This window comes from Theobroma cacao, chromosome 3 (assembly GCF_053813885.1).
Source record: "Theobroma cacao isolate CCN51 chromosome 3, ASM5381388v1, whole genome shotgun sequence".
NCBI classification, from domain to species: domain Eukaryota; kingdom Viridiplantae; phylum Streptophyta; class Magnoliopsida; order Malvales; family Malvaceae; genus Theobroma; species Theobroma cacao.
This window is the reverse complement of record NC_142641.1, coordinates 34,205,967-34,278,055: the sequence shown is the minus strand read 5'-3', so window position 1 is coordinate 34,278,055 and position 72,089 is coordinate 34,205,967. Positions and strand designations below refer to the sequence as shown.

General features: G+C 32.5%; 1 protein-coding gene and 1 long non-coding RNA gene across 2 annotated transcripts in view; one reads left to right on the top strand and one right to left on the bottom strand.

The window, feature by feature from the left end:
• Positions 1–17,336: 17,336 nt before the first annotated feature.
• Positions 17,337–19,652, top strand: LOC148763755 (uncharacterized). The gene is made up of 3 exons (XR_016025189.1): positions 17,337–17,443; positions 18,090–18,170; positions 19,629–19,652. It is a non-coding gene; the product is annotated as an uncharacterized LOC148763755 (long non-coding RNA).
• Positions 19,653–65,161: 45,509 nt separating this feature from the next.
• Positions 65,162–72,089, bottom strand: part of LOC18604879 (agamous-like MADS-box protein MADS2) — a 16,640-nt gene continuing 9,712 nt past the window's right edge. Inside the window, exon 9 of the mRNA XM_088804249.1 lies at positions 65,162–65,443. Within this exon, the coding sequence (XP_088660375.1) occupies positions 65,356–65,443 (88 nt within the window). The 3' untranslated portion in view covers positions 65,162–65,355. The remainder of the gene's footprint in view (positions 65,444–72,089) is intronic.

Sequence of the window (72,089 nt, the reverse complement as noted above, 5' to 3'; positions counted from 1 at the left end):
TGGAGAATTAAAGAATTAAAAGTCAAATATTTAAAATTTGAACCAATAAGGAAATGCCATGTGTCATGTTTTTATTATTTTATTATTTCTTTATAAAAAGGAAAAAAAATCAGCCCATTTCTCTCATAGTGATCAGCCAAACCAAAAGAGAAGAGAAACCAAGGAAGAACAAACCTTAGGTGGGAAAAATCAAAGAGAAAGTGTTGGAATTCAAGGATTTGATCAAGCAAAGGTAAAATCTCTTTGATTTTGCTAGTGATTTACCTTACCCATGCATTTTCCCTTAATTTCCATGGTTAAATTACATGTTTTCATGATGAATTCATGGCCGGTCAAAATGGGTATGGAGAGAGAATGATCTTGGATTGGTTTGATTTTTAGGTATGTTAGTGTTTTTAGGTGATTAATGATGTGGAACATGAAAACAAGTGAAGAAAACCACCAAAGGTTTGGTGCCCATCAATAGCCGAATTCTCTAAGTGAATAATGAGGAAGAATGGGATGTTATTCTAGGTGATTTGATTAAGAAATAATAGTTTTTGGTGTAGGAGTTAATGAATTATTGAGAGAAAATTAAGTAGGAAAAATCACGGAGTTAGTGTACCATTGTTGGCCGAAAGTTCCAAGAAGAAAAGTGAAGATAAATTTTGTCTAATTGTGTGTTAATTAGTTGTGCTTGGTGAATTGAGGGATTGGAAAAGAAATGGAGCAAGTTGGAGTGAAATTGGATGCATTGGCCAATTTATCGGATGAAAAATCAACTTAGGCCAATACCGAGTCTAGATGGCTACCCGTGCATTTTTCATTTCATATCATGCATATATATCGAGCCTGAAATAGCTTATGACTGTTAGACACAATTTAATTGGAATATGTGTCATGGATTATGGCTATGTGGTGAGCCATTGGATGCGGATAAAGGACTGTACCCGCGGACTGAAAATATGAGTATTTCTACTCCTAATATTGTGAGTAAACTTATTATCGTCTTAATTATCTATAGTAGTTTTATACAATTGTGTGATTTTATAGAAAATGGGTTTAAATGGTAAATTGTTATGTTTTAGAAGAAATTGTGATTTTATAAAATGATTTTATAAATTTTTTAGAAAATTGAATACTGGTTTTGAAAATAGAGTAATTGGAGACTGCCTGCTTGTGTTATAAATTGTGTTTTAAATTATATAACTTATAACAATATGTGAGCATGAATGGCAAAGTCGGTATTTGTATCAAAATTATATATACTATGTATTCAGCCTTGAGAGGCTAGATTGCGATAAATTGCCATGTCATTCAGATAAGGATTTTATAAATCAGGTGGTAGATGAAATAAAGATTAGCTACTGCAGTGGCGGGGTTCCGTGGACTAGCCTATTAAAGGGGCACGGTAAACTCCTTTATATTCTCACATCGATCGTAGAGGCGCGTAGGGTATCTCCTGAGGTGGGCTTTTTGAGTGCACTTCACGTTAACCACCACGTGAAGTGAGACTCAGTCAACGCCAAGGAACGACTGCTTTTTTTTTTCAAAATAAAAATAAGTTTTATGATTACACAAAATTTTTCACAATCTTGGCGAACTCGGTTGGATACCCCTAGTTCAGGTGTCCCCGAGTACAGGATTTGGCATTAGCCAAGTTTTGAGAAATTCACGAGCCATATTGATTATTTGGTTGAAATGAATATTCGTGTTGTGAAAAATTTACTGAAATGAATTATTTTTAATTGTCTCCCTTTACTCGCCTTTAGATCGTTTAGATGGTGTCTGTTTACTCACTGGGATTTTATAATCTCACCACCCTCATTTCCTCACATTTCAGGCTCAGGGAATTCCATAGTTAGCTGACTTTGACAAGGACCTTCATTTGGACTTGAATCAACAAAAGTTGTAGGTTTTTAGCTTCCGATGCATTTTGGTCAGTTGGAGGCCCATGTGTCACTGTAAAAGTAATTTTATACTTCAGTTATCTGATTTAAAGTATGTATGAACATATTTAGCTTTTACACCATGTTTTTGACGGGTTTCGGTATTTTTGAAGAAAAATGACGAAAACGCCCTTGTGAGCCAGAAAATAATATTTTATTATTTTGATTTGGAAACGACTTATGATTTCTTGAAATGCGAGATTTAATAACTGTTGCTCACTAGGGAGATGAGGAAGCTGATGCTAAGCCTTGCGGGGTTTCGATCGACATTTAGGGTAATGAGTGCCTATCGAGACGTTGCGACGGTTGTCATTGGCCCGATGGGAGTTTCGAGTCGTGACAATTCAATTGGTATCAGAGCATGGTTTAAAGATCAAAGATTTTGATTTGAAAGCTTTGGATTTTAAAGTTTTTAGTTTTAAAGTTGTTTTAAAAAATCCACACTAACACTGCGTGGCCCCGAGTTAGGTTAAATCAGGTTAGATTAAATAGGATGAGATAAATTTGAAAATATCTATTTTACTTATTATATGTGATAAGCACAAGAGAATATAAATGGTTATGAAAATTGTGATGTAAGCTTGAAGGGAAACCAAACGGTTGAGAATGATTAGTGTAGTAACCTTAAATATAGATGAATAACATTGATCAAGTAAACTCCAATAGCCACCGTGCCACGGTGCTAAGAACACTTCATGTCTAGGATGCATGAATAAAATGAGACAGATGTGAAGTTGAATTCACGAGTTGACCTAAGGTCATTGAACTTGATTATAAGTTTTGGTAATTGGAGTTTTAAGGTTTTGGAAGGTATCGATATGAATGAGTTAAAGCTGAAATGGTTAAAGGCATTCCCTTCGGGGGAAGTAAAAGGTCTGGGGTTAGATACTTGATATATGCGGTCTTGTAGGACCGGAAAGCCAAGGGGATCGATACAGATATAATAATACCTTGGAGTGGGCCCTGAATGGGGAGGCCACATGGGTGGGCCCCGAAGAGAATGCCACATAAATGGCTAAGTTACGGGTTAAGTGATCACATGTTGTGAGACATAAGTTTAAGATAGATATCCCTAAGGAAATACTCAAGAGAAGTTCTGCCGTGGATCTTGTAAAAGCAAGCACTAAGTTATGTGATTATAAAAAGGAAGCTATAAGCTGAGAGTGATATTAGTATTAATATTGAAAAGTACTTGAGGAGAATCTAGTTTTAAGTCTTGCAATTTCAAGTACAATTTGTAAATTGGTTAAGGAAGAATGATGTTATATTCGTATGAAATAGTGAAACTTTATTAAAGAAGCGTATGGAAAAGCATAAGAGAATATATTAGTTTGACTTACTATAAGAAGGCAAAAGTTGGATGGCCATGAGTGGCTTGTAGGTAACCCAGGAATGTATAGGTAAATGTGCAAGGGAGCTATGATCGATAGATAAAGGTAGAACTTTAATAATGAGACAGTGTTCGCTGCGTTAGACCTTGAACTATAAAATATGGATATGTATCCACCTTATGAATACTCTGATGTGATAAATTCAAAAGACTTTTCGCAATGAGAAAACATTAAAGCTTAAGGAGCAAATTGCTATACAATCAAGTTAGACTCATGACTGACATGTCACATAAGTATGAGGATGGGATACAAAGCAATATAGAGGCATGAAAAATGATTGAGGACAAAGGGATGACTTTGAGGAATTGTGATACTGCATCGTCTTCAATTATCAAATCAAGGTAGATCTTGGAAGCATAAATGGGATTATAAGGCATATACACATATGTGGGGTTGATATCAACTAAAATGAAGAATGATTTTTAGTGAATTAAGATTCAAACTTAATATATGATGAGTGATGTAGGTAGTACAATGATAAGAAATTTTATCAGAAATTGAACTATGTGAACATAAGAGACTCTGGGAAATAGTCAAGGAGATAATATCAAGGAAACATGATCTATAACATGGTTAAACTGTACGAGATGGATTAATATGATTAAAAAGATTGATATTTTATACCTGTGAGATAAACAGGAAGTATGTGGAAATAATGGAAAAAAATACCCCACATTTTCTTTGAGTTTGATAAGTGAAATTTTGAGGACAAAATTTTGTTTTAAGGGGGGTAGTGTTGTCAAACCCTGTTCTATAAAATAATTACGACGTCATTTACATGCTCAATAGAATGTTTGCATATTTAAGAAGTTTGAAGAATTGTTAAAAGACGATATTGCCCCTAATGGTACCATTAAGTCGATTAAGCCTCGAACTAGTTCAAATAGGAAGTTTAAGGTGAAATTAAGAGTTTCACAGTTCAGGGATGACTCAAAATGGTAATTCGGAGTTCGAGGATCAATTTAGAGTTAAATCAGAATTTTCACTGTCTAGGGGTAAAATGGTCATTTGCCACTTGGGGACAAAATGAAAATTTTTAGAAAAGATTTTTTGGCCCCATTTGACTTATTGGAGTATGATTTGAAGTTTAGAAGTGAAAAATTTTAATTTCGGTATAATTTGGAGTATAGGGGCGAAATGATAATTTTGTCACCCCGGGGGCAAATCGGTAAATTTTCACTCCCGACACTTGTCAAGACCAAAGAATTTTATTCATCATGGAAATGGATAAACATGAGAAATGTGTGGTGGAGAATTAAAGAATTAAAAGTCAAATATTTAAAATTTGAACCAATAAGGAAATGTCATGTGTCATGTTTTTATTAATTTATTATTTCTTTATAAAAAGGCAAAAAAATCAGCCCATTTCTCTCATAGTGATCAGCCAAACCAAAAGAGAAGAGAAACCAAGGAAGAACAAACCTTAGGTGGGAAAAATCAAAGAGAAAGTGTTGGAATTCAAGGATTTGATCAAGCAAAGGTAAAATTTCTTTGATTTTGCTAGTGATTTACCTTACCCATGCATTTTCCCTTAATTTCCATGTTTAAATTACATGTTTTCATGATGAATTCATGGCTGGTCAAAATGGGTATGGAGAGAGAATGATCTTGGATTGGTTTGATTTTTAGGTATGTTAGTGTTTTTAGGTGATTGATGATGTGTAGCATGAAAACAAGTGAAGAAAACCACCAAAGGTTTGGTGCCCATCAATAGCTGAATTCTCTAAGTGAATAATAAGGAAGAATGGGATGTTATTCTAGGTGATTTGATTAAGAAATAATAGTTTTTGGTGTAGGAATTAATGAATTATAGAGACAAAATTAAGTAAGAAAAATCACGGAGTTAGTGTACCATTGTTGGCCAAAAGTTTCAAGAAGAAAAGTGAAGATAAATTTGCCTAATTGTGTGTTAATTAGTTGTGCTTGGTGAATTTAGGGATTGGAAAAGAAATGGAGCAAGTTGGAGTGAAATTGGACGCATTGGCCAATTTATCGGATGAAAAATCGACTTAGGCCAATATCGGGTCTAGATGGTTACCCATGCATTTTTCATTTCATATCATGCATATATATCGAGCCTGAAATAGCTTATGACTGTTAGACACAATTTAATTGGAATATGTGTCATGGATTATGGCTAGGTGGTGAGCCATTGGATATGGGTAAAGGATAGTACCCGCGGACTGAAAATAGGAGTATTTCTTCTCCTAATACTGTGAGTAAACTTATTATTGTCTTAATTATCTAGAGTAGCTTTATACAATTGTGTGATTTTATAGAAAATGGGTTTAAATGGCAAATTGCTATGTTTTAGTAGAAATTGTGATTTTATAAATTTTCTGAAAAATTGAATACTGGTTTTGAAAATAGAGTAATTGGAGACTGCCTCCTTGTGTTATAAATTGTGTTTTAAATTATATGGCTTATAACAATATGTGAGCATGAATGGCAAAGTCGGTATTTGTATCAAAATTATATATACTATGTATTCAGCCTTGAGAGGCTAGATTGCAATAAATTGCCATGTCATGCAGATAAGGATTTTGTAAATCAGGTGGTAGATAAAATAAAGATTAGCTACTGCAGTGGTGGGGTTCTGTGGACTAGCCTAATAGATGGTCACGGTAAACTCCTTTATATTCTCACCTCGGTCGTAGAGGCTCGTAGGGTATCTCCTGATGTGGGCTTTTTGAGTGCACTTCACATTAACCACCATGTGAAGTGAGACTCAGTCAACGCCAAGGAACGGCTGCTTTTTTTTTTCAAAATAAAAACAAGTTTTATGATTATATAAAAATTTTCACAACCTTGGCAGACTCGATTGGATACCCCTGGTCCAGGTGTCCCCAAGTACAGGATTTGGCATGAGCCAAGTTTTGAGAAATTCACAAGCCATATTGATTATTTGGTTGAAATAAATATTTGTGTTGTGAAAAATTTGCTGAAATGAATTATTTTTAATTGTCTCCCTTTACTCGCCTTTAGATAGTTTAGATGGTGTCTGTTTACTCACTGAGATTTTATAATCTCACCACCCTCCTTTCCTCACATTTTAGGCTCAGGAAATTCCATAGTTAGCTGACTTTGACAAGGACCTTCATTTGGACTTGAATCGGCAAAAGTTGTAAGTTTTCAGCTTCCGATGCAGTTTGGTCAGTTGGGGGCCCATGTGTCACTGTAAAAATAATTTTATATTTCAGTTATCTGATTTAAAGTATGTATGAATATATTTAGCTTTTACACTATGTTTTTGACCAGTTTCTGTATTTTTGAAAAAAAATTACGAAAATGCCCTTATGAGCTAGAAAATAATATTTTATTGTTTTGATTTGGAAACGACTTATGATTTCTTGAAATACGAGATTTAATAACCGTCGCTCACTAGGGAGGTGTGGAAGCTGATGCTAAGCCTTGCAGGGTTTCGATCGGCATTCGGGGTAATGAGTACTTATCGAGACGTCGCGACTGTTGTCACTGGCCTGATAGGAGTTCCGAGTCGTGATATAAATAAAAATTTTTAATATTGAAAATCTCCTAAACACTCATGGTAAAGTGTTGGAAAATTCTCTCACTTAGAAATTCTCAAGAAGCCACTTTTTGTTTTCTTGAGATTTCATCATTGGAAAAATTACGTAAATTATGTATTAGCTCCTAATTTTGAGGGACCAAAAATAAATAAATAAATAAATAAATAAGATATTTACCCATAATTGCTGCTTCCTCTAATCCAAGCTCGATATGCAAAAATTTGTCCAACTTGTTTTACTTTGCACCAACGGACTACTAAGTCGTTCAAAATAAAAGTAATAATATAAATTTCTATATGTCTTTTATTTGAATTATTGAAGCTTATCTTGTTTTTTTCTCCAATTTTAAGCATTTTCCATGCAACATATAATATATTTTACTCCCTTTCGTTCTTAAATGTATTAAAACAAAATTTTATTTTTAATTTAAAATTTGAAAAAAATTTATTATATAGATGTTCAACGCTTTTACTATAAAAAATAAAATAAATCATAAAATAAATTTGTAACATTGCATTGCTCATTGCAATTATATTTTTCCTTTCTTTTTTTTTTTCCACAAGAAGGCAATAATTGATCCATTTTTTTATTTGCTTGTATGTATCATAAAAGAAGCTTGCTGTCGTGAAGAAGTGTAGAGTAACTGGCTTTGTTGATCTCCACAAAAGGTGGTTGAGTGAATTAACTTTTGAAAAAATTGTAAGGAATGGTCAATTTCATAAGGTTATTTTAAAAATAACCTTTAATATAAAGTTAATTGTTTTTATTCAACTTTTACCATAACTTGATAAAAATGCCTTTGAAGTCATTTCAGATAAATTAAACCATCTATCACAATTTCTTCTCTCAATTTTCCTCTCCTGCATCAGTCTGTTGTGCTCCCGATTTCTCTCTCGCCATCCAACTCTCTCTAATTTTATCGATTTCTCTCTTCTGCATCCGTCTGCTGTGCTCTCGAGTTCTTTCTCCTACCATCTAGCTCTCTCTAATTTTACCACCATCGCCATCTCTCTCTATCTAATTCTCATCATATCATTGTCGATTTACAAACCAAAAAGCAGAGATGACATCAATTTATATTCTTGAATTTATTGGTTTACATTCACAAAACCCCAAAGTTATTAGTTGAAGTAATAAGTGAAATCTGTAAATTATAACACTGCCCAGAGTTGTTATACGCCTTACTTGCATGTAACAACTCTAATGTATTTGGCATATAACAAATCTATTAAATACGGCTTGGTTTAAACATGGCATATAACTTGATCTTTATTGTTGTATTTATTAAGATATAAATTCTTGGAATTAAACATCTAAAATATAATATGTAACTTGGTCTCCATCTTTGTATTTCAATAAATCATAAACTTTTGGAATTAAACACCTTAAACATGGCGTATAACAACTTTTAACTTTTTTTTTCAACATGAAATGTAATAACTTTTTTTTTTAGCATGACTTGTAACAATAATATTTTTTAAATATGACGTGTAACTTGATCTCTATTTTTATATTTCACTAAAATATAAACTTTTAAAGTTAAAGATCTTAAACATAGCTTATAATATTTTTTTTTCAATATAACTTGTAACTTGGTCTCTATCTTTGTATTTCACTAGGATATAAACTCTTGAAGTTAAATACCTTAAACATGACATATATAGAAATACCCCCATGAATTTTTCTTAGTGGTGTCATTAGGATGATATTAAATTTTTTTTTTCGATCCAATATTTGCTAGGAAAGTACTTAGATCAAATTTAACATGACTTTGCTTACAAGAATATTTTTGAATATCATCCTTAGAAGAATTTTATTGTTGTTGCCCGGGATTTGAGTTTTGTGAGATAATTTCTTTTCTTTAAAAATATCTTTCCATAGTTTATTTATTTAAAATTATAAAACTTGTTAAAAATTACTATTCATTAGCATAAATTAAAATATTAGAATTATATAAAATATGATCTTGCATAGCAAATTATCAAGTTATAACTAATATATGACAATTTTCTATTCATTGATCAAAACTAAATATAAGCATCCACAAACCACATAAAGTTAAATCCAAAAATCAAATAATCAAATAATATATCTACAAAATAAATAAGAAAAAGAAAGACTCATAATTTCAAGATATTATTTGACATGTAATACTATTTTTAATTAGCTAGATTATAATTATGAACCCAACTTATCCAACTAATCAAAAAAATATTTAGATATGAAGTATTTAAAAACTTAATTTGGGTTGAAAATTACTTATAATTAAAGCCTAGATGAGTTGTCTTGAGAGAGTGAAAAACACAGTAAAAAACCAAGAAAGATTTAAATTTTTAGATAAGAAGAGTAGTTTAGGTTTTGAAATTTTTTAATAAAATCTTAAATTATCGAAGAAATTTTTTTTCTCTTTTCTTATAATATTTAAATATTAATACATAAATTACTTTTTGATAAGTCACTTTTACTCGGAGTCTTTGACTCCACTTGCAAAAAAAAAAAAAAATGATTTCATTAATATATTAACTATCTTAAATCCTAGACAAATAGTATAAAAACTAAAACATTTTAGCAAGTGAGTGGTGTCATGTGACGCCACTCCCTCCAACATGGGTCCATCGATGGGCATGTAACAATTTTTTTTTCAACATGACATATAACAATATTTTTTTTGAAAATAACATGTACCAACATTATCTTTTAAATATCATTTGTAACTTGGTTTCTATCTTTATATTTTACTAAGATATAAATTCTTGGAGTTAAACATCTTAAATATACCGTGTAACAATTTTTTTTTCAACATGGCATGTAGCAATATTTTTTTTAACACATGCATTTGAATATGAGGAAGTTTCACGAAGAGTAATTTTATCCAATAATCATTTTTCTTGATTAAAATCAATTAAAATTAAAAAGAGAATTATTTTCGAAAACACCTTTATCTTTGAAAGCTAAAAATAATTGAACCTTAACTTTTTCATTAAGATTCATAGGTAAACAACCTGTATTACATTGAGATAAAATTAAAGCCCAGCCCACACAACAATTCGATAATTGATTCATTTGTTTTCTTTCCTGAGAACTTTTTTTCCCCCTTCTCGAGACTCTTTTCAAAGTTGAAAAACTGAAATAGGTGACATTGAGCACCAACCTGTGATAGTCAGACATAGATAATGGTTTGAGGGCTAACCTCCTCCGCGGTGGTGTATGAGGGCTTGCGGGGTATTGCCAGGAGTTGACTGCAGGTCCTCAATTGCAGGTTGGTTAATTTCTGGAAACCACCCGCATGGTAAAGTGTAAAGCTCATTGGTGAAATACATCTAATGCCTTAAAAAATGAAACAATAATAAGAAAAAATTACTTAGACAAAAAATGATTAATTAAACAAGAGTACCACTATTATTTATCTTAAGCAGGTTTCCATAGTGCTTAAAAAGTTTTAAAAATTAATTATTGTTTGACATAATGATTTTTAGTCTTCTTTAAAAAGGATAATGTCTAAGATTCAAACCTCCTATTCTTTTTCCAGTAGTCTCTTATGTGAAAATATAATAATAATAATTTTCAAGAGGGGAAACTCAAATTCGGATCTGTACCCAAGAAAAAATTACAATAAAAAAGTACTACCAGGCTGAGCAAAAAACAAGAAGAAATATGTAGTGCTAGTCACCCTCAACCCTTCAATTTAAACAGGGGGCTACCTGGTATCAGGCTACTATTACTGACCAAATTCAGAGGCATACGTGAAATGAAATGCAATTAAACAGGTAGTAGTGTTTTGGTGACCAAAGGAAGGCCAGAATGCTTGGCTTTAAAGATAAAAAAATCAAAGTTCTAAGCCTAAAATCCAAGGGTATTCAACTTTAACCTTAAATAAAATCACTTCATCTTTTCCAAATAGAAGTCATAGCTTACAGCAAAGCTAATGAGAATGTCCTGATCCTATTTCGGCTCATGATTTTGATCTGTACGCTGAAGGGACCACAATTTATTAATATAAACTTTATCATCTAGCTAGAAAAAAGGTCAGTAGCATAATGTAAAAATTGGGTAAGTCTACAAGCATTTTAAAAAAAAAAAGAAAGGTATATGAAGACCACGAGGCAGAGAGGAACACGAAGTGCAGCCAGTGACCAACCACGGCTGGCAGGTTAGGTGGATCGAAAAGATCACCTCGTCGTAATAGTACGATGTTTTGAACAGCTTAAGAGGTTAAGAAAAATACAAAGCAGCAAGACTGGATTAGTTTAGTTTGAATTTTTTCGAGAAGTCAGTTGAGTAAGAATTAAAGGTTGAAGTGATAAATTTCATGCATTTTTTTAAAAAAATTCCGCTTCTACTAATGATTGCATTAATTTATCTTTCATTGCACTTATTCAAAATGTGTTAACTCCACCAGTTGGAATGATTATAGACCTATAAATCCGGTTGTGAGTGTTAATATCCTAGTTAAAGTTTTGGTGAATCAGTTGAGATCAGCGGAAAAGGAAGTGGTCGCAGGTAATCAGTTTATGTTTATCAACGTTAGACTAATTTTAAATTGTTCTCTTATTAGTAATGAGATTATTAATTGTACGAGAAAAGGTAGGTTAAGAGGTTTAAATTGATTTTGAAAAAGCATATGATAATGTGGATTAAGATTTTCTTGAGTTGGTTACGTGTACGATGGCTTTTGGAAAGAAATGGTGTGCATGGATCAGGACATGTTTTGCCTTAACGTTTGTCTTAATGCTTATTAATAGTTCCCCGAAAAGACAATTTAAAAAGGGTAGAGGTCTTGGACAGGGTTGTCCTTTGTCCTTGTTCTTGTTTAAATGTTCTCATGTATATCAATAGGTTTGCGCAAAAGCAAGAATGTTGGATGTAATGGTCTTGTGGTATCCAATTTACAATATAGATTTGATACAATTATATTTTTCAAGCTTGATATTGAGTATTTGTTGAATGTTAAAAAAAGTTTTTGCATTGTTTCCAAGTCATTTAGGGTTTGAAGATAATTTTTTTAAAAAGTAGTAATTTCGGCATTGGTGTGGATCAACAAGTTTTAGGTGAGCAAGCTAGCAAAGTTATGTGTAAGGTTGAGAATCTCGTTACAACTTTTCTGGGGTTACCTCACCGTGTTGATAACAACTCTTTAAAGATTTGAAAGTCAATGGTTGATAGTTTTGACTTAAGGTTAGTAGTTTGGAAGTTAACATTTTTGTCGACTAAAGAAAGATTCATTTTAATCAAATCTGCGGTAGCTAGTCTTCCTATCTTCTTCAAATCATTATTTCAAATTCCTTGTGGAGTGGAATAGGTGTTTAATAAGATCTAAAGGAGGTTTCTTTAAAATGTGACGTCTAATGGCAAGAAAATGCATCTAGTTGATTGGAATACAATTTGCAATTTTAAAGATTGTGGAGAATTGGGTATAATTGATTTAAAGCTAAAAAAGTGAAGTTGTTCTCAGTAAATGGATTTAGTGGTAGGGAACGAGCAAGATGTTTTTTGGAGGAATATCATTGTAAAGAAAAACAGAGGGGGATTCATGTAGCTTAATTTCAAATCTTGGTAATAATAGAAGTACCTCTGCACTATGGAGAAACATTATAAGCCTTCTTTCGCTTTCTAACAAGTACTTTCCTTTTGTTTCTACACAAATGGGAGTTGTTGTTGGAAATGAAAGCAAAATTCAATTATGATCAATTGAATGGATTGATGGTTTGACCCTAAGAGTTAGGTTTCTTGGAATTATTGCTCTTGAAATTAATAAATTTGGAAACTTAAAGACTTTGGTAAGTGGAAAAATCAAATTTGTCATTGGAAAATTGAGTTGAGATGGAACTTGTTTGATTGAGAAGCTCATCACTGGGATCAATTTGTTAAGATTTTGAAAGAGGTCTTTCTCGATTGAGATTTTAGAGATAGAATCATCTGGAAAGGTTGTCCAAGTAATGATTACTCTGCAAAGTCTTTTTGTAGATTAGTTCTTGCTAGTTGTAGTTATAAATCTGAATTTTGGGAAATAATATTGTTGGTTTTTTATTTTATTTTGATGATTCAAAATTTAATGTGTTATGAAAAAGTATGACCCTTGATTGTAGAAAGGCATGTATTTTGGATAATTAAAAAGATACATTTGTTCACTTCATGAATAGGTGTGTCTGTATAATGAAAATACATGTTGGTGATATTCCACTATCTATAAATACCATTTTCTCATTGTTGAAAGCACTTTCATCTCTTATATCCTGACTTCAAAAATTGTCCTAATCCCCATTTATCTTAAAAAATCATTCTAAGCACTCTGTATTTATAAAAGCTCTATTCTACTACGTTCTAAAATTCCTTCAAGAGTGGTCGAGAGATTTACGAGTTCACTAGATTTTGAGTGCACATTAAAAGATCTTTGATTGGTTTGTTGTATCTTGGGAGTAGGGCATCATCAATTGCTATAGCGCCAAGGTAGCAACGAAAATCTACTCTGAAGTCAACGCTTTCCATAGCGTGCCTCGATTCGGTTTCACGTTCAAAACTCTTTCTTATTTCTTTTTATTGTTAACTATTAAGTCTTTGTTATTTCTTCATGTGTTCTTCATTTCTTTGAGTATAGATTCCAACAATTTCAGGGTAGATTTTTTTAAAAAATTGTTTTTATTGAAGAACAAATTTCTAAAAAGTCGAAGAAATTCTCTAGGAAAATCTTTCGTAGATGGAAGAATCAAATGCGTTATTGGTTAACAACCTTAGGACTTTATTCTATTATCTCTAATTCTGTTGTTTCTCCAAATGAAAATCTTGATCTTGTTGATCCTTCGAATCAAAACTCTAGTTCGAATTTAACTGAGAACACAAGCACACAAAAACAATTAGATAAGGATTATCTTTGTCATGGTCACATTTTGTCTGCTTTGTCTAGTAATCTTTACGATATATTCTACACTACAAAAACTACATGTGAATTGTGGGAAGCATTAGAAAAGAAATATGGTAAAAAGGATAAAGGTTTTAATAACTACAATATAGGAAAATATATGGACTTCAAAATGATTGATAATAAATCTGTTATGGAACAAGCACACCTTTTTCAAGTTGTTATTTATTAGTTGAAACAAAGGAATATTGAAATGTAAGAAAAATTTCATGTGAGTGCCTTGCTTGAAAAACTTCCTCCGAAATAGAAATCTTTTGCTTTGTCCCTAAAATACAAGTGTGAGGCTTAGACTGTGGTTAGTTTATTTGTTTCTCTTCAAATTTAAGAAAAATAGAGAGATAAAGATAAAATGTCTAATGAGTTTGAGGACAACGTAAACATTGTAGAAGAGAAAAATTCAAACTCGAAAAAAAAAAGGAGAAGTTTTCAAAAGATAATTTTTGTAAACAACCATCTAGCTTTAACAAGAGATGTTGCTTTGTTTGTAAAAAACCGGGGCATCTAGCAAGAGTTTGTCGACTTCACAAATGCTAGAAAATGTTTGAGACATCGATCTCACAGGTCAATATTGTGATTGAAGAAAATGACAAAAAGCTTGTTTCAAACATTCATGTGGTCAATTTAATGTGTGAATCTACTGATTGGTGAATTGACATCGGTCCAAATATCCATGTTTGTGTTGACCAATCTATATTTTTAAAATATAAGGTCATTGACAAAAATACATGAACATGGGTAATTCTACGATTGCACAAATGAAAAGAGAAGGAATAATAGATTTATTACTGACTTCTAGGAAGACCTTGTCTTTTCATAAAGTGTAATATGTACTCGACATTAGAAAGAATTTGATTAGCTACTATCTTCTTATTAGAGATGGTTATAAATTAATGTCTTTTTTTGATAAAGGATATGTATATGAGGGTCTCTTCAAGTTAAATGTATCAAATGTTGTTTGTCATAATAATGAAAGTAATAATAGTTAAATGTTGTTTGTCATAGTAATGAAAGTAATAATAGTTTTTCTCTTCATGATGTTGTTCTTTCTTTTAATGTATGACATGGTCGTGTAGGGCACATTAATAATACGTCCATTAAGAGAATGATGAATTTGGATCTTATTCCTAAATTTGACATAAATATGTATGGAAAATGTGAAATTTGTGTGCAGTTTAAATTACCTAGAAAGCCTTTTAAAAGGTCAAAGTTGTGAGACCTCAACCTCTATAGGCTTGTAACTAAGCATAGACACAATAACACAAGTTAGGGGTAGTTTCGTCATTTTTTCTAATAAGCTCCCAAAAGTTGGATTTATGATATTTTAAGGTCTAAATAGGCATAAGACAGCATAAATGACGTGTAATGATGAAAACATGAAGAAAACTAGAAATGACAATAATTTTCACGGTAGGGGCAAAATGATCATTTTTTACCTTGGGTTAGAATTTTAAGTTTTGTGAACCCGAACATATTTAGACCATTATGGACCTTGTCCCAGTGTCAAAAGAGCAAAAAGATTGCATAAAAGATTAGAGGAGAATAAGCTAATATTGTGGAGGGGCATTTTCGTAATTTTTAAGGGAGGGATAAGCTTGGGCCATAAATATCTTCTCCTTCCAACAGTTTCTTGAATTTCCAGCAGCTTCTTCTTCTTGTTCTCTTCCCATCTCATGTTGCTTCCATTCTCCATGGAAGCTTGATATGGAGCTTGCATAATTTTCTCTCTCTAACTCTAATTTTCATACTTTTGTGTCCTTTTGACTAGAACCCTTGTATTCTTTCACTTTTCACTTTAAAACCCTTAAAAAAAATCCTACTTCCATACTTTCTCTCACTAGCTAAGTGTTTAGAGAGAGAAAGAGAAAGAAAGCCCTATAATAAGCTTGGGAATTGTTGAAAAGAATTTCAAAGTTACAAAGCTATCAAGGTGAGTAGTAAATTAGAATTGAGTTTTAAGTGTTGATAATGTTTAGTGATTGATTTGTGAGTTTATTGTTGAGATTGTGTATTGACTCTAATGTGATTAAGTAGTGAACATAGATAGCCATTTAAAATGGCAATTGAAAGCTAGTTACGAGATAGTTTTTAGGGTTTATAGTGTGTGAATTAACATAATACTGATGCTAATGTGATTCTAGGTTCTAACGAAGCCCTATTACCTCAATTGGATCATTAAGGGAATTAGAGTGAACTAAAGGCTCAACAATATATCGGTGAGTGAACTGCATTTCAAATTTGTTTTGGGAAATGTGATTGTTTGTACAAAGCGTTTGAATGATTTTATACAACTTTTCTTAAAAATGAGTGCCTTGGGAACAAGCTTTTGAGAAATGGGTTATGTTGTGATATGTGGCTATTATGTTTTCTTATACTGCTACATTATGTTGAAATATGTATATACATACGAATATATTGTTGTGTAATTATATGGACTCGGCTATGTACTAGTAGGGAGTGCGCATAAGCTGATGATGACCTGGTTATGTGGGAGTAGAGAGTGCACATAAACTGGTGATGGCCCAGCCATGTGCGAGTAGGGAGTGCGCATGAGCTGGTGATGATGGGATGGTGTGCATGATGATGATGGGTATATGTATATATATATATATATATATATACATACGTAAACATGTGTGTTATAAGAAATATATGAGTAATGGTATATGGTTGTAATGTATGTGCAATTCGGTATGTTAAACTTTGGGAAGTTGTTATGTGTTTCTTATTGGTTTTGGACATTTTAGTAGGGTGGTTTTCTTTAGGAGGAAGGAAAATTTTTCATTGGTGCCCTATTTCTCGCTACAACGAGAAACTCTCGAGTTTTTGGAGGGTTGCTGGCCGAAAACTCGCTGCAGCGAGAATGCATTCTCGCTACAGTGAGAAATATTGTAGCATTAAGTTGATTAAGCCTCGAACTAGTTCAAATAGGAATTTTGAGGTGAAATTAAGAGTTTCACAGTTCAGGGATGACTTAAAATGGTAATTCGGAGTTCGAGGATCAATTCGGAGTCAAACCGGAATTTTCACTATTTAGGGGCAAAATGGTCATTTGCCACCTGGGGACAAAATGGGAATTTTGAGAAAAGATTTTTTTGGCCCCATTTAACTTATTGGAGTATGATTTGAGTATTGGAGTATAATTTGAGGGTTTGGCAGTGAAAAAGTTTAATTCCGATGATTTCTGGAGTATAGGGGTAAAATCGTAATTTTTCCATCCACAGATAAAATTTGAGATTTTGAGAGAATTTACATCAAATTTGACAAATTAGAGAATGGTATGAGTATAAGGGATGAAAAATATGTCTATGGGTAATTTTTCAGTTTTTAGGGTAAAAATGTAATTTTTGACTTTTACGGGGCCAAAAGTGTAAATTTTAAAAATTACTCCACCAAGACTTTGGATAAGTCTGAGAATTTTATCTAAGCTATGGATATGTGGGACAAGTGTATGGTGAAAATTTGAAAATAAATGGATGGCTAGAATTTAAGGAATTAATAAAACAAAAAAAATGAATAAAATAATATTATATTATTTTAGCCTTTAAAAATGTCAAAATTCCAGAATTCTCATCTTCTTCAGCTGTCCAAACCAGGAGAGAAAAAGGGGGAAAAGAAATAAGAACCCTAGATGAAAAAATTTGGGGAAAATCAAGAGAAATCAAGAAATCAAGCATTAAAAAGGTAAATTTCATTGATTTTCCTTGTGATTGTCACTACCCATTCATTTTTTTCTCATTTCCATGCAAAATTAGAAAGTGGGTATGGACACCCATGCTGGCCAGACCTCCATGGATGAGTTTTGAGCTTGAGTTTTGGTTGATTTTAATTGAATTAAGTGATTTTAGTTAGGTTATATTGAAATATAGCAAAAATAAGCTAGAGAAATAATTTTCTCCCATTGAAACCCATTATGCCGAATTTTCTAGGGGAATATTGGCTACTGATCGTGATGTTTATTTGAGGAATTATGATGAATAATGATGAATTATGAGCCTAGAAAAATAATGAGAATTTTCGGAACAAAAATACGAATTTTTACCCACTAGGGGTATTTTCGTAATTACTATCGGGATTGATAATTTGCACCACACTGAGGGACATTAAGTCAATTTGCGTGCAATTGAGGTATAGAAACTGAAAAAAAAATAATTTGGAGTTTAAACGAACGCGTATATTGATTTATCGGGTAAAAGACTGAAATAGGCTAACATATTGTTTAGGCAAAATTTAGACATTTTGCACTTCATATCATGCATTAGTAGTATAAATTAGTTTATTTTGGTTTAGTACCAAAGTAGTAAACCTCTTAATTGTGCAATTTGTCAAGGTGGCGAATCCTCTGGCAAGGGCAAAGAAATCGCACTCGAGGAGTAATAGTTGGAGTACCAGAATTTAGTTTTCAGAAACTGTGAGTAAACTTATTATCGTCTTAATTATCTAGGGTAGTTTTATACAATTGTGTGGTTTTATGGAAAATGAGTTTAAATGGCAAATTGCTATGTTTTAAGAGAAATTGTGATTTTATAAATTTTCAGGAATATCGAATACTAGTTTTGAAAATAAAGTAATTGGAGACTGCCTGCTTGTATTGTAAATTTGTGGTTTTAAATTGAATGGCTTATGACAATAAATGAGCATGAATAGCTAAACTGATTTTGGTGTTAGAATTATTTGTACTGTGTATTTAGCCTTGAAAGGCTAGGTTGCGATAAATTGCCATGTCATGCAGAAAAAGATTTTATAAATTAGGTGGTAGATAAAAGATTAGCTACTGCAGTAGTGGGGGTTCCGTGGGCTAGCCTATTAGAGGGGCACGGTAAACTCCTTTATATTCTCACCTCGGTCGTAGAGGCACGTAGGGTATCTCCTGAAGTGAGCTTTTTGAGTGCACTTCACGTGGACCACCGCGTGAGAGTGAGACTCAGCCAACGCCAAGGAATGGGTATGTTTCAAAATAAAAATATGATTTATGCGAAATATGAATTTTTAACAGCCTTGGCGGACTCGGTTGGATACCCCTGGTCCAGGAGTCACCAAGTACAGGATTTGACATGAGCCAAGTTTTGAGTAATTCACGAGCCATATTGATTATTTGGTTGAAATGAATATTCGTGATGTGAAAAATTTGCTGAAGTTAATTATTTTTAATTATCTCCATTTACTCGCCTTTAGATAGTTTAGATGGTGTCTGTTTACTCATTGGGATTTTATAATCTCACCACCCTCAATTCTCCACATTTTAGGTTCGGGATAGCCGGTAGATAGCTAATTGCATCAAGGACTTCAGTTAGCCTTGCATTGACAAAATTATAGGTTCACAGACTCGCATCTTATTAGTTAGTTGGGGGCTCACGTGTCATTGTAAAAGTAATTTTATATTTTAGTTATTTGATTTAAAATATGTATGAACATATTTAGCTTTTACACCATGTTTTTGGCGAGTTTTGGTAATTTCAAAGAAAAATAACGAAAATGCCCCTATGAGCCAGAAAATAATATTTTATTGTTTTGATTTGAAAATGACTTATGATTTCTTGAAATGTAAGATTTAATAATTGTCGCTCACCGAGGAGATGCGAAAGCTGATGCTAAGCCTTGCGGGGTTCCGATCGGCATTCCGGGTAATGAGTGCCTAGCGGGACGTCGCGGTGGTTGTCACGGGCTTGATGGGAGTTTCGGGTCGTGACATATAGTGATTTACTCATGTGGGGTTTACATGAGGGGTTTTAATAAGAACAAAAACAAATTGCATTGTTTTGAAAAAGAATGCATCATGATTTCGTTAAACATTCCTTATGGTATGCTTGTTCCTTTTCTTGTTCACTCACTGGGTTTATACTCACCGTTTTCAACTTCATGTTTTCAGATCACGAGACAGCCAGTAACTAGGACGAGGTGTCCTCGTAGACTTGTATCCATCTTTTGGTAGGTATCTCAGCATTCAGTAGCTGTACATTCGTTCGAGTCTCTCCGCTGAAAGTTGAGTATTTTTTTGTTGTGTATAGACAAACCTAATGTAAATTAATAAGATACATGTTGTAGACAATGTATATACATTTCTTTGGTATGCTAGTATGAGGTGGCAATGTTTAATATTATTTTGATCTTAAGTTATGAAATGTGACTTAGTAGTTTATGATGGAATGATGAACATGTCAGATTAATAGGCTTGCTTGGGCTTAGTGGACTACGTCCATCGGGCCCATGCGTCGGTCATGACCCGAAATTTGGGTCGTGACAAAAGTACTCGATAAGTCCTTGTACTTAGGAATTTTCTTCAATTTAGTCCTTTTATCTCTACTCAAAATTATGACATTTTAGTCATTTGGTTTTGTAAATTGCTTCAATTTAGTCCCATCAATATTTTTCATCTAAATTAACCGTTACGGTGTTGACGTTAGTGTCAACATGGCACTAGATGTTAATACGTCATATAAGGTGGGTTCGAGGTTGTTGACATGGTAGTGCCACGTTAGCATGTCAAGGTGATGTGGTAATGCCATGTCACCCTTTAAGTTCGGGGTGCTAACATGGCACTGTCATGTCACCCTGACACATGTGAAATTTGTGTGCAATCTAAATTATGTAGAAAGCCTTTTAAAACGTCAAAGTACTAAAAAAGTCCTTGTACTTAAGCGTTTTCTTCAATTTATTCTCTTTACCTCTACTCAAAATTGCGACATTTTAATCCCTTGGTTTTGTAAATTTCTTCAATTAAGTCTCATCAATATTTTCCATCCAAATTGACAGTTATGGTGCTGATGTTAGTGCAGACATGGCAAAAGATGTTGATGTGTCATATAAGGTGGGCTCGAGTTGTTGACATGGCAGTGCCACATCAACACTTCAAGGTGATGTGGTAGTGCCATTTCACACTCTACGTTTGAGGTGTTGACATGGCATTGTCATGTCTCCTGACATGCTGACGTGGTAGTGCCATTTCACACTCTACGTTTAAGGTGTTGACATGTCATTGTCATGTCCCCTGACATGTTGACGTGGTTTTGCCACATCACTCTTTGGGTTTGGGGCTACCACGTGGCACTTCTTTTCTTCAAAACATGATGTGCTCCTACTGAGGTTCGAACTCAAGACCTCTAACAAGCACGGCAAAAATCCTTACCACCACACCTAAGCCCTTACTTCTAATTATATTTTTCTTTCATTTTTTTTCTTTTTTCTTTTTATTTTTTATTTTTTTTCCTTTTTTTTCCAAAACTACGTTGTTTTGGAGCCTTCTTACATTCTCAAAAGCACTAACTATAAAAAAAAAAAAGGCTTTAAAGGGTTTTATTAGTAGGGTTTTTGATAGTGTAAAAAGGCTTTAAAATGACGTAGTTTTGGGAAAGGAAAAAAATAAGAATGAAAAAAAATAAGAAAAAAAGAGAAGAAAATAACAAAACAAAAGCAAGAGATTATTAGTAGCAAGGGTTTAGGCATGGTGGTAAGGACCTTGGTGTGCTTGCTAGAGGTCTTGGGTTTGAATTTCAACAAGAGAAAATCATGTTTTGGAGAAAGAAAGAGCCACGTGGTAACCTCTCGACATGCCATGTGGGAACTCGAACCTAGAGAGTGACGTGGCACTACCACATCAACATATTAAGATGACATGGTAGTGCCACAAAAGCAACTCGAACTTAGAGTATGATATGGCACTGCCACGTTGGCATATTAAGATGACATGGCACTTCCACGTCAGTAACCCGAATCTAGAAAATGACGTGGTAGTTCCATGTCACCATGACATGCTGATGTGGCAATGCCACTTTGGCAAATCAAACCCACCTCATAAACCACATCAGCATCAAGTGCCACATCAGCACCATTCTAACGCTGAGGTTAGCATTGTAACGGTTAATTTGGACATAAAAGGTTACAAGGATTAAATTGAAGCAATTGCCAAAATCAAGGAATAAAATGTTGCAATTTTGAATAAAATGACTAAATTGAAGAAAACACCTAAGTACAGGGACTTCTCGGGTACTTTGACCTCTTTTAAATCTATAACTAGAAATCTGTAAACTTAGAGTTAATACATAGTGATGTTTGTGACATTCAATTTATTCTAGGAATGATAAGAGATACTTTATTACTTTCATAGATGATTTTTCTAAATATTGTTATGTTTTTTCAATTAAAAAAATGAGGCTTTGGTTATGTTTGCTACATATAAAAATGAAGTTGAAAATCAGAAGAAAAAAAGAATAAAAATTTTCATTCAGATAGGGGAGGAGAATATGATTCTATAGAGTTTTCAAACTCCTGTAATGAGAGTGGAATTATCCATTAAGTATCCCCCTTTACACACCCTAATCAAACTGTATGGTAGAGAGGAAAAATTGAACTTTATTATATATGGTCAATCGTATGCTTTCAAGTTTCAGACTCCAAAAAAAACTTATGCACATTCTAAATAGAGTTCTTCATAAAAAAATAAGACAAAACTCCATATGAATTACGGAAAGGGAGGGAACCCAACTTAAATTATTTAAGAATGTGGGGGTGCTTGGCAAAAGTGAAAGTTTTGGAAATTAAATAGAAGAAACTAGGACCTAAAACTATTGGTGGAGTTCTTGTGGGCTATTCCCAAAATAGTGTCACCTACAAGATTTTAGTAATAAAATTCAACATTACTAATATAAGTGTGAATACTATCATAAAATTGAGAGATGTTGTAATTTTTTAGGATATTTTACCCTTGAAAAATAACATGCAATCTGTCTTCATTGCGAAATGTAAACAAAAGAACTCAAATGAGCAAAAGAGACAAAAAAAAAGAAAGCAAAAGAGACATCTGTGTTTAAGGCAAAAAATAATTATCAGTTTAATTAGAAATGGAGTAATCACATTGGATTACATTCTTTCTTTGAAGAATATTACGGATCCGTTGATGAAAGGATTGGCTAGAAAGCAAGTCATTGAATATTTAAGAGGGATGAGACTAGAGCCCATTAATTAGAAATTACTGGCAGTGGTAATCTAACCTTTCTGGTTAGAGTTCCCAAAGATGAAGGTTCAATGTGATAAAAGCAAGTTGTTTAGTGATTAAAGAAGTACCATCTTTTAAGAGTTTTACAGTCCCACCATGATTTTATGATACTTAATGTAGCGGTTAGGAAAAACATATGCTCTGATTGAGTTTGTAGCAAATTATGCAAGATATGTTTATGTTACACATGTCCTTGAAGAACTCACCTATTTGAGTGTGGTTATGAGGCCGTAACTTGTGAGATTGGGCTTTTCTCTAAAGCACTCAAGAAGCAAGATACGAGCGCAAAGCTATTAAAGCACGACCTTATTTAGAACTTAACAAAAATCTCGTACAATGTGTATGATGAATTAAAGCTCGGGCTAGAAGATCCTAGTTCAAGACACAAGCTCACTATGGTTCTCCCAAATGGATTTTCTCATGCTAAGTGAGGTTCAAGTCCACAAGACACCTTCATTGAAAACATTGTAAAAGATTGTTTTTGTATTCCTTAAATTTTGAATCATATGGGGGATTGTTGGTTTTTTATTTTATTTTGGTGATTCAAAATTTAATGTGTCTATGAAGAGGTATGACCTTTGATTGTAGAAAGGCATGTCTCTTTAATCATTAGAATGATACATTTGTTCACTATCTATAAATACCCATCCCTTCATTGTTGAAAAGCACTTTCCAATCTCCTATATCTTCACTTTAGAAATTCTCCTAATCCCTTATTTCTCAAAAGATCATTTTAAGTATTCCTTGTTTACAAAAACTCTATTTTACTATATTCTAAAATTCCTTCAAGAGTAGTCGAGAGATTTACAGGTTGACTAGATTTACTATTTGAGTGCACATTAGAAGATCTATGAGTGGTTCGTTGTATCTTGGGAGTAGGACATCATCAATTACTATTTCCATCGAGATAGTGATAGAATCTACTTTGAAGTTAGCGCCTTCCATAGCATGTCTCGAATCAATTTTTACATTCAAAATTCTTTCTTATTCTTTTTATTGTTAATTGTTGAGTTTCTGTTTTTTTTTTTTTGTATGTTCTTTATTTTTTCGAGTATAGATTCCAACATATATGGGCTTGCCTTTCCCTAAATAAAGTTGAGTTATTGTGCTGGTAAGTGATGAGAGGCAAGGTGTAAGTGAAAGATGAATTAGCTAGTAAAGAATTGTTAGATAGAGCTTTAGTTATTTGTATTTTGTGTAAAAAAGAGAATGAATCTGTAAATTATTTGTTCTTTACATGTTTATATTGTGCAATGTTTGGGGAATCAGTTGGGTTGCCTCATAGGATGTCTTTTATTCTTTCTTGGTTTGGAATTCCTTTTTTATGACTAAAAAAGGTGATAAGATGTGACATTGGGCTTTTTTTTTTGTTTTGGCAATTATATCTGCTTTTTTATCTTTTAAGTGAATGCTTTATTGATGCATCAAAATGATACAACTTTGATGGAGCTCAGAAACATATAAATCACCCATCTGTTTTTCAGAACCCAATTGGACACAGTAATCATCACCAACAACTAACACAACACCCGCCCCTTATACCACCAGACAAAATCCAGAAGAGCTTACAGTTACGTTTTCTCCTCATAAGCCTACTAAAAACTACAACCAGCTCCCCACATATAAATCCAGACCTTATTACATTACATTAGTATCCCGCAAAATCGCCATTATGCTATAGCCATGCTACAAATAATTTGTTGACCGACTTCTCAACTTCAATCTTCCTCAATTAGTTGTCCACACACTGCTGCCTCAAGGTGCCCCCTTTCATTGGATTATTACCTTTCAAAAAAAAAAAAAAAGGTTGCCCCCCTTCACTACTAGAAACCTACCGGTAATCACCATTATAAGGGTGCTCCCAGCCCCTCCTCTAACAGTTCCCAAGCAGCACTAAGAGTTAAATTTTATCCCAACAGCTAGCACTTATTTCCCTCCATTAATCCATCGTTACAAGTGTAGCATTTTCTTCACAAATATTTATATGCCACCGTCACATTAACGCCCACTCTTCTGCTCATCAACCGACATTAACCTCCACATTTAATTCCATTCCGTTCCATACACTTACCTAATACTCACGCAAATCGATCTTAAATTCCATATAATTAAAGCCACACCGATCACCACCTTCCCACTAAATTCCATGCATGAACTCCCCACTCACCAATCCACCACTTGTTTTCAAAACACATCACAACCTTCAAGACATTACCGCCCCCTTGTCCACATAATTCCCACCATTTAATTCCATTATATTACCGATACTTCCCCCTGAACCTTTTCACAGCACTTGTCATCCATCAATAACTCGACACTTTAACAGCATAACACCGAAAAAAGCATAAATTTATCTTAGAAAAGAACTAATTACTAACATAGACTCCACAGCATGACACTTAGATCATTTCTCAGCGTCCTAATGCCCCACAAAACCGCACTAGTAAAACTCGATCAAGAGTCAAGGGCGGTCTAATAAGTTCAAAGACTTAAAGCGAAATATTCAAATAAAGCTTTTTTTATTAAAATTTTATTCTGCTAACTTTTTGAGATGTAAAATTTTTAATTAAACTTTTATAATCAAGTTCTTCTAATATTTCTTTTCAATTGATAATATAGCCAATCCATTTAATCTTTCTTGAGATATTGTTGATTTTAAATAAGATTTTATTAATTTTAGTTTTGAAAAACTTCTTTATCCTGAAGCAACACTTACTGGAATTGTTAACATTATTCTAAAAGCAATATATACATTTGGAAAAGAATCGAGTCTTCTTATATGATTAAGTATGTCAATTGGACTGTTTTCTTCATGTATAATTTTTTTAAAAATTTTTAAGTTTGAAAATAAATCTAAACCATCAATATCAGAATAATTGTTATATTTTAAAGAACATTCAACATTAAGGCAATATTCTTTCAAATGAAGCTCACAGCTTTATGAAGATAATAAAAGAACAGATTTGTTGTGTATTCTTTGAAGAAAAATTGAAGTTAAAGGAAAAAAGAGCAAATGAGAAAGGAATATTTCAAAAGTAGATATTATATATTGACAAAATAATAATTAGTTTTATATATAGGAGAAAAAATAGTTGTTGAAAATCATTAAATACGTTGATTGAAAATAAGAGAAATAAGTGATAAAAAAATAGCTATTGGAGATAATTAAATACATATAACTGTTAGTTTATTAAAAATAAGAGAATATAGTTAAGAATTAATAGCATTGTAGAAATAAGGAAGTAATAAAAAATTGAGATTTATTAGGCATATAATAAAAAAAGTGAAAGAACAAATAATTTTATTAATTATTTTTTACTTTTATATTTTTTTAATTTTTATAAATATTTAATATAATTAATTATATTATAATTATTATAAAAGTATAAATCTTTTTTAAAATTGGAGACTTCCCAAATTGGGGGCTTAAAGCCCTTGCTTGAGTGGCTTCACCCAAGGGCCGACCCTGTCAAGAGCAAAACCCAATCTCAACAACGTCAGAAGCCGTTCTTGCGCCCTTTTTCTTCTTACCAAACCTTATACATAATACAATAACCACACAAAACATCATAATAAAATTTGCCAACCAAATTCAACACACCACCACATTGTTGAGCCCTAATCTCATAATTTATAACATCAAAATACAAGGGTAGGCCCCCTTACTTCATCTTTCCCGAGGAGATGCCCTCTAGACGTACTAACGTTTTCAATGATTTCTTCCTCCTCACTAGTAGTAGTAAGCCCCAATGTCCTTCCCAATTTCTAAACCTTCCTAGCCTCTTCCAATATCACCCTATTTCGATTAATCGCATCCCCATCGGATAATGATTGTATAGTCTATTCGGTTGTTCGTATAATAAGCCAAAATAAATCCAACGATTATGTAGCCTATTTGATTCTTACTTATTAATAAAGAATCATATGCTTTTCAACAAAAAAAAAAAAAGAGAAAGATTGGAATTTGTGTTTTTAACAAAAAGAAAAGAGTAGTGGATTTTAGCGAGAAAGGTCGTTCTCAACATCCATTTTCACCCTCAGAGTTAGACCGGCTGTCCCGGATTTTTATTTAAAAAAACGTTCAGCTTGTGAAAAGTGATGATGGGTTCTTCAACTTGTTGCTTGGAGGGGTTTCGCTTTCTAATGTGTCATTGTTAAACCGGAAATGCTTCATGTTGCACAGTAAATAGAAAAATGACAATCATGGAACAATTTAATTAGTACTATCAAAAACTTCTGGTTAGTAGTTGCTATAAAGCAAATTATCATAAACTGCTTGTAATGTAATGAAAAAAATCATTTGGAATTGGACAATCTAACACGATGATCACTTTGTAACTTTTTCTTAAAGATTTTAACATTGAAATTTTTTGGAAAAAGAAATTATAAGATCCAGGCTTAGGGGAATTAAAATTACAATTCTTTGGTAAAGAGTTACCAAGTAACGAGTTTGAATGAATACTAAAAACTTACAATTGAGAAGGCTTTGGTACATAATTAATGATTGCTCTTTTTCTATTTTGATTTAATTTTTTGAACTTACAATATAAATTGCTTACATAAGGTAGTGTTAGAAAATGTGTAATATCAGAATAATTATTAGTTTAGTAATATAAGAAGTAGATTGCATCCGATATGCCTACATTGCATATATGTTGCCTCGATTACTCGTCCCTTTTTGTTTGCTGCATGTAGGGCCCATCATTCATTACTATCTGGAGCAATACGTAAACTAAACACCAAAAGGGAAAAGGAGAGAAAGCAAAAGGAAAACGAGAAATACAAGGTTGTGCTGTCCAGTTTAGGCAAAATTTTTATCACTGCAAGGTAAACTTAACAAAAGAACAAAAGGAAAAAGGCCGTAGAAACAGAATGGGAATGTGTTGAACCGTTTTGTGTTGCTTTTCTCGTCCAAAGGGAGTTTTCACGTCGGTAAGTGGGCCCAATCCGAGTTTTCATGTAAGAAGAATACATGTGTTTGTCCTTTTTTCGCTATCAGCCTCACCTTTGATATCAAGAATAAGGAGTGAGAAAAAAGAAAGGTAGTCCCAACATGGTAAACGTTTCGGCCTTCCATTCAAACCCAACATTTCCTGCACCAGACAAGTTATGAATGAGACCATATTTTTTCATCTTTTGACAATTTACTTTTACTTTTCTAGTGTTTTTTTCCTTTATTATTATTAGAATTATTTGCACATGGAGGCTATTAGGCTAAATGCCCAAATGCATGTACTAACTTGTTTAGAAAAGAACAAATTTTTTCTGTCATTTGTATCACATTTCACAAGGAATAGGAAAATCAGAGTTATCCTACATGTGCATATATGTACTTTGGCAAATGCTGTTAGATAGTTTGTAATATAAGAAGTCATATTCATATGTGATTATTCAAATAAAAACATGACTCTTAAATAAAGAAAAGTGTTTTCAAACACAACTGTTGAAATACGTTGATTAGTTATTCAGTGTTTTCAACTGACACATCTCTTGAAACTTAACAAGATACGTCTGTTGAAACAAAATAGACACAATCCTTCAATGTCTATAAAAGAAATGTACTTCCAAACCAAACTTTATCATTCAAAAGCATTTTGCAATAGGCATTTTATATCCCCATAGTAGGCAATAACTCTTTAAAGAAAGTGTGTTAAAGCACGCCTCAAGCCTTTCTCCTCTTTTCTTATTTTATTTTTTTAACAATTTTAAAGAGTTGTTCTCGATGGAGTCTAATCCAAATTCAAGATTTCAACTTATGAATCAAGAATTCATCAAACTTGACCAGTTTAATAAAATTAATTCACCCGTTGGAGGGATAAGTTGGTGTTTTTGCTCACAGCTTTGAAGGTTTATTATGTTATGGATCCGAGTCTTACTGCACTTCCAAAACCAACTGATGAAGACTCTGATACACAAACAGTAGAGAGAAAAAAATGTGAAGAAGATGAAGTGATATGTCGTGGATATATTCTAAATACTTTGATTGATCGTTTATATGATCTTTACTCTAATTTGAAAACTCCAAAGGAAATTTGGGTAGCCTTGGAGACTACCTACAAGAACGAAAAACGAGGTATTGACAAATTTTTATCCTTAAAATATTTCGAGTTTAAGATTAATGACAATCTATTAATGACAATCTATCTATCATAGATCAAGTACATGAATTACAAATTTTAGTTTCAAAGCTAAAAAACCTTAAGGTTAAGGTTCTTGACGCATTACAAATAGGTGAAATTCTTTCTAAACTGCCTCAATCTTGGAATAATTATACAAAAAAGGTTCTGCATTCTATGTAGTCTTTATCAGTAGAACAACACATGACTCAAATGCAAATGGAATGTGAAACACATGCTAATGATGCACTATTTTAGCCCTTTGATTTGAATGTGAATCTTGTGAGTCATAATTTCGATAATTTTGGAAAAAATTCTATGAAATCTAAGTCATCTGCACTGAAAGTTTTAAGACAGGCCTTTAAGAAAAAAGATAAGAACAATACAAATTGTTTCCATTATGAAAAAAAAAGACCATATAATTAGTGAATGCAGATCAAGGAAGGTACACTACAAGAAAATAAGGTTTTACCGACTAAATACATTCCATTGGTAAAATTCGTCGGTATATACCGATGACTTATAGACAGAAAATAGGCCAATAAAGCACTGATAGATTACTGACCAAATACCAATAGAATTTATTAATGAATGTACGTCAATCGATAATCGATCGATAATGCATTGGTGGCAATTATATTTGGAAGGCTCGAAAAATACCGACTGAACACTTTGGACAACAATGACCATACCGATCGATTTTATTGACAAAAATTACCGACGAAATTTCTGTCAACAACACTATGATTATAGTGATGGAATTTCCGACAGAAGTTCAATTTGGAATGAGATTGGAGTTGGATGTATTCTCGAATGGATTCAAATGGATTTCCCAAGACATAATTTGTGAATAGCATTGAAAAATTTATTTCATTTGCCTTTGATCAACCTAGATATGTAAGTGGGAATAAGATTTGATGCTTTTGCTCCCGGTGCATGAATAGCAAGTTCTTAACTACTGATAAGGTTTATGAGCATCTATTTCGTAAAGGTTTTACTGATGCATGCACAATATGAGATTCACATGGTGAATCATTGCATGTTGGACAATCATCAGGACATTTTATTCATGATCATGTCGAAGAAGTAATGTGTGGTGCTGGATAGTGACTCCTCAAGCTTGGACAATGAAAAAGAAGAAATGGAAGAGAGAGCAAATTTCTACTTAATGGCCAAAGATGATGAATCCGAGGTAACATTTCATTTATGTGATATTACATTTGATGATTTTCAAGATGATTATGATTGTTTTTATGCTGAATTTGAAAAATGGGCTTCAAAATATAAAGTTTTGAAAAAGAAGGCCATGTTAATGAATGAAGAATTAGAGAAAATTAAGCTTGATTTCAATATAGTTTTTGATCAAACAAATATCCTTCAAATTGAACTTGAGCATTCCAAAATAGATTTTGAATTTTTGAAGTTGGAACTAGAGAGTAAAAATGGAGCCTTCCAAAAGGCCTTGGGTGAAAATGTTGCTCTTAAAATTACAATGGAAAAGATTTCAAAATTGAAATTGGAAAAGGAATAAGAACTTAAGAGAAATACCAACTTTAGAAAGAAAAGAATGCATTTTCATCTTATTGTTATGTGTGTAGTGAGAAAGGTCACATCTTTTATGATTGTTATCATAAAGGAAGTAACCTTCCCAAAACCAAATTTATTTGGGTGCTCAAAGGTATATTTGTTCCTACTAACCTTCAAGAACCTATAAAAGTATAAGTACCTTTAAAGAAGAATTGAAAATTTGTTTTGTAGATTAAGCAAAGACAAAAAGAACAATGCTTGAAAGCTCAATCAAAGGAGAGGTAACCTTGGTACATGGATAGTGGCTGCTCAAAACATATGACAGGAAATGAAGGATTGCTTCTCAAGCTTGATAGAAAGAAAAGTAAAAGTGTCTTTCTTAGTGATGACTCCAAAGGTATTATCTAAGGAATTGGAATTATTAGTAACATTTCTCAAACTCAAATTAATAAAGTTTTACTTGTTAAAGGTTTAAAGCATAATTTATTAAGCATTAGTCAACTTTATGACAAAGGATATAGAGTTTTTTTTTATTCTCATGGATGCCAAGTTATGGACATTAACACTAATAAAGTAATATTCAATGGCAAAAGAATTGAGAACATGTATGTGATATTTCTGGATAACATCAAGAATGAATCGTGTTTCATGGCTAATGATGTATGTGATAGTTGGTTGTGGCATGGAGGACTTGGACATGTTAGTTTGCATACAATTTCCAAACTCTTATTGGACTTCCAAAGATTCTTTTGAAAATGATAAAGTTTGTGATGCATGTTAATTTGGAAAACAAGTTAGAAGCTCTTGTAAATTAAAAAAGGTGATTTCAACTTCTAGACCAGTTAACATATTGCATGTTGACTTGTTTAGACCTATCAATGTTGTTAGTATGGAAGGAAAATCATATGGCTTTGTTATTATTGATGATTATTCTAAGTATATTTGGGTGTATTTTCTTGCTCACAAAGATGATGCATTGCAAACTTTTGTTAATCATTGTAAAAAAGTGCAAAATGAAAAAGGGCTTATCATTGTTAGTGTTAGAAGTGACCATGGTGGTGAATTTAAGGGTGATGAGTTTGAATTTTTTTGTAATAAAAATGATTTTGATAACAATTTTTTAACCCCTAGAACTCCATAACAAAATGGCAATTGAGAGATACGACAAAAGCAATGTTTTGTGAAAACAATTTGCCAAAATACTTTTGGGTTGAAGCTGTAAACATAGTAACCTATATTTTGAATAGAGTTTCCATTAGACTTGTGGTTTCAAAAACTCCTTATGAGCTTTGTAAAGGAAAAAAACCAAACATTTCACATTTAAAGAGTTTTGGATGTAAATGCTTTGTTTTAAATAATGAAAAATACACCTTGGGAAAATTTGACGTTGAGAATGATAAAGCTATTTTCTTAGGCTATGCATTGAATTCTAAAGCTTATAGAGTATTTAACAAAAGAAGTTTAGTTATAGAAGAATTTATTCATGTTGTTTTTTATGAAACTAATAAGCCACAAAGAAAGGTAGAGCTTGATCATGATGATGTAGATGATATTGAGAAGGGAATGGAATAAATGAGCTTGGATAACAAAAAAATGATGGGGACAACTCAAAGGAGAAAAATGAAAAAGAACCTTTACAAAAAAACTTACAAAAAGCTAAAAATCAGCATAATGATCTTCCTAGAAGTTAGAGATTTGTAAGAAATCATCTTCAAGAGTAAATCATTAGAGAACCCTTGAAAGGTGTCAAAACTAGAAAAAGCCTAAAGGAAGCTTGTGAATATGTGACATTCATTTCACAAGTAGAACCTAAGAAGTTTGAAGAAGGTAAAAAAAAAAAAAAAGAGAATTGGATGATTGCAATGCACGAAGAACTGGGCCACTTTGAAAGGAATTGAAAGGAACAAGGTTTGGACCTTAGTTCCAAAGCCAACCAACCATCCAATCATCGGTACCAAGTGGGTATTTAGGAACAAAATGGATGAGTTGGGTAATGTGGTAAGAAACAAGGCAAGGTTAGTTACTCAAAACATCAATCAAGAGGAAGTTATTGATTACGATGAAACTTTGGCTCTCATAGTTAGATTGGAAGCAATTAGACTCTCACTTGTATTTGCATGTTATATAAATTTCAAATTATTCCAAATGGATGTTAAAAATGCATTTCTCAATGGTTTAATTCAAGAAGAAGTTTATGTTGAACAACCCCTAGTTTTAAAGATTTGAAAAGATTGATCATGTTTATAAATTGCATAAAGCTTTATATGGATTAAAGCAAGCTTCTAGAGCTTGGTATGAAAGACTTTCAAAATTTTCAATTGAAAAAGGATTTTCTAAGGAAAGTGTAGATACCGCTCTTTTCATTAAGAAAGACAAAAATGATTTGCTTGTTGTTCAAAGTTATGTAGATAGCATAGTGTTTGGTGCTACTGATGAAAAATTATGTGAGAATTTTATTAAAGAAATGCGAGGTGAATTTGAAATGAGTATGATGAGAGAATTAAAATTCTTCCTTGGTCTACAAATCAAGCAATGTGAGGATAGAATCTTCATCAACTAAGAAAAATATACTAAAGAAATGCTAAAGAAGTTTGGTGTGATAAATTTGAAGTTGATTGGAACACTAATAAGTCTTTCCACAAAGGTATGAAAAAGAAAAAGATGAGAACCAAAAGCTCTATAAAGGTATGATTGGTTCACTTATTTATATAATAGCCAATAAACCTGATTTATTATTTCATGTGTGCTTGTGTGCAAGATTTCAATCATGTCCTAAGGAATCACACTGAACTACTATAAAGAAGATCTTTAGATACCTCTTGGATACTCAAGGCTTAGGCTTATGGGATACAAAAGGGTAAACTCTTGAACTTCTTGGCTATTCCAATGCTGATTTTCTTGGTAGCAAAACTGATCGAAAGTTAATTCCTTGGGCACATGCTTGTGTCTTGGTTTAGTAAGAAACAAAGCTTAGTTGTTTTATTCACTGCTAAAGCTAAATACATTTCAATAAGTAGTTGTTGTGCATAAATTTTATGGATTAGGCAACAATTAAACAATTTTGGCATGTCCATGTTTAACATTCTTATCTTTTGTGACAACACTAGTGCTATTAATATCTCTAAAAATCTTGTTCAACACTCTAAAACTAAGTACATTGAGATTAGACATCATTTTAATAGAGATCATGTGCTTAAAGGAGATGTTAAAATTGAATTTGTTGATACCTTGCATCAATTAGCTAATATCTTTACAAACCATTAAAGGAGGACCAATTTTGTAGAATTATAAGAGAATAAAGAATGCTTGATGTGTATGTGCTTAAATTGAGCTAAATTGAATATGTTTTTGATGATATATTATGTGAAATTTGGCTTTATCTCTTATTTTAATTGATTAAGATTGTGTTTTGATCAATTAGGGAAGGTTTAGAAATCAGATAGAACCTACCTTGATTAGTTAAGACTTCCTTTAATTAGATAGAGTAATTCTATTTGCTAAGGATAAACCTAGATTAGTAAAGTTTTAATCAGTTAAGAGTCCTTTTAACTAATTAAAATAGTCCTATTTGCTAAAACTGAAGCAAAATCTTTAAGTCAATAGCACTTTAACCGGTTAAAGCACTAGGACTAGAAAATCCTCAAACGCAAGCTATTTGAATTTTAAAATAAAAAAAAATGAGGAAGAATGGGTACGAGAACCTGACATTAAAAAATAGGTTAATCAACTATGATCAATCTTATTTAATTTCTTCAAAAATTGACACCTTTCCAAAGCCTTAAAGCTGAAAACCTAGATTCTTTCTCAACATCTTACCTCTCTGTACTCTTAAAGAACACGTTAAACCCTAACTTCTAAAATCTAAAATTTTCATGGCAAAGACCTCAATGACCAGCAAAGATTCTGAAAAAGAGAAAAGAAAAGGAAGATTGCTAACTATTCTAGCTAAGAAAAAGAGTAAAATGGCTTTGGATATGCCACCAAAGAGGAAAATGTTAAGTTTGAAACAAAAAGGGTCAAAAATCAAGGAACCTACATCAAAAGGAATATCTATCAGGAAAGGTAATCCTCAAACCTCTTGATTTAGGAATAAAATTCATGCCGATAGATTTAAGAAGATTGAAATGCAATTATATCTTGTGGAAAGTTCTTTGATTAGCCTAGTTTTAATTAGGCTTTTGTGGTTAAATTTGCACTATTTGGGTACTTTGATGAACTAAAATTAAAAGGGTTAAGACCTTTAAAAATAAATCATATAATCCAACCTTGGTTAAGGAATTTTATTCTAGCATTGCTTTAGGAAGATATGAGCTTATAAATCCTGAAGAATTTGTAGAAGATGGGTTGAAAGTATTTTTAAGTGGAAAGGAATTTGCAATCATTGCTAAAGATTTTAGAAAATTGCTAAAAACTAAATACAAAGTAGGGGAATTGAAAGTCCCAAAAACTTATGATCCTTCACCCATGTAGGAAATTGTCACTGGTAGAAAAAAGAACCTACCCTCCAAGAGTTAAGTAAGTAACATTAAAAATACATAGGTGAAAATCTTTCATTACTTCATTGCATCCACACTTCATAGGAGGAGTAACAGTTACAATTATGTGACCTCCCAAGATCTGTGGCTAGTGGAGTTTGCATTCAATGAGATTCCATTGACTATTGCCAGATTCATGATTGAGAGAATAAAAGGAATTTATCTGGGAAACAAGACAAATTTGTCATATGGGAATATCATCTCATCTCTAGTCAAGAAAAAGGATATCTAAAGCATTAGATTCCAAGGAAACTAGATTAAAAGCAAGGTTCAGGGGATCATTTTAGGATGCTTACCAAAAATTAGGGACAAGTTGACTGGAAAAGAATGTATCAAACTTCTCAAAAGTGCATCAGCAACCCTTGGTGTTGAAACACCCTCCACTCCACCATCTAGAGCTAGCCAACCCACTGCTCCAAATAGTTTGATTCTCAATTTGTTAATGGAATTGATGGAAGGCTAAGTGAACAAGAAAAATGGAATAGACAATTGGAAGAGAAGATTTTGGAAATTGAAGTAAAAATGGAAAGTATTGAAAAATCTCTTTTCAAAGGTAAAAAGGATGCAACTCCTGCACCTAAAGGAAAAGCAACAGTTAAGAGCTCTAATCTCTAAATGAGAGGATTGCTATAGAGGAATTTGAGACACATGCCTTTGACCTTGAGGCTGAAGTTGTAAAAGAGAGTGCTGATATAAGTCCTCTTAAGGTTCTTGAGCCAGCACTTGAAAATGAAGAGCAAAATGATGAAATAGTAGGTGAAGATGAAGAAGAAATGGATACTGGTAAGGAAACAGAGCAAGAAGGTGGTGAGGTAAATGAAAATCCAACACCAGAAGATAAAGAAAAACAACAATATACTAGAATGTCACTTGAAGCTGATATGGAAAAAGGAAACACTAAGGAAACAAAATCTAAAAAAGACAATGAAGTTGGACCATAAAGGATTCAAAAGAAAATGAAACTAAGGAAGAGGGAAAAGAGAAGAGAGAATAATGACATTCTCCTTGAATCATCAAACCTATTGCCAATAGAAACACCTAAATCTTCTGAAAAGATCCTACTCTTAAATTTTATAAAAGAACTTACAAAAGAGGAAGCAGAAAAAGCAGCTAATGCAAAAAAATAGCAGATGTATCAATTGAGATAGAAGATGAGCAACCTAAAAAAAATGAAAAGGAATCTTAAGATAAAGGCAAAACAGTAGCATCTGAATCAGCCCTTGGAAAACCTTCAAGCAGAGGAAGAAAGACAATGGCCACCAAAACTAAAGTCTTCAAAATGAGAAATTCTGCAAGGATAGTTGAGACTACTGATAAGCCACCCCCCAAACTTGCATCTCTTAAAATTATATCTGCATCCCCTGAACCTCTTACCTCATCCAAATCTGAACCTTTTAAACCTATCCATGTCAACCCCTTAACTATACACTTAGGAACTAATGAATCCTCAATTAATGAGTCCTCAACAGACTATGATTAAGGTAGTAAATACGTAGAATAAACCCTCTTTTGTTGATACCAAAAAAGGGGAGAGAAGATAGGAAGAAAAAGAAATAGGATGCAATATTTTCTATTTTATTTTGCTGAGCAATTGCTAGCTTGAGTTGTGGTGAAAAATTGCTAAATGTTTGTATCTATTTTTTATGATTGTTCTTGCAAATTTGTGGCAAATATTTAAATAAGCATTCATGTTTGATGCTGAAATATGTGTATATAGATATACATTAAATTTGCGAAAAAAAATTGAATTCTTTAAAATTGTTTATGCACATATTAAGGGGGAGTAATTCCTCATTTGCACATAGATATAAAGCATACATAAACATTGCTCTCTTCATCTAGGAGTGTTTTATCATCATTAAAAAATGGAGACAGTGTTTAACTCCATATGTTTTTTATGATAACAAAACATTCCTTATTCATCAATGTCTAATTACATTATTTAAGTGTGCAAGAAAAAGTTTAATCCCCTAATAGAATTATTATTTGAAAACAAATCAAGAAGCTTGCTTTGTTACGAGAATGGTTAATTAATTAAACAAGCAAAAGGGAAAGAACTTAATGAAGACAGAATGATATTAATTGATTAACATGAAGCCTTAATCAATTAAGGCTATTTTGGGCACTACACTTAAAGTGAAAACAAAAAAGCTTTAATAAGTTAGCACAAGGCTTAACTGATTAAGGATGAACCGGACGCAAAACAAAAAGTTCTTAACCGGCTAACCAAAGGGATTAATTGGTTAAAGCTCAAACTTGAAGTACCTAGTAGCGCCAAAATTCAAATTCAAAGTGATATTGACTGTTGAAAGGCGCAAAATGAAAAAATTCAACTTTGAAGATTTCTTAATTAGTTGGAGCTTATTGAAGGGAGAGAAGCCTTAATTAGTCAAAGGGAATACCAATAAGTTACAAAAAGGCTGGTGAAGAATGCTACTTGAAAACAAAAAGTCTTTAATATGTTAAAACTATCGTTAACTGGTTAACATAGAGAAGCAGACTACATGTCAAAAAGGGCTTAATCGGTTAAAGCATTTGTTTAATTGGTTCAAGGTTCATTACCAACACATTTGAATTTAATTGCTAGAAGACAAAATAACAGCTAGTAACGACTAGAAACTATCTCTAACAATTAAAATGAGTATTTCAAGTATTTGAAGGCTCTCCAACGATCATAAATGAGATAGAAAAGACACCAAGAGTTTGAGAGAGATTAGAAAAGCAAAAACCTTCTCTATTACACTTGTATTCCACTCTTATCTTTGTAAAAGTGTTTGAGTTTGAACTTATACTTATTAAATTAGCTAGGTGATCATTTGTCCATTATCTTGCTCTTATTTCTTATTTGGTTAGAGTATGTGATGCACTTTGAAGGTTGTTGTAATACCCTATACTTTGATATGGTGACAAATAAAGTTTATCGAGTGCGAATTGAGGCCAATTATAATGTTTAAACGTGATGGAATATGAAAAGAGTAGTTTAGGATAAAATGATCCGCATGCGAGAAAATAATAATATTTTATTGAAGGAGAATCTGTGAGATAAAAGGGTGATTCGGTAGTCAATTGAGGCATAATAAGGTATTTTGGGTACTAAGAAGACAAGAGAAAATTTTTTGAATAAAATGATATTTTATTAATAAAATAATATTAAAATATTAATATTTAACCGAATGTCGAAATTAGTCATGAAGAAGGATCATATGGTTGATCCAAATGGAGGAGAAGAAATATAAGCAAATTTTTGGAGAATGAGCAACAAAAGTAAAATACCCGTGTTTGGCTAAGTCGAGCCAACGCGAATAAGTAAATATTTAAATATTATGATAATACCGAGTTGAAGTGCAATTTTGATATTTTGGTGGTACACGTATAGAGAAAGGAAGATAGATGAAAATTAAAATTTTTAGACGCATCAAAGGGATTGAATTTAAAATATAAAAGTTGAAGGATTATGTAAAGAAATTAAATGAAAGAGATAAAATAAACAAATAGTAAAAATAATAATACAAGTATGTATATATAAAAATAAAATAAAATAACTAAAGGAAGACCAACATGGGCAGCCGCCCATGTGGTCAATAAAAAGAGTTAAAAGACTCTTTAATTAAATTGATGGAAAGGGGCCGACCATGTGGAACAAAGGGGAAAGAATGAAAGGTGTGAAGGGCCGGCCAAGTTGGAACAAAATGGAGAATAAAAAATATATATATATATATAATTGAATAAGTAAAGTGAAGAAGACAAAGAAGAAGAGAGAAGTTGGTTAGTGAAGAGAAGAAAAAGAAACAAGAAAAAGGCGTGAGCAAAAAGAGCAAAAAGAAACAAGAGAAGGCCGAGAGGTGAGGAAGAAAAGGAAGGTGGAAGAGTTGAGTTGAGGGGGGCGATTTTGTTGCCATTTAGGTAGAAAAAGAGAGCTATTTTTCTATCAATTTAAAGGGTGAGAGGAGCAGCTTTTGCTGTTGATTTTGAAGGCTGAAAAGTGTAGTTTTGGCTACTGATTTTGAAGGTTGAACGGTATGGTTTTTGTTATTGATTTTAAAGGCTAAAAGGTGCAGTTTAGTTGTTAATCTTTGTGGCTTTGGCTACTGATTTTTTAGGGAGAATAGTGTAGTCAAGCTGCTAATTTTTGAGGAGAAATAGAGCAACTTAGCTACTGATTTTGAAGTCAATATGAGCAACTTTGGCTGTTGAAAATTATTAGTTAAAGAAGCAAGAAATTGTGGCAGGCGGTGAGAGGGAGAGAGAGGAAGAAATTGTGGACAGCTTGTGCATGTGAGAAAAGAAAAAGAAAGACAAGCAAGGCTCTGCTAGACGGTGAAAGAAAGAAAGAAAGAAAAGAAAAGAAAAGAAAAAGAAAAAGAAAAAGAAAAAAAAAAGAGTGGGCATGGCCCAACAAGAAAGAAAAATGGGCATGGCCCAATAGAAAGAAGATGGGGAGAGATCATAAAAAGGGCCCAATAGCCATTAAGGAGGAAAAGCCCAAAAGAGAATAAAGGTGGAAAGAAAATTGGACTTGGACTAATCTAGTCCAAATAGGTAAAGAAAATTTTCTTTGCTTTTATTTGGCCTATTATGAAATTGTATTATTTTAAGTTAGCCATTTGTTTAATTAAATTTTTGATTATTAGTGATATGAATTAAATTTAAATTACTTTAATACAATATTTAAATATTTTATTAGGAGGTGTCATAGGACTAAAGTAAAGAAGAAAATGTGAAATTTACGAATAGTGCTCGAATGAAGTTAAGAAATTTTAAATGATTCGTTGTGAAGAATTATTGATGTCGGAGTAATTTAGATGCATAATTTGGTTGAGAGTGTTAAGTTGAATAGTAAATATTGGAAGAAATGAGGAGAAATAATGTGGATTTATGATAGAATGAGAGAGAGAAGTGGAATTGAAGCACTAAGTGTATTAGGTTTAAATTGTTGCTAGGAAAGTTGTTGTGGAAGCGTGATGAACGAAGTATATGATTGGCAATTAGGAATAATTATACACGCATACGAATCAATAGCGACGTAGTAATCCCGCTATTGTGAGGTGAGTAACCTTATCATCATCTTAATTATCTAAAGTATGTTTTATTCGATTTTGTGAATTTTATGGAAAATGAATTAAATGATTAATTTTTCGATTTTATAAATAAAATGTGATTTAATGAAATGATTTTATAATATTGTCTTAAAATTGAATGATGGTTTGAAAATAGAGTAATTGGAGACTGTTTTTATGTGTTTTAAATTCATGATTCTAATTGATTGGCTTATAGCAATATTGGCATGAATGGTTGATTTGATAAATGTGTTGGAAATGTATAAATTGTTGATTTGCCTTGAAAGGCTGTAAAATAAAATAAAATAATTGTCATGTCATGCTATTACAAATTTTATTGCATGATGGGTTTAGCTTGCTGCAGTGGGCGGGTTTTCTATGGACCAGCCTATTAGAAGGGTACGGAATCTCGTTATATTTTATCTCGGTTGGAAAGGCGAGGAGGGTAACTCCCGAGGTATAACTTTTAGAGTTCACTTCATGCCAAACCACCACGTGAGGGTGAACTCTGCCAACGCCAAGGAACGGCTATGTTTTCAAAATAAAAACATGATTTATGCATACATAACTTTTTAACAGCCTTGACGGACTCGGTTGGGATATCCCTCGATCAAGGTATCCCTGATAACTGGGTATGAGAATGTTTTTGGCACGAGCCAAAGTTTTAAGAAATTCATAAGCCATGTTGATTACTCGATTTATATGAATTGATTTTATTTGGTTGAAACAAGTTGAAAGGTGATGAATTATAGTATGTTAAACTATTTTATCTGTCTCCATTTACTCGACTTTAGATATTTTAGATGGTATTTGTTTACTCACTGAGATTATATAATCTCACCACCCTCCTTTCCACCCATTTCAAGCTCAGGATAGTCTATAAGATAGCTGATTTCATCGAGGACCACCATTGGATTTGCATCTTCCAAATTGTAGGTTCACAATCTTTCTTACTTTTGGTTATTTGAGGGCCCACTTGTTACTGTAAATTAAATTAAATACTCCGACTTACTGTATTATGATATATATGAATTTATTTTACTTTTACGTTGTAAAAATTATTTATGCAATGTTCTAAAAATATTATTTTATGAGAAAATTGAATATTTTATTTAATATTTTTATTTTATTCTAATAGTCATAATTTTGTTTTAAACAAATATTTTAGACGTCCAAATTTATTTTTGATTATGAAATATGTGTTTTGCACCTGTATACTATATTATTAGCTAGTTTTAAAATTTTCAAGGAAAAATGACTAAAATACCCTTGTGAGACGAAAATTATTTTTTTTATTGTTTTAAGTTGGAAATAGTTTAAAATCTTTTAGAACATGATATTTGGCAACGGTTACTCACAAGGGAAATGAGAAGCTGATATTAAAGCCTTACAGGATTTCGGTTGACATTTCGGGTAATGAGTGTCGATCGGGACATCACGACGGTTGTCACGGGCTCTAGGGGAGTTTCGGGTCGTGACAGTTGTTGTAAGGGTTTAGAGCTTGGGTTAAAAGCTCACATTGTAAATGCTTGGTGGAAGTTATTAATTCCACTAGTTTTAATGAAGTTGGGTTGAAAATCCTTGATTAGAAATATCAAGGTAGTGGATGTAGGTTAGGTGAACTGAACCACTATAAATTTTATGTCTTGTCCTCTTCTTTTAACCTCTCTTTACTTGGTGTTTAATAACCTCAACAAGTTCTCAACCATCCATCTCAAATCTTTCAAACAATTTTCAAATTATTAGATTTATGTTTAAAATATTTTTAAAAGTGTTATTCACCCTCTTCTAGCACTCCTTTGGGGACCAACATGGTGATCTATCTCAAGGGGTAAGGACTAGATCCAACTTAAGAAATATTTGTAATTATGTTGCATTCATCTCCCAAATTGAACCTAAGAATGTAGAAGAAGCCTTGGGAGATGATAATTAGATCTTGGCTATGCAAGGGAAACTTAATCAATTTGAAAGAATCCAAGTTTGTGACTTAGTGACAACACTTAATGATCATCCCATCATAGGCATTAAATAGGTTTTTAGGAATAAGATGAATGAAAATAGTGTCATAACTAGGAATAAAGTTAGAATAGTTGTTAAAAGGTTATACAAAATCTTCAAGGATTGGAATTAATTCAATTGCCCATAAATATAAGGCTTATACTTCAAATTGAAGGGCACAACTAGAACTAAAAAACTATTGGAAATCATCCATAAAACCCTTAGAGGCTTGAGAAGAAAATTTTGAAAAGGTTTTAAAACCTTGAGAATCGATTTTTGATTGCCTAAACTTTATAGTCATCGATTCTTTTTGCAAACTTCCACCATTGTTTTGTTTTCTTTTCGTAAATGCGACTCTAGCTAAATCTTTCATTGGTTAAGGTTTAAACAATAGTTATTTGAAACCTTGTGAATCGGTTAAGAAGAAGAAAACCATATGGATTGCATTTAGCGGGGAGACTTGGTGCCCTTGTTATCGATTAATGTTCCTTGGTGTTCTTAGTTGTATTTTTTTTTCAATTTGCCTCTCCCCTAGCTAGCACTAGGCTTTGTAAACATAAGCAACCTTAATCTTCTTAAGAGTTTTTTGCAATTGTCATTCATGTACGTCACCACTGGAGGATTGGCACTTGGACAACTTGTGGTTTGCCATAATCCAGCTTGATGAAAAGGATTAAAATTATGCTAAATCTTTGTGATTTTGAAACCAAGGACATTAGGTGTAACGATTTTTATCCTCTAGTTAAGGTTTGTCTATGCTAAATAACCAAAGTATGATTCTGCCAAAGGGAAAATTATTAAATTTCCATTACGTATTGTAGTATATGTGATTGCCTGCCTTTTCCCCAACATAATTTTCAAAACCTCCAAGCACAATTTTCAAATCTTTGGAGTAAAATTTTCAAATCTTCTAGGCATAATCTCTAAAACATCTGCATATAATTTTTTAAAACCTTTGAAAAACCATTTTCAAATCCTTCAAGTAAAATTTTTCAAATCTTTTTGATATAATATATTCAAAATCTCTAAGTACAATTTTTAAAGCCTCTAGATAACCATTTTCAAAACCTCTAGGGTACAATATTTAAAGCCTTCAAGTAACCAATTTCAAATCCTTCGGGTGACAATCTTCAAAACATTACCAAAAATATATATTTTGGTTGATAATCGGGTCCAATCGCTTAAGATATTGGTTAGTTTAACGACAAATTTGTCGACAGAACCGCTGATGAGAATTCCATTAGTAACCTACATTTAAACCCCTAAACGGTTCATTTTGCCCTCATTTAATTTTTTAATAACCAACAAAAATTTTCGTTAGTGATTCCGTCAATGAACCAAATTAAAACCCCTCTGAGCGGTTCATTTTCCTCCCATTTATTTTTTTAATCACCGACAGACCTAGGCCCTCTGTTAGTTACTTGTTCTTTTTACTATCGTTTGAACTGCTCAATCCCTCTGCCCTTTCGATTCCCCAAGCTCTAGTTGACACACGAGACCATAACAAAACACCATTTATGTTAAACTTAAGTCCTCCGCCAATTGCTTGTTCCTTCTCCTACCATTTTAATTGCTTGATCCCTCCACTCGTTCGACTTCCCAAGCTCTAGTAGATGTCCTGCTCCCAATTGTTGCTCCAACCGAAAAAATTTGTCAAGAATATATTTGAAGCTTATTCTTGTATTTTAAAATTATTTATTGGAGTATGAAAATTTTTGAATCTAGCCATACAGCTATCAAACCTTGGTAAGTTGGTAACAAATATGTGTTGTTGTTGCTCCCATTGTTTGGGCTCTTACTATAAAATTGTCGGTGCCCTAATATTGTAGATTGCCTAGTTAATATGTGAAATTGTAATTGTTGTTTGTGTGAAATTGTTGTTATTATTTGAATGATGCTTTGAGCAATCTATTGCTAGTTTGAATAATTGGCTTTGATGAAAAAGTTGAGATTAATTTAAATCATTATTAGTAAGTATGCAAAAAAATTAGGGTTTAGTTTTTAATCAATTGTAAAAATATTTTAATTAATTAAACATTTAACTAAATTAGTAATTAGATTTAATTTAAAATATATTTAAATTAATTAAGGTGTTAACAATGGCGAATCTAGGATTTTGTACGAGTGATGATTAAAGAGCAATCAAGGTCATGAATCGAGTCAATGATTCGATTAGGAGCAAAAAAATTAATCACTTTTGAAAAAAAATTAAATTATAACATGAAATTTCATTAACAATTTAAACATAAGTTTCAAACCCTAAGAAAAAAAAAAGAAAAAAATAAATCCGTGTCAATGGTGTTGGTAATCTTTTTCCCAAATAATTCTAGAAAAAAAAAAGAAAAAAGGGAAAAAAGTTTTAAACCTTAAGAAAAGATGAAAAAAGAAGAAAAAAAAAGGAAAAAAGGAAACAAAATAATTCTAAAAAAGGAACAAAAAAATAATTCAAAATTTTGGACTTAGAAAGGATAGAGCTCAAGTCCTTTAAACTTTAGCTAAAAAAACTTACTACTATTCCGAGCTAATATTTTTTATTTGTTTAGAGGTGCAAAAGCTATACGTTTGTTATTTTATACACATAAAAAAAAAAACACTTCGCCACACCTCTTTGCCTCTGTCACTAGGTGTTAAGGAGTTAATTAAATAATTTAGTTAATAAAGAATCATGTAATGTATTATAAGTAATTAAGAAATAAATTAACAAAATAATATTAGATAATATTTTATTTATTTAAATTAATTAAGGTTTTAGGGAAGTAATTTCATAATTTAACTAATTATTAATAATTATGTATTGGTAATTAAGCAATTAACTAAATTAGTAATATTATATCATTTTTAAAATATTTAAATAAATTAAGATGTTAATTAATGAGTTAATTAAATAATTTATTTAATTAAGTAATGTAATGTATTATAAATAATTAAGCAATTGCGTGTGTTACAAGTTGGATTTTATTGTCGATTATATATGTGTTAAAATCTCTTTACATGTAATTAATTTTAGAGTTTAGTTATATAAATTAGTTAACTAAATGATAATTCTATTTTATAGAACTATTTTTATCACAATTTGTTCTTAAAAGTTAGCAAAGTTCTTAAGTTTATATTAGGATTTAGTTATTTTTAGTTATTTTTCTAAATTACTTTATTTTTATCAAGTTATTTTAATTTTATGTTTATTTATCTTAGTTTAGTTATTATTTATTAGTTTTTATGTTTTTGTAGGATTGTAGAAGAATAAGGCTTAATTCAGTGAGAAAGGTGTTTAAGGAGTTCAAACCTTATTCATATATGTTGTGGTATTTTGAGCATAACTCTCACTCCGGAATCCAAATGATGTGATTCTTGAATCATTGGTAAGCTAAGAGATAGAGCTATAATGCTCATGAGATAACTTTACCCATTTCTACCTTGAAGATGGAGAAAATTATAGTTGAAGTTGATGGAGTGCAGCAGTCAACGAGAAGAAGACATGAAGCAAAGGGAGCATCGCGGCTTCGATGGGGTGTGCTGTGGCGTCCAACTGGAAAATTTGAAGAAACAAAATGGAAAAGAGCAGGCTACGGGATGACTAAGTCCTTTTTGGGCTTTAAACTTATTCTAAGCTCCTATTAAGAGTTTTTAAACCAAATGAGTTTAGTTTATGTAGAATTACGTTAAGTTAGGTTATAAATAGTTAGCTGAAGGAGAAGTTAGGAACATATATACACATTGAGGAGAAATCCTAAGAGAGATTCAAAAAGCTAGAAGTTGAAGCTGAAGATTGAAGATCAAGGCTACAAAAATTTATTTTCTTCTTTCTTAGCTTTTATTATTTTTGTTACTTTTGATGGATAAAGTTTATATATTTTTATCAACTTTTGCAACTATGTCTAGGTAAATTTATTTTTCTAGGATTGCAATTAAATTTACATGTAGTTTAAATTATTAATCTCTTTCTAGCTTATTTTCAATGGAATTGAATTATTAATTCCAATTTGCTCTTAATACTTTTAATTGCCTAATCACTAATTAAATTGATCTAGGACCCAAAACAAACTTGGGAAATAAAGTTTAGTGTTAAGTAATATTGGAATAGTATATGATCATATTGATTTGGTTGAATGAATAAATTGATTTGTGTTGGCTCCATTAGTTTTTGATGATAATAAAACATTCCCACTCATTTATGTCTAACTATGCTACTTGAGTGTGCATGATGAAAAATGTATGCCAATAATAAATTGATCACTAAAAAGCAAACATAGAATCTCATAAAAATGAGGAGCTAAAATTAAGCCACAAAACAGAAGCCTTTTAGTTGGATAAAGAAGAAAATTAGTCAATTAATACTCAAGAATGAAGATGGCAAGTTCAGAAACAGAGACAACTTAATCGACTAAGAAGCATTGTTAGTCGACTAAGATCTTACTGCTAGAAACTGAGTTTAGAAACAGAGACAACTTTATCGACTAAGGAGCATTGCTAGTCGACTAAAAGCTCACTGCTAGAAACTAGGTTCAAAGACAGAGATGACTTAATAGACTAAGAAGTATAGTTAGTTGACTAAGAGCATTTTGTCTGAATATTTGAATTTAAGCACTAAAAGACAGATTAACGGCTAAAACCACTCCAAACTGTTTCCTAACAGTCAGAAACTATCAAACATCCATCAGAGTTGGTTCTTCAAGTATAAAAACCCTTCCCAACAGCTAAGAAAGATGTCAAACCCTGTTCTATAAAATAATTACGACGTCATTTACATGCTCAATAGAATGTTTGCATGTTTAGGAAGTTTGAGGAATCGTTAAAAGACGATATTACCCCTAATGGTACCATTAAGTCTATTAAGCCTCGAACTAGTTCAAATAGGAATTTTGAGGTGAAATTAAGAGTTTCATAGTTCAGGGATGACTCAAAATGGTAATTCGGAGTTCGAGGATCAATTTAGAGTCAAACTGAAATTTTCATTATCTAGGGGCAAAATGGTCATTTGCCACTTAGGGACAAAATGAGAATTTTGAGAAAAGATTTTTTTGGCCTCATTTAACTTATTATAGTATGATTTGAGTATTGGAGTATAATTTGAGGGTTTGGCAGTGAAAAAGTTTAATTCCGATGATTTTTGGAGTGTAGGGCCAAAATCGTAATTTTTCCACCAGTAGACAAAATTTGAGATTTTGAGAGAATTTAGATCACATTTGACAAATTGGAGAATTGTATGAGTATAAGGGATGAAAAATATGTTTATGGGCAATTTTTCAATTTTTGGGGTAAAAATGTAATTTTTGACTTTTACGGGGGCAAAAGTGTAAATTTTAAAAATTACTGCACCAAGACTTTGGATAAGTCTGAGAATTTTATCTAAGCTATGGATATGTGGGACAAGTGTATGGTGAAAATTTGGAAATAAATGGATGGCTAGAATTTAAGGAATTAATAAAACAAAAAAAATGAATAAAATAATATTATATTATTTTAGCCTTTAAAAATGTCGAAATTCCAGAATTCTCATCTTCTTCAGCTGTCCAAACCAGGAGAGAAAAATGGGGAAAAGAAATAAAAACCCTAGCTGAAAAAAATTTGGGAAAAATCAAGAGAAATCAAGAAATCAAGCATTAAAAAGGTAAATTTCATTGATTTTCCTTGTGATTTTCACTACCCATGCATTTTTTTCTCATTTCCATGCAAAATTAGAAAGTGGGTATGGACACCCATGCTGGCCAAACCTCCATGGATGAGTTTTGAGCTTGAGTTTTGGTTGATTTTAATTGAATTAAGTGATTTTAGTTAGGTTATATTGAAATATAGCAAAAATAAGCTAGAGAAATAATTTTCTCCCATTGAAACCTATTATGCTGAATTTTCTAGGGGAATATTGGCTGCTGATCTTGATGTTTATTTGAGGAATTATGATGAATAATGATGAATTATGAGCCTAGAAAAATAATGGGAATTTTTAGAGCAAAAATACGAATTTTTACCCATTAGGGGTATTTTCGTAATTTGCTATCAGGACTGAGGAACATTAAGTCAATTTGGGTGCAATTGAGATATTGAAACTGAAAAAAAAAAATTAATTTGGAGTTTAAATGGACGCGTATATCGATTTATCGGGTAAAAGATCGAAATAGGCTAACATCTCGTTTAGGCAAAATTTAGACATTTTGCACTTCATATCATGCATTAGTAGTATAAATTAATTTATTTTGGTTTAGTACCAAAGTAGTAAACCTCTTAATTGTACAATTTGTCAAGGTGGTGAATCCTCTAGCAAGGGCAAAGAAATCGTACCCGAGGAGTAATAGTTGGAGTACCCGAATTTAGTTTTCGAAAACTGTGAGTAAACTTATTATCGTCTTAATTATCTAGAGTAGTTTTATACAACTGTGTGATTTTATGAAAAATGGGTTTAAATGGTAAATTGCTATGTTTTAAGAGAAATTGTGTTTTATAAAATGATTTTATAAATTTTCTGAAAAATCGAATACTGGTTTTGAAAATAGAGTAATTGGAGACTGCCTACTTGTATTGTAAATTTATGGTTTTAAATTGAATGGCTTATGACAATAAATGAGCATGAATGGCTAAACTGATTTTGGTGTTATAATTATTTTTACTATGTATTTAGCCTTGAGAGGCTAGGTTGTGATAAATTGTCATGTCATGCAGAAAAAGATTTTATAAATCAGGTGGTAGATAAAAGATTAGCTACTGCAGTGGTGGGGGGTTCCGTGAGCCAGCCTATTAGAGGGGCACGGTAAAATCCTTTATATTCTCACCTCAGTCGTAGAGACGCGTAGGGTATCTCCTGAGGTGGGCTTTTTGAGTGCACTTCACGTGGACCACCGCGTGAGAGTGAGACTCAGCCAATGCCAAAGAACGGCTATATTTCAAAATAAAAATATGATTTATGCGAAATATGAATTTTTAACAGCCTTGGCGGACTCGGTTGGATACCCCTAGTCCAAGTGTCACCCAGTACAGGATTTGGCATGAGCCAAGTTTTGAGTAATTCACGAGCCATATTGATTATTTGGTTGAAATGAATATTCGTGATGTGAAAATTTTGCTGAAGTTAATTATTTTTTTATTTTCTCCATTTACTCGCCTTTAGATAGTTTAGATGGTGTTTGTTTACTTACTGGAATTTTATAATCTCACGACCCTCAATTCCCCACATTTCAGGTTCGGGATAGCCGGTAGATAGCCGATTGCATCGAGGACTTCAGTTAGTCTTGCATTGTCAAAATTATAGGTCCACAAACTCACATCTTATTGGTTAGTTAGGGGCCCACGTGTCATTGTAAAAGTAATTTTATACTTTAGTTATTTGATTTAAAATATGTATGAACATATTTAGCTTTTACACCATGTTTTTGGCGAGTTTCGGTATTATCGAAAAAAAATAACGAAAATGCCCCTGTGAGCCAAAAAATAATATTTTATTGTTTTGATTTGAAAACGACTTATGATTTCTGGAAATGTAAGATTTAATAACTGTCGCTCACCGGGGAAATGCGGAAGCTGATGCTAAGCCTTGCGGGATTCTGATCGGCATTCGGGGTAATGAATGCCTATCGGGACGTCGCAGCGGTTGTCACGGGCCCGATGGGAGTTCTGGGTCGTGACAAAAGATATCCAAGGCTTCCAAGATCAAAAAGAGCTCAAAAATTGCAAGAATTCACTTCATACTTTCTACACTTCACTCCAATCTTTGTATCTGAGATAGGCACTTCACTTTGTACCATTAAGATCAGGTTAGTGATCATAGGCACACTCTTATTTCTTTTCTTCTTAAATACTTAGAGTGAGCGAGTCACTTTAAGGGGTTTATTCAAGCTTGGGTTAGCTTGATTAAATGTATAGGTTCTAACTCAACCTAGAAAAGTTAGTTTTGGGTTTTGGTTGATCCCGTGAAAAACTATTGTTAAAGGTTGTGGCTGAGCCTATGAAAAGTCATTGTAAAAGCTTGGTAGGAGCTTAGGAATTCCACCGTTTATAGTGATATTGTTTGGAAAATCCTTGGTTGAACAATCAAGGTAGTGGATGTAGGTCTTTGACCGAACCACTATAAATTGATGAGTATTGTTTACTCCGTTTTATTTTTCATTTTTATTCTTTCTTAAATGATTCCTTCATCTTCCATCGAACTAGTCATTATTGATCTTCAACTTGCTCCCAATTTGGAGCCAATTTTAGTAAAAGCCAAAAAATATTATTCACCCCTCCTCTAGCACATTTATTTGGGACCAACAAGTGGTATCAAAGCTTATCCCTCTTTCTCAAGGCTTAACATCCTAAGGGAGATCCTAATGGCTTTTCAAAAATCAATAGTTGCTGAGGGACAGTCCATAAACAAACCACCTCTATTTCATGGCTCAAATTACCCCTATTAAAGCACTAAAATGTCAATCTATATAAAGGTAATAGATTATGAGATCTGGGATGTCATCACTGATGGACCCTTCATTCCCTCAACCTTAAACGTAGTGACCAATGAGATGATTTCTAGGTCAAGATCTGAATGGATTAAAGCTGAAACTAAAAAGGTCTAGACAAATTTCAAGGCAATAAACACTTTGCATTGTGCTTTAACTCTCACTGAGTTTAACAAAGTGTCAAGCTGTACAACAGCTAAGCAAGTGTGGGACAAACTTAGGATTATCCATGAAGGGACTTCACAAGTTAAGGAGTCCAAAATAGCTCTCCTAACTCACAATTATGAGATGTTAAAAATGAAACCTAGTGAAGATATCATCAGCATGCTAACATCACAAATAAACTCAGTCAACTAGGCAAACCAATTCCCGAACATGAAATTGTTAAAAGATTTCTTAGAAGCCTGCCTAAAAATTAGAAGCCAAAGGTAACTGCCATTCATGAAGCCAAGGACTTAAATGTTATAACTCTTGATGAAATTTGTTGGTCTCTTTTTACTCACGAGTTGGAACTTAAGGAAGAAGAAGAATAAGCTAAAAGAGAAGCAAAGGAAAAGAAGAAAAGCATTGCCTTAAAAGCAAACGTCCTTGAAGAAGAATTGGACAATCTATCTTGTGATGATGATGAAGAACTGGCTATGGTTACAAGAAGGTTCAAAAAACTCATGGGACAAAGAGACAGGAGATTGGCTAAGAAAGGGTACAAAAGATATCAAGGTCCTTCATGGAGAACCAGGAATAAAAATGAGTCAAATAAAAAGAAAGAACTTATATGCTTCGAATGCAAGAAGCTTAGACATTTAAGGTCAGAATGCCCCTTGCCGAAGGACGAAACTCCCAAGAAAAACAAAAAATCAAAGAAGGCAATGGTGGCTGCAACCTGGTTTGACAGTGATGCTTTAAGTTCTGATGTTGAAAAAGAAAAGGCGAAAGAAAGAGTAAATTTACGTCTGATGGCAACGGATGAAGAATCTGAGGTATCTTCAGCTCCTTGTGATATTTCTATTGATGAACTTCAAGAAGAGTATGAATGTTTTTATAATGAATTCGAAAAACTTGCTTCAAATTGCAAGATTTTAAAGAAAAAGACTACATCTCTTGAAACAGATTTAGAAAAAGATAAGACATGAATTTAATTCTGTTTTTTAACAAAGAAACTTTCTTCCAACAGAACTAGAACATTCAAAAATAGACTTTGAAATTCTGAAATTGGATTTGGAAAACAGAACTGAAGCTTTACAAAAGGCCATTGATGAAAATGTTGCTCTTAAGTGTTTGATAAAAGAAACGCCAAGAATAAACACATACTTCAAGAAAAATTCTGTAAATGTCGCATTTAGATGTTATATTTGTGATAAAATTGGTCATCTATCTTATGACTGTTATAGCAAAAGAGGGATGCAGAAAACAAGAAAGATTTAGTTTCCAAAAGGATCTTATGTAGCAGCTAACCTTCAAGCACCCATCAAGGTATAGGTACCTATTAAGAAAAATAAAAAATCTGTCTTACAGGTTTAGCCAAGCTGAGAAGACATATGTTTAAGAGCTCAATTGAAGGAGAAGCAACCATGGTACATGGACAGTGGCTGCTCAAGGCACATGACTGGAAACGAAATGCTGTTTGCTAAGCTGGACAAGAAAAAGGGAGGTACTGTTTCTTTTGGAGATGATTCAAAAGGTAGGATTCATGGTATAGTAACTATTAGTAAAAATTCTCAAGCTCAAATTAGTCATGTGTTGCTTGTTAAAAGTTTGAAACATAATTTATTAAGTATCAGCCAATTGTGTGATAAAGGGTTTAAGGTATGTTTTGATTCAAATAAATGTGAAGTGATAGACATAAGTACCAACAAAATTTCATTCATAGGAAAAAGAATAAAAAATATGTATGTTATATTTCTTAAAGATCTTAAACTTAATTATGAAACATGTCTTATGGCAAATGAAGAAAATGATAGTTGGTTATGGCATAGAAGGCTTGGACATGTGAACGTGCATACCATCTCAAAATTGATAAGAAAAAATCTGGTTATTAGATTGCCTGAACTTAAATTTGAGAATAATCAGATTTGTGATGCTTGTCAAATAGGTAAACAAGTTAGAACATCCTTCAAAACCAAGAAAATTGTCTCAACCTCTAGACCTCTTGAACTACTGCACATTGATTTGTTTGGTCCAATTAACACAATTAGCCTATGAGGCAAATCATATGGCTTTGTGATAGTTGATGACTACTCTAGCTATACTTGAGTCTACTTTCTTGCTCATACAAATGATGCACTACCTACATTTGTAAATCATTGTAAAAAGGTTCAAAATGAAAAAAGACTTGTCATAGTTAGTGCTAGGAGTGATCGTGGAGGTGAGTTTAAAGGAAATGATTTTGAAAATTTTTGTAATGAAAAGGGGTTGGATCATAACTTTTCAGCACCTAGAACACCCCAACAAAATAGGGTTGTAGAAAGGAAAAATCAAACTTTGAAAGAAATGGCTCGAACCATGCTTTGTAAAAATAATCTACCAAAGTATTTTTGGGAAAAAGTTGTCAACACAACAGCCTACATTCTTAATAGAGTCTCAATAAAGGCCATGATATCAAAAACCCCATATGAACTAACAAAGGTAGAAAACCAAACATCTCTCACCTTAAAAGTTTTGGCTGTAAATGCTTTGTGTTGAACAATGGAAAACATTCTTTAGGACAGTTTGATGCTAAGAGTGATGAAGCTATATTTCTAGGATATGTATTGAACTCAAAGGCTTATAGAGTTTTTAACAAAAGAATTTTAACAGGTTGAAGAGTCTATCCATGTAGTTTTTGATGAATCTAATGCCCTGTAAAAGGAAGTTCTTGTTGATGATAATGAGGTAGAGGATTTTGAAAGATAAATAGAAGAAATGAGCCAAGAAAACAAGAAAAACAGTGAAGAAAACTCTGCTGGAAGAGAAACAGAAACTCCACCTTTTGAAAATTTGCAAAGAACCGAAAATCAGCATGATGACCTTCCAAAGAGCTGGAGATATGTAAAAGATCATCCACAAGAGCAGATCATTGGTGATCTTACACAAGGAGTCAAAAGCAGGAAGGGAATTAGAGAAACATGTGAATTCACAGCCTTTATCTCACAAATCGAGTCTAAAAGTTTTGTAGAGGCAGGAAAAGAGTTAAGCTGGATATTGGCCATGCAAGAAGAACTTGAACAATTTGAAAGTAACCGTGTATGGACACTAGTTTCTAGGCCATTCAATCACCCAATTGTTGGCACAAAGTGGGTGTTCAAAAATAAGGTAGATGAGCAAGGTCATGTTATTAGAAACAAAGCTAGGCTAGTGGCCCAAGGATATAACCAAGAAGAAGGCATTGACTATGATGAAACATTTACCCCTATTGCTAGGATAGAAGCCATAAGATTATTGCTTGCATTTGCATGTTTCATGAACTTCAAATTATTTCAAATGGACGTGAAAAGTGCATTTTTTAAATGGTCTCATTCAAGAAGAAGTCTATGTCAAACAACCCCCCGGATTTGAGGACTTTGAAAAACCTGATTATGTTTTCAAATTACATAAGGCATTATATGGATTGAAACAAGCTCCAAGAGCTTGGTATGAAAAGCTCTCAAAGTTCTTAGTTGAAAAAGGGTATATTAGAGGAAGCATAGACACAACATTGTTCATTAAGAAATGCTTAAATGATTTAATTGTTGTTCAAATCTATGTGGATGATATTGTGTTTGGTGCTACTAATAAGGCTTTGTGCAAGAATTTTGTTTAAGAAATGTAGGGTGAATTCGAAATGAGCATGATAGGTGAGCTGAAATTCTTTCTTGGCCTTCAAATCAAACAAAGTGAGGAGGGCATCTTTATCAATCAAGAAGATATGTTCAAAACATGTTGAAAAAGTTTGATATGCTAAAGCTGAAATCAATCAGCACACCAATGAGTTCCTCCACCAAACTTGACACTAATGAGAGAAAAAAAAGTGTTGATCAAAATCTATATAGAGGTATGATTGGATCTCTGCTCTATTTAATTGCTAACATGCCTGATATTCAATTTAGTGTATGCTTGTGTGCACGGTTTCAATCACAGCCTAAAAAAGTCACACTTAACTGTAGTAAAAAGAATCTTTAGGTACCTATTAGATACACAAAGTCTAGAACTATGGTATCTAAGAGGATCATCCTTTGATTTTATTGGATATTCTGATGCTAACTTTGCAGGAAGTAAAATAGATAGAAAAAGTACTAGTGGCACTTGTCAGTTTTGAGGAAACATGTTTATATCTTGGTCAAGTAAGAAGCAAAACTCTATTGCACTCTCCATAGCTGAAGTTGAATATGTTTCCTTAGGTAGTTGCTGTGCTCATATTTTATGGATTAAATAACAATTAAGAGACTTTGCAGTAACAATTCATAATGTACCAATATTTTGTGATAACACGAGTGCCATCAATATATCAAAGAATCCGGTTCAACATTCTAGGACCAAACATATTGAAATTAGACATCACTTTATTAAAGACCATGCGATTAAAGGATACATTAAGATTGAGTTTGTTAACACCTTGCAATAATTAGCTGATATATTCACCAAGTCCCTGAATGAGGAAAGATTATGTGAAATTAGGAGAAATCTAGGAATGGTTAATATACAGGAGTTTTAGAAAAATTTGTGAGCTTCCTATTCATAAGACAGTAGGTACTTAGTTGATTAAGAGAATCACTTAATCAACTAAGAGCATTATGTTTCCTTTAAATAATAAGACTTAGTCAGATAAAGATAAAACTTAGTCAGTTAAGAAACCAAGATAAAATATAATAAAAGGAAAAAAGAAAGCAGATCGGGTGAAGAAGAAAAAAAAAATAAACCGCTTAAGTGAAAAATAAAAAGAGAGGCAAATTTTTGAAATTTGAAAAAGGGGGTAATTGACTGCATTTAAAAGGGGGAGTCTGGCTTTTTCTTAAAGAAAAAAAACCACTCTTAACCTTTCACCCTTATTCTCTCACATTAGAAGTCATTCTTCTGAAAATTAAAACCCTATTTCTCTCAAACTCTCAAACCCTAAGTCTGATTCCACTCAAAATCGATGGCCAAAACCACTTTACCCAGTAGTATTTTGGAAAAGAAGAAAGGAAAACGACCCATAGAAGAAAGTCCACCAATCGAGATTTAAAAGAAGAAGAAGGATGAATCAGCCTTGATGACAAAGAAAAATGGGAAGAAACACAAAAAGAGAATAGAAATTAGAGAAAAAGAAGAAAAAAGAAAAATCCATTAGAAAAAGTACTTCTCCATCCTCCAATTTAGAAATAAAACTCATGAAGATAGGTTTAGGAAGATAGAGAATGCACTGATTTCATGTGAAAAATATATTGACTGGGACAGCTTTAATGAGGTGCCAAAAATTAAAGAGGGTTTATCGAATTATTTTGAAGAGATAAAATTAAGGAAATTAAGTGTATTTAAGAATAGAACATATAGTGCCAGCTTAGTGAAGGAATTCTATGCTAGCATTGCACTAGATGACAATGAACTGAAGGAACCTAAGGATTTTGTTCATGATGGTCTGAATGTGTTCTTGAATGGAAATGAGTTTGTGGTCAAAGCCACAGATTTGGGAAGTTTGCTCAAAGTTGAGTGTGAAGAGGGAGAATATGAAATTCTTGGAGATTATGCCCCTTCATCACTGTGGGAAATAATAGTAGGGAAAAAGGAAAGATAGTCATCCAAAAGTTATGCCAGTTTCATTAAAAGCCCTCAGATTAGGATCCTACATTATTTCATTACCTCTACAATTCATGGAAGAAGTGGTAGCTTCAGCTACATAAGCCTTCAATATATGTGGCTAATGGAGCATGCCTTTAATGCTACTCCTCTTAACTTAAGCAGATTCATGATAGAAAGGATGAGAGGAACATGTCAAGTTGATAAGGTAAATCTGTCGAATAGAAACATAATTACCTCTCTGATTAAGAAAAAGGGGATATGGAGTTCTAGATATCAGAATGACCAAGTGAAAAACAGGGACCAGGCAATTTATCTAGGAAGTCTATCAAAGATGGGGTATAAACTAGAAGGAGAAAAGTTTGTCAAAACCCCCAAGATTACTCAAAAGGATGAGCACTCCATTCTTGCTCGGACTCAAATAGCTTCTTCCCAGATCTTGAGTGAAATGATTCTAAATTTGCTAATGAGAATTGATGGGAAATTCACTAACCAGCCAGCAAGGATACAAAAAATGGAAGATAAGTTGAAAGAGTTGGAAAATGTAATCAAAGAAAGAGGAAAAATAGCTTCTGGTCTTGCTACAAAAGACACTTCTGTAACACCAAGTCTAACACCTGCAGAACAAGCTACTGAAAGTCCTGTTCTCCAAGCTGAAGGTGAAGAACAAGAATTTGTTCTAGCATGAAAATCTCCCACTCTTGAGCCTCAAAATGAAGAAAAATCTAATGAAGGCATTGAAGTACTTGGATCCTTTAATGACAACTCTCCACCACATGATGAACCATAACTAGAAAAACCATCTCCTCCTAACTCTGAAGAAGTTTAAGTAATGGATGTCTTTCACCAAATGGTCAGAGAAGAATAAGCAAAAAGAAAAGCAGTAAAAGACAAAGCTCAGAAGTCGACATCTGCAAGGACTTCTCCTGAGTCAGTTCACATTGCTAGAGAAAGTGCACCTACTGACACAGAACAAGGGCAAGCAGCTACTTCCACCAAAGATAAATCCAGACCTAATAGTAGAGGTAGGAAAACCATGGCAACAAAGACAAAATTCCTCAAGAGAAGAAAGTCTTCAAGAATAGTTGAGAAAGCCAAACCCTCAATCAACTCTTTTGCTCAAGATCCACTCCAAATTTCAGATAGATCCTCCCCTGACTACTCACTAAGAAGATCCTCACTTGTGCCACCTCCTAAACCCCTCAATGTCCATTTTGGCACTGATGAGTCTACCCTTTCTAACTGTCACAACCCAAATCTCGAGCCATGACCAGCGCATGGGCCTAATGGGCATAGCCTACTAAGCCCAAGCAAGCCTATTTATGCAATCTCGATTATCATTCCCAACCATCATTTATAAAACTATATATTGTAATTCTCAACTAAAAATATTTCAGTAACATTTTATGGTGACCCAATACTCACCATTTTATTATGTCAAAATAATGTCACCTGTTTGCTAACTCATAGTGGCATCAGTAATCAAATATACATATTTGACTTATACCATGGATCCTAGCGGATTACATTACATATACGTGTTCACAAGTAACAGACTCTTGACCGTCAGTGGAGTGACCGTGGTGAAGGTACAGCTCCTAAGATGCCATGATACCTACCAAGAGGGCGAGCATATGTGGACACTCAATCTAGGTCCCAACTGCCTCCAAATATGAAAACATGAAGTTTAAAAACGTGAGTATAAAACTCAGTGAGTGAACATAAGAAGAGAGCAAGCAATCAATATGGAGAACTTGGAAATCATGATGCACTTGTTTCAAAAACAATGCAATTGATTTAATTTCTTACTAAAAACCCCTCATTTCAAACTTTGATTAATAACCTCATTTTGTTGCAAAAACCCATGATCAATCCATGAAGTTAAATGGGTGAAAAATATGTCAAAATCAAGCAAGGTAGCAAGCATGACAGCAAGTTTCTCGCTGCAGCAAGAAACATTTTTGGTTTGCATATATTTCGGTTTTTTAAGTATATCTCCCACTACAAAAGTCCAATTGACATGATTTTTAAACCATTAGAAAGATAAGATTCTGGGCTACAACTTTTGTGTTTATCACTTTGCCCAATTCTGAACTGAAAGTTGTCAAAATCCATGTTAAAGTGAAGGCACTACATTAGAAAATTTGGAACCACTAGAGAGTTTCTCGCTGCAGCGAGAATTCATTTTTGCTGCAGCGAAATTCCTCACTGCAACGAGAATTCTTTTTTGCTGTAGCGAGAAACAGGGCTGGTTTGTGCCCCCACCACTCGAGAGTTTCTCGCTGCAGCGAGAATGCATTATCGCTATAATGAGATTCAGGGCAGATGACAATTAAGGGATTTTCACATGCCACAAAATCCATTCTTACCATATTGCACATCAAAGTGAACACATTGACAATAATCAAGTTTCTCATTATTCATTTCAATCACATATTATAATCATAAACTTTCTATCACATATACATATATAAACATATATAAACACGTACACCACCCCGCTTCGTTCATCATCATGTGCACTCCTTACTCGCACACTTCAACATCATCATGTGTGCACTCCCTACTCACACACTCTAACATCATCATGTGTGCACCTCCTACTCGCACACTTCAACATCATCACACAACATTATTTATCAATACACAACATATATTCATATATATATATATATATATATATATATATATATATATATATATATACATACAAACATAATATAGAAGCACATGGATTCATCTTTTTACATATTGCACATTTTCACAACATCACAACATTTTATTAAGGGATTGTTCCCATGCATAATTTAATAAGAAAGTAAAATCATTTAAATGCTTCATCCCAACACATATGCATTTTCCAAAAACACTTTGATGCAAGTTCACTCACCGATATTTGTTGAATCTTTAATTGACTCTAACTTCGATTATTGCTTTAAACGGACATGTGAGGCCTCGTTGGAACCTTGGTGGACTTATAGTTGAACTCGTTTTCAATAGTTTTCAAGCTACTATAGCAAGTTTCTCTTTCTCTCTCTTAAACTTTCAACTAGTGAGAGAAAGTGCTGAACAAAGACTTTTGATAGTTTTAAGATGGGAGAGTGAAAGAGCACAAAAGGTTCAATGAAAAAGTGCTCAAAAGCATGAAAATTGAAGCTAGAGAGAGAAAATTATGGAAACTTTAAGGGAGGCTTCCATGGAAGATGAAGAAACGTGAGATGGGAGGAAGAAGAACAAGAAGCTGTTGGAAAAATGAGGAAGCTGCTGGAAAAATGAGATATATATAGGCTAAACTTATCCAAACTTCACTTAAATTACGAAAATGCCCTTAACAAGTTGGCTTTGTCTTCCTCTAATCCTTTATGCAATATTTTTACTCTTTTGACATTGAGATAAAGTCCATAATAGTCTAAAAGTACCTAGGTTCATGAAAACTTAAAAATTTTAACTCGAGATGAAAAATGACCATTTTGCCCCTACCTTGGAAATCATCATTATTTCTATTTCCTTCATCATTTTATCCTTATTTTCATCATTCATCTATGTCTTAGGCCTAATTAGGCCTTAATAATATTAGAAAACCCACTTTTAGGAGCTCGTCAAGAAAATGACCAAACTACCCCTACTCCACATCATAGGGTTTACCTCCGCTACATGTCTGTGAAACTCGAAGTCTCACACTAACTCTTCTCAAACTAGTTGACTAACCATGTTTTTTGTTGATGACAAAAATGAGGAGTAATATGATAGAAAGCTTAGGGGAGATAGAAAGTAAAAGAATTTTAAGGAAAAAGTAGAAATAGTTTAAGGGCAATTTAGGAATCTAAATTTGACTTGGATGATATATTGAGCTGTTTATGTTATTTTGTGTACTGATGGTTGAAAACTGGATGTTGATTACTTACTGATAACTTATGTTTATGGTTGTTCTGTTGAATTGAATGGAAACTTTTCTAAAATAAAAATGGATCCTGCTTATGTGTTTATGATATGTGATATTTCTGCTGAATGGTTAATGGCATTTATGTTTGGAATGGACATGATTTGTTGAAAATATGCCGATGACAGTGAATGATAATTCTGTAAGGTTGTATAAAAATATTCTATCAAATGATTGAATCTATACTTGTCATTTTCTTTAAGAAATAGATAAAAACTTGCTAAAATGAATAATAAAATCATGCATACTCTAAGGGGGAGCACATACTCAGGGGGAGAAAATCTTCATGTTGTGTAGAACAAAAAGGATCTAATAGACACTGTGTTGGTAATCAAGGAATGTTTTGTCATTATCAAAAAGGGGAGATTGTTGGCTTCATTAGTTTTTTATAATAATAAACCATTCTCACTCATTTATGTCTAACTATGCTACTTGAGTGTGTAGGATGAAAAATGTATGCCAATAATAAATTGATCAGTAAAAAATAAACATCAAATCTCATAAAAATGAGGAGCTAAAATTGAGCCACAAAACAGAAGCCTCTTAATTGGATAAAGAAAGAAGTTAGTAAACTAAAACTCAAGAATGAAGATGGCAGGTTTAGAAATAGAGACAACTTAATCACTAAGAAGCATTGTTAGTCGACTAAGACCTTACTGCTAGAAATTAGGTTTAGAGATAGAGACGACTTAATCGACTAAGAAGTATTGTTACTCGACTAAGAGCTCACTGCCAGAAACTGGGTTCAGAGACAAAGATGACTTAATTGACTAAGAAGCATAGTTAGTCAACTAAGAGCATTTTGTCTGAAGATTTGAATTTGAGCACTACAAGACAAATTAATGGCTAGAACCACTCCAAACTGTTTCCCAATAGTCAAAAACTATCAAACATCCATCAGAGTTGGTTATTCAAGTATAAAAACCCTTCCCAATGGCTAAGAAAGATATCCAAGGCTTCCAAGATCAAAAAGAGCTCAAAAATTGCAAGAATTCACTGCATACTTTCTGCACTTCACTTCAATTTTTGTATTTGAGATAAGCACTTTACTTTATACCATTAAGATCAGGTTAGTGATCATAGGTACACTTCTATTTCTTTTCTTCTTCAATACTTAGAGTAAGCGAGTCACTCTAAAAGGTTTATTCAACCTTGGGTTAGCTTGATTAAATGTATAGGTTCTAACTCAGTTTAGAAAAGTTAGTTTTGGGTTTTGGTTGATCTCGTGAAAAACCATTGTTAAAGGTTATAGCTGAGTCTATGAAAAGCCATTGTAAAAGCTTGGTAGGAGCTTGGGAATTCCACCGTTTATAGTGATATTGTTTGAAAAATCCCTGGTTGAACAATCAAGGTAGTGGATGTAGGTCTTTGACCGAACCACTATAAATTGATGAGTATTGTCTGTTCCGTTTTATTTTTCATTTTCATTATTTCTTGAATCATTCCTTCATCTTCTATCGAACTAGTCATTATTGATCCTCAACTTGCTCCCAATTTAGAGCCAATTTTAGTAAGAGCCAAAAAGTATTATTAACCCCCATCTAGCACATTTATTTGGGACCAACAATTTGTATATAGGATAAGAATATACCTATATGTCGTATGTAGCTAGTATTAGAGCCTAAACTTAATGAGTCTATTTTAATTTTAATTCACATAGGAATATAGTGTTTTGGTTAAAGTAGATATTTTTATAAGAGACTTGGAAGAGCATTATAAATAATTGAGGACTCTAGGTTAGCAATTCAACCCATTAGATTAAGTTAAGAGAAAGGTGTAAGATTTACATGAAGTGTGAGGGATATTATAATCCTAAGCTTTCTCCAATTTGATCTTTTCGCTTTGATTATTAGTGTTAATTAATTTAGTTTTAGTTGATTAGTTTTTAGTTTAATTAGTTATTAAAATTTTGATTGTTTGAATAAAACTAAATTGTTTTAGTTTTAGTACTTAGTAAATTTTTAGAACAATTCTCTGAGGGATCGATAGTTTGCTTGCTATTATACTATTTGTTCGATATGTATACTTACATAGGTAGAATTTTACTTTTGCTTCTAAATACAAGGTTGCATTCAATGGAAATGCTGGGTATGGGATACAGTTGGGTGAAGACAAGTTCATAGTAAATTTGGCTAAAAAGACTTGTTCTTGTAAGAAGTACAATTTGTCTAGAAATGGGCATGGCCTATAACAACTATTCCCATTGACACAAAAAAGGTCTAGTCAAGCATCAAAACCCATATGCCTTTCAAACAACAAAACCCACTAAAAACACAACAAAAAATTCAACAATTTATCAGTCAAAAAGTTCAAACAACAAACCCCACTCAACTATTTTGTCAATTTACCTATTCACGCAGTTACGAACTTTTTGCTGTGAGTGAATACTTTGCTCTGAACTTGCTCGAACACTTTGCTAGCTTTGGGAATGACAATTCTCTACTCGCAGTAGAAGAAGCAATATCCTTAGCATTTTAGCAATTCAAAAATTAAAAGGAGATGAAACATCTTCTCATGTAAGATATAGACAGGTAGTTTTGTCATAAAGTCTTTTGTCATGTAACAACTTTTTCATCATGGCATGTAACAACTATATTTTTCAATATCGCATGTAATAACTAAATTTTCAATATGACGTGTTACAATTATATTTTTCATTATAGCGTATAATAATTACATTTTTCAACATGACGTATAGCAATTATGTCCAACATAGTCTACAAAAACTAAATTTCAACATGGTGTGTAACACTACATTTTTCAACATGGCATGTAACAACTTTCCAACGTGGCTTGTAACAACTAAATTTTCAACATGACATGTAACATTACATTTTTCAATATGGTGTGTAACAACTAAATTTTCAAAATGACGTGTAACAAATAAATCTTCAACTTGGCGTGTAACAACTACATTTTTTAATATGGTGTGTAACAACTAAATTTTCAACATGACGTATAGCAACTAAATCTTCAACATGGTGTGTAACAATTATATTTTTCAATATGGAGTGTAACAACTAAATTTTCAACATAATGTCTAACAACTACATTTTTCAATATTGTATGTGACAACTAAAGTTTAAACATAACGTGTAATAACTACATTTTCAACATGGTGTGTAATAATCATTTCCAGCATGGCCTGTAACAACTAAATTTTAGAACATGGCATCTAACATTACAGTTTTCAACATGGTGTTAACAACATTTTTTCCACCTAAAGTAACAATAACATTTCCCAACATGCCATGTAACAAATATTTAGAAAATGGCGTATAATAACATCATTTTTTTGACATGCCATGGAACAACTTTTTCAACCATGGCATTTAAGAACACATTAAACAGGTCTGGCCTCTCACAGATTTGCATATTCTTAAGAGAAGTTCATAGACACCCAAAAATCATACAAATCTTGGTATATCAACACTTTGTACAAATCATTAGCAACAGTTTATATAAATCATTAATAAATTAACATATAATGAAAATGGCTAACATTTCATACACAAATCATCCACTTGATCGATAGGTTTAACTGTAAGGTAATGTACTTCATTGAATTTTTTGTTCAATCGAGAGGTAGCTCAAGGCTTGTGGGGCGTGGAAATTTTAACCCCTTGCTCATGTCGCTCATGGAAACAACATTGGAACATGTCTCTAATGAACTTGAATATAACGATAATTGGCATTTATCTTTCATGCTTCAAACACAAGTTAACACATTCTGCAATGTTTGATGTCATAAGTTCGTATCGCCTAACCGGTGATCGTGCATGTGCCCATCTTTGAGGAAAGAAGAGCTAGATTGGAGAAGAGATGAAACAGAATGGGTAAAATCGAGAGAAAATTAGGCATAGGATTTAAATCACAATAGTTCCATTTCGATAATACGCCAAATTAGCTTCCATGTCATGAACTCAAGCGATTTTTTGTTGTGTGTGATATACGCTCCATCCACCTGTCAACCTAGCCTTTAATTGTAAGGAATTGAAAACGTTTGCCTTTAATTATTACAATTGAAACTTTTGACTTTTAATTGAAAAAGTATCCAAACTTTTAACCGCAATTTAAACATTAAGCTAATTATGGTTAATGCGAAACTTATGGAAGAAAACGAAGCAAAACGCTTGATTTGATAGGTTGAAGTAAACTCAGTTTCTGGTTGATCGGATTGCAATTTGCAAGATTCTTAAATACATATAGACTGGGTTGAGCCTTAGGCTTTATCTATTACTAGTGTCATTTTAGGGCAACCCACCCCAATTTTTTGACAGCAAGCCGGAGAAGGAATATTGCAACACAAACCTAGGACTGCAGATGCTAATTGTGTTTAGTATGGTTGATTTTTTAAAATGACATAATATTTAAGGTAATTTTAAATTATTTAAAAAAAATTTAAAAATTATATTTTTTTAATTACGTCCAATTAAATCTATATATATATATATATATGTTATTTTGAGTTAAATAAACTCTTATGATTAATAGTTCACTAATTGTTGTTAGTCAAAATGTCACGTGATGTTGACGTGGCATGTTGATGTAACATGATGAAATAATCATATGACATTTCAATCTTCATGTTGATGCCACATGCGTATAAAATGAAAAGTGATATTTTGATTAGTGACATTTTGATTAACCATTAATCATAAAAGCTTATTTGACGCATAATAAAAATATAAAGATTTAATTGAAAATAATAGAAGAATAAAAATTTATTTAAATATTTTTGAATAGTTTAAATTTTTTTTCAAATATTGTGATTTTTTTTTATTTCTTGAAAATTTGTTAAAAAGAAGAAGCAAAAGAAAAAAAAATTATGATTGATTAGAGATGAAAGAATACTTAAAATGAGTATTATAAAAAATAAATTTAAATAAAAATGAAATCAAACATTGTGTTATCTAAAGCAATAATACATGTTTTATTTATAATTTTTTCAAAACTAATGCTTAGTTTCTTCAAAACATTTGTTTACTTTGTTTATTTCGGGAAGCAAAAGAATACAAACAACTAACTGAAACTTTAGTAATTATGAAAGATTTGTGAAGACATGCCAAACATATATATATATATATATATTTATACATATATATTGTCATTTATGTCATTACAACTTACAATCATATAAATATGTTTATTGTCTTTCACATAAATATAATTACAAGTTGCATCAAAACTGATGAAAGCAACCAAAAGAAAAAAAAAAAAAAGCAGCAACCAGGTAGATATTTCTACCAGTAAATTATCAATCTTATGTGAGAGTTCTAATTCAGAGCATCCATCCTGGAAAATATCCACACACATTTTGGTTTTGCGCTGCAACATTCATTTCATCCGAAACAACAGGATTATATCTGCACAAAGTAAAAATTGCAATATGATACAGAACAGCATTAGGTGACTAAGCAAATACTGTTGAATTATACAAGGAAACAGGTCAAACGAAGTTAATTGCAAGAAAGATACCCAATTCGGAACGAGGAACTGCCCCCTAGAAGCTGGAAAAATCCCTCTGATTGTGCTGGGAGGCGATTGTATGGGATGTTTTGCCCTCCAGTTTCCCATGCCAGTCGAAAAGGGGGTTGTGCACTTAACTCCTCCAACAAATGAAACAGTATTTGAACAAGGATTAATACAGTAGAAAGTAAAGAAGCAGAGTACTAAAATGGGAGGATGATGATAATCATTGATGAATTCTGAAGACCTGGAGATGTCAAATTGTATTCCACAGGAATCAACTTAATTTTGAAATGACAACACATTATGTTTGTTTCATTTATGAGGTCCGTTATACGGTGCCATCAAGCTTTATTCAAGGTCACATCTTCAATTAGTTCAGTACAACTGAGGTCCTTATTTATCCTTAAATGTTGATCAGACCTTGTTTGGCCATACATTCCTGACCTTGTTTCTAGAAACACATTGAAACTCTTAAATTAAAATTCAACATATGGTGAGAAGTGCTACCTTCCTTCTCAAGGATTTATTGGTTTCAACGAGCATTTGTTCCTGTGCCAGAAATAAGGACAAAGTCAATAAAAAAAGCATGTAATAAAGAACCATAGAAATAAACATAAGCATAAACATTAATACCCTGTTTTGAAGATCACCGAGCTGATCAAGCATGGCTTGACTCTGCAAAGCATTTAAAAGAACAATTTAAGAATATCACCACAAAATAAAACAATTAACTGTGGGCAAAAATAACTATGGCAAAGGACCTCCATCTTTGGCTGATTAGGTTAGGCTGTAGGCCAACAAAAGTTTACCCTTGAAAGATATGATTCATGAACAGCTAGATTTGTCATCTAACCAGCAATGGAACTTGGTGGAAACTACTTTAAAACATAAAGCAAGTTGTTTTAGGCTCAAATTTAATTGCAGCCAATATGCATTATTGTCCTCATGCAATTTCTCTATGACAACTCGAGTAATGGTGCATGCCAATTGCCAATGCATGTTTTATATCAAGTAAACATGTTGAGAAGAGTTCATAAAATAAGCAAGCAACTTTTACAGTTGCTAATGCACTTTCCCTTCGCATTACTATAAAATTATTAAGATACAAATTAGCTGTCTACTTTACAACTTTTAGTAGTGAATCTTCTGAGCCCCATTTTTACCTCCCTTTTGTCTGCAGACAAAACAGGGAGTTTTTAAGGAGTTATGCTTATAACGACTACCAGGTAACTGAGCTCCTTTTAGGCAAGAACTAATCTTGGGCTCAACTTAAAACTTTCAGCCCTATCCTTGGCCACTTTTAGCATAATAGAACAATTTGGACCTAATCTTTTGAGGGCTTCTGTAATTTCCCCTATCCCCCCCCATGGAGTGTATAGCAATTTGTCTTTCATTTTACTGGAAGTAACCTGTTCAGCCTAAAGCTTGCAAGCCCAGCCTGCTTCGTGCCAAATTGAGGCTAAGATTTTTAAACCCAAATTCCACCCAACTTGTTTTGAAGGTATTAATTTATAAAATAAATCATGTATTTTGTTCAATTCTAATATCAAAATATATTTTAAATAGTAATTATTAATATAAAATATATCTTTATTATTTTCAAAATATAGAAATCTAATTCCATGGGCGGCATTTGGATTTTAACACTCCAAGACAAAGAAAGCCTGGGAGCCCACCTGGGCCAACCATGGACACTTGTGACGGGAAGGAAGGTTCATTTCTTTATTCTCATTATCAAAAAATTATCATCAGAGTTATTTCTAGTCTGCTTCATCATTTTGTGCTGTAAGATATTGAATGAACTATCCCAAAACCATATTATATTTTGCTTTTATTAACTTTCCCAAATGAAAGGATCTTTTGATTGATTGAAGTCTTCAATTTTTTCTTCGGGTGCTTTGGTTTCTACAATGGAAATCCATGGTATAAGTAACTTTATTGACAGGACAGGGACAGCAGCAGTGTGTATTTAATATACTATCAGCATTTCAAAATCTAGCAAAGCATCCAACACTTGAGCACCTTTTTTAATAAGAAACGACTCTGCTTATTCATTTTCATCGTAGGTGTTTCTTGTTATGATAAGGGTTATAAGATACTTTTGATGGGTACTAACATCTGTATCTCAGCTGATAACTTTAGTTTGAATTCTAGAGATGGAAATAATGGAAAGCATTGTCGATATCATTTGATGAAACTTTTTTTTTCTTTACCTTGGTAGATCTTATCTGCTTCAAGGATGTCTCCAGTTGATTTTCGAGCTGCTCAAGCTCCTTTGTGTTCAAAGGACCCAAGTCTTCACCAAGAAGGTTTCTACAGCATCCAAAGAATGAATTGAGGGGCATAATTCAACTTGCCCATGTTGTAGCGAAAAGTTTTTCAATAAAAGATGTTCATTTTAGGAGTCCATAAATTGTGTTACGTTACCTCTGAGATCGCTGTAGGACCTCCACTCTTGCTTTTAGCTTCAAACATTCCTGATAACTGCTCTGCTTATGACAGAAAAAGTTACTATTAAATTTACTCATAACCTAACTAACCAAATTATAGTTGCGGCATTAACAGATAAACCCAAAGAAGATCCCAAATTAGAAGACAGTGGAGTGTCCTTTTAATTCAAATTAGACATGACTGACATTGACAAGCAACAAAAGACTTGCTGCTGCGTGTCACTACATGTTGATGGAATTCAATAGATCATGTTCAGTTGCTATCTCTTTTCTAAAATAATAATACAAACTACTGCATCTTGGATTCTTGATTGTCAAAATCGCCATATATAACTTTCAACCTACCTGTGTCTCACTCGCTGATCGGCTGGTGTCCACTGTACTATAACTGCACTTCTGGTATTTTTCAAGTGTTTTCATCATGCTAAGTTCAAAAAGAGGGGAAAAAAAACCAAGGATAATGAAAACATTAGTGCACCAAACGATAAAGAAATGAAACAATCAATTAGTGCACCAAACTAATGCTTGGTAACTTGACACGTATTCATTTTACATGAAAACTGCATACAGATTTACATGAAAGATGCATATATATGTATCCTTACTGATCTGAAATCTTTTAATAGAAGTACCCAAAACCATGCATGATAAGACTTACTTCAATCCTACAACAAGGACTGAAAACATCTCCTGTTAACAAATGATAAAAAAATCTTACAAGCACGCGTGAGGCTATATTTCATTGAGATCTTATACATCATTGGCGCAACTGTCTCCTGTTTCTCATTATTGCATTCTAACTTATCACCAAACCTCTTTTACTTTTCTTTTTTTTTTTTAACAAATTAAACCCTTTTAGTTCAATCTACTGGACTTCTAATTTAACATCTATTCTAAGTTACACATTCACAAATTCTCCACTATCCATTTCTTACCGTAGGACCACCCAATCCTTGTTGATAAATTTGCATGTAGGGATGCAAACATAAGGCTAATGTAGTTTTATCAATTAGCTGTTCTTTTGTTCCAAATTTCTTTTATTCTGTAAACTTTTTTAATGAGTACGTAATTGACTTTAGCCTTATAAAAATGCAAACAAATAAACCATAACCATCTGTTATCACAGAAGTAGTGAAAGAAGTACAAAGCCCAGCAAAGGTGTTTAAGGAGTTCAAACCCTGTTCATATATGTTGCGTTATTTTGAGCATAACTCTTACTCTAAAACTTCAAATGATGTGATTCTTGAATCATTGGAAAACTAAGAGATAGAGCTACAATACTCATGAGATAACTTTACCCATTTCTGTCTTGGAGATGGAGAAAATTATAGTTCAAGTTGATGGAGTGCAGTAGTCAAGGAGAAGAAGACATGAAGCAAAGGGAGCGTTCGATGGGGTGTTTCGTGGCGTCCAGCTGGAAAATTTGAAGAAACAAAATAGAAAAGAGCAGTCTACGAGATGACTAAATTCTTATTGGGCTCTATACTTATTCTAAGCTCATATTAAGAGTTTTTAAGCCAAAATAGTTTAGCTTAGGTAGAATTAAGTTAAGTTAGGTTATAAATAGTTAGTTGAATGAGAAGTTAGGGACATATATACACATTGAGGAGAAATCCTAAGAGAGATTTAAAAAGCTAGAAGTTGAGGCTAAAGATTGAAGATCAAGGCTACAAATATTTTTTTTTCTTTCTTAGCTTTTATTATTTTTGTTACTTTTGATGGATAAAGTTTATATGTTTTTATCTACTTTTGCAGCTATGTCTAGCTAAATTTATTTTTCTAGAATTGCAATTGAACTCACATTTAGTTTAAATTTTTAATCTCTTTCTAGCTTATTTTCAATAGAATTGAATTGTTTATTCTAATTTGTTCTTAATGCTTTTAATTGCCTAATCACTAATTAAATTGATCTAGGAACTAAAAAAAACTTGGGAAAGGAAGTTTAGTGTAAACTAAAATTGAAATAGCATATGATCATATTTATTTGATTGAATGAATAAATTGATTTGTGTATAGGATAGAAATACACCTATATGCCGTTTATAGTTAACATTAGAGTCTGAATTTAATGAATTTATTTTAATTTCAATTCACATAGAAATATAGTGTTTTGGTTAAGGTAGATATTTTTATAAGAGACTTAGGAGAGCATTATAAATAATTGAGGACTCTAGGTTAGCAACTCAACCCATTAGATTAAGTTAAGAGAGAGAGGTAAGATTTACATGAAGTGTGAGGGATATTGTAATCCTAAGCTTTCTCCAATTTGATCTTTTTTCTTTGATTATTAGTGTGAATTAGTTTAGTTTTAGTTGATTAGTTTTTAGTTTAATTAGTTATTAAAATTTTGATTGTTTGAATAAAACTAAATTGTTTTAATTTTAGTACTTAGTAAATTTTTAGAACAATTCTCTTAGAGATCAATACTCTGCTTACTAATATACTATCTGTTCGATACATATACTTGCGTAGGTAAAATTTTACTTTTGCTTCTAAGTACGAGATTACATTGAATGGAGATGCTGGGTATGGGATAGAGTTGGGTGAGGACAAGTTCGTAGTAAATTTGGCTGAAAGGACTTGTTCTTGTAAGAGGTACAATTTGTTTAGAAATGGGCATGGCCTGTAACAACTGTTTCCATTGACGTAAAAAAGGTCTAGTCAAACATCAAAACCCATATGCCATTCAAACAACAAAACCCACTAAAAACACAACAAAAAATTCAACAATTTATCAGTCAAAAAGTTCAAACAACAAACCCCACTCAACTATTTTTTTCAATTTACCTCTTCATGCAGTTATGAAGTTGTCGCTGTGAGTAAATACTTTGCTCTGAACTTGTTCGAACACTTTGCTAGCTTTGGGAATGACAATTCTCTACCTCAGTAGAAGACGGTGTGTAATATCCCTAGCATTTCAGCAATTCAAGGTTAAAAGGAGATGAAACATCATTTCGTGTAAAACACGAAAAGATAGTTTTGTTAGAAAGTCTTTTCTATCAAGTCAAAATGGTTCAAATTATGACATGGCGTGTAACAACTTTTTCATCTAACGTGTAACAACTATATTTTCCAATATCACGTGTAATAACTAAATTTTCAATATCACATATTACAATTATATTTTTCAACATAGAGTGTAACAACTACATTTTTTAACATGATGTGTAACAATTATATCCAACATAGTTTGTAACAACTATTTTTCAACATGGCGTGTAAGACTACATTTTTCAATATGGCATGCAAAAACTTTTCAACGTGACTTGCAATAACTAAATTTTCAACATGACATGTAACATTACATTTTTCAATATGGTACGTAACAACAAAATTTTCAAAATGACATGTAACAACTAAATCTTCAACTTGACATGTAACAACTACATTTTTTAGTATGGTGCCCAAAATTAAATTTTCAATAGGACGTATAATAATTAAATCTTCAACATGGCGTGTAACAACTACATTTTTCAATATGGAGTGTAACAACTAAATTTTCAACATAATATCTAACAACTACATTTTTCAATATTGTATGTGACAACTAAATTTTAAACATAACGTGTAATAACTATATTTTCAACATGACGTGTAACAATCATTTCCAACATAGCCTGTAACAACTAAATTTTAGAACATGGCGTGTAATATTACATTTTTCAACATGATGTTAACCACATTTTTCCACCTAAAGTAACAATAACATTTTCCAACATGCCGTGTAACAAATATTTAGAAAATGACGTATAATAACATCATTTTTTTGACATGCCATGAAACAACTTTTTCAACCATTGCATTTAAAACACATTAAACAGGTCTGCCCTCTCACATATTTGCATATTCTTAAGAGAAGTTCATAGACACTCAAAAATCATACAAATCTTGGCATATCAACACTTTGTACAAATCATTAGCAACACTTTATATTAATCATTAATAAATTAACATACAATGAAAATGGCTAACACTTCATATATAAATCATCCACTCGATTTATAGGTTTAACGGTAAGGTAATGTTCTTCATTGAATTTTTTGCTCAATAAAGAGGTAGCTCAAGGCTTGTGGGGTATGGAAATTTTGACACC